At 33.2% G+C, this 72,089-nt stretch overlaps 1 protein-coding gene, 1 long non-coding RNA gene and 2 other non-coding genes across 4 annotated transcripts; 1 reads left to right on the top strand and 3 right to left on the bottom strand.

Moving 5' to 3' along the window:
* Positions 1-25,581: 25,581 nt before the first annotated feature.
* LOC128035041 (small nucleolar RNA R71) lies at positions 25,582-25,684 on the bottom strand. Its single transcript, XR_008191445.1, has one exon. It is a non-coding gene; the product is annotated as a small nucleolar RNA R71 (small nucleolar RNA).
* An 18,105-nt stretch (positions 25,685-43,789) lies between these two features.
* Positions 43,790-45,481, top strand: LOC105804432 (uncharacterized). Its single transcript, XR_008191047.1, has 2 exons — positions 43,790-44,322; positions 45,079-45,481. It is a non-coding gene; the product is annotated as an uncharacterized LOC105804432 (long non-coding RNA).
* An 856-nt stretch (positions 45,482-46,337) lies between these two features.
* On the bottom strand, positions 46,338-52,697 carry LOC105804431 (splicing factor SF3a60 homolog). The gene is made up of 13 exons (XM_012637056.2): positions 52,340-52,697; positions 51,564-51,811; positions 51,362-51,475; positions 51,069-51,173; positions 50,803-50,945; positions 50,576-50,672; positions 50,196-50,360; positions 49,527-49,598; positions 48,804-48,962; positions 48,573-48,650; positions 47,811-47,939; positions 46,976-47,122; positions 46,338-46,698 (listed from the first exon to the last, which is right to left on the bottom strand). Exons 2-13 carry the CDS (start codon positions 51,735-51,737, stop codon positions 46,552-46,554), a joined length of 1,530 nt encoding a protein of 509 aa, XP_012492510.1. The 5' UTR covers positions 51,738-51,811; positions 52,340-52,697; the 3' UTR covers positions 46,338-46,551.
* Positions 52,698-61,559: 8,862 nt separating this feature from the next.
* LOC128035206 (small nucleolar RNA R71) lies at positions 61,560-61,666 on the bottom strand. Its single transcript, XR_008191606.1, has one exon. It is a non-coding gene; the product is annotated as a small nucleolar RNA R71 (small nucleolar RNA).
* Between the last annotated feature and the right edge of the window lie 10,423 nt (positions 61,667-72,089).

Below are 72,089 nucleotides of genomic sequence, written 5' to 3'. Positions count from 1 at the left end.
ATAAAAGTCAATGTGCATGTAAATTAAAGTTAACATTACTTTGAATTTCTGCAGGTTCGTCAGCTGTTTTCGGAACATTCGAAGATCCAATAGCAGTTTGTAGTTCACTGTTTGTTTCTTCCAAATTTGGAGGATTTTGAATAATACTTAGATCTCGCAATCTTCTGTAACGTGTAGGTTTGTGCAAGTGTACACAGTCGTTATCAAGTAATAAGTAAGTATCGAGTTATCGTCTCCACAAGAATTGTATTTGTGCTAAGTCACTTAATTTGTAAAATTATATTAACAATTTGGTAAATAAAAACACAATATAGTTGAGAAGTGGTGATTAAAATATATTAAACTAAATGCAATGATCCCTAATGCAAATTATCCTAAGTATGCAAACTATATGAATGAAATAGATTTTAGTAAAATTAAACACAATTTGCAACAATTATAACATAAATAATTACTTTAATCAAACTCAATTTATTATCAACATGCTTAATAACATTCAGAAAAACATTCCATGGCAACTCGATCTTTCATGAGTTTGGAAACCACATTAGGTCCTTTCAGAATCCTTTACTTAATAAATATGCATTTTACTGATCCTTATTTACTAAGGGTTTCTTAGCATTTGTGTGAGGTAACAGGGACGTGCCAGGTTTGAAACAATTTAATCACACAAATCTAAAAACTATGCAGATAACAGAGCTTGGTCAGAGTTGTTATGCAACCTTCAGTTTAATTGGGTTAGGATCTAAATTGAGCATGCATATTTCAATTATGTGTCCATTAGCCGTCGTCTGGTCAAGATTGCTCAGCTAATTCAGGTGCATTTCAATCACGTATGAATGAAATACAGACTTGATTTTAATTAAAAACATGATCGATTGAGGCACAAACATTATAAGCATAATCAAATAAATATTATTTTATCAAAACAATCATCCTAGCTTAAATAAAATTAAGCTAACATTGTTGTAAACAAGAACAAAGAACACATAACAAACATCTTTATATTAAATTAAAGAAAAGGAAGATTAAACCCAATTCAGAGTAGATGTCACCCAAGACTCTGACTGACGAGGCTCCTTCATTCCTTTGCTTTGCTTCTTTGCTGATGACTCTCTAAGGTGGCCGACCAAGGGTTCTTTAAGAGACTTAATTGCTAAAATCTCTATGAAGAGATGATGCTAGGTGTGGGAATGGAAAAGGTAAAGAGAATTTGGATAAAAGAGAGAATGATGAATGATGAGAATGAATGAGAAATGATTGAGGGATGCTTGAGGGATGATGGAGGGATGATTGAGGGATGATGAATGAAGGAATGAGAGGGTCTTATTTATAGGTGAGGAGAGGAGGATAGTTTGCTAAAAATAGTGGATGTTAACCTCTTCCAATCTCCTCAAATAGTGGACGGCCATGCTTAGTGGCTTTTGACTTGATTTTTTACTTGATTTTTAAGCAATTTTGGATGCCACACAACTCAGGACTGAGACTCGATCAATAGTAAATCTTCGGACAAATCTCTAATTTCTTCAACACTCCAAGGACCTTGTGTAATTAAACCAAAGAATGGTTTAAATGGACAGCCATGTGTAGTCGAATATTGGGTTGACTTGGTCTCCAATTTGGACGGTTTTGTAAACTAGCAAAGCTATCAGACCTATCGAGAATAAATCAACAAGTTAGAGGACCAAAGAATAAAAGTTATCCAATTTAATTAATTAATTAAAACCCAAATTATTAATGAAATATTTTTAAATGAATTATTAAATATAATTTTATATTTTATTATTTAATTTAATCATGCATGGCCCACTTTATGTCTTAAAAATATAATATATTCAAATTAATATAAAATAAGCCTTTTATTGCATAAAAACTATATAATAAAACATAAAATCATATTTTAATAATTTCTATGTCCTAATTTCATATTTTCACATATTTCATTAATTTATTAAACAATTACTTAGTTTTAACAATAGATTTAAGTAAAAGGTGATAAATTACATAGGAAAAATCCTACATAATTTTCCGTTTACATCTTTTTCTAAGCATTTTATCTGCAATACACATAAAATAGTTGAAATATTAACAAGATCAATATTTAAATTATAATATTACATATAATTAAAAAATCATAAAATCTTACTATGTCATGATTCGTAAATATCTTCATCCACATCCTTGCATCCCATTGAAATTGTGTACTAGTACTAAGGATAGTTTCATTTAAGTTTTGTTATGGAAAATGCAAAGTTTCTGATCTTTCGTCGATGTCATCTCTACTTCCATTGCCTATGTCAAATAAGTCGCTAGGGGTGTTACGGAGTACAACATACCAACCCTCATTAGTTGGATCTTTCGAGTAAAAAACTTGTTTGACTTGAGAAGAAAATACATACGGCTCGTCTATCAATTGTTGTCCAGTGTGAATTAATTGAGAGAAGTTTAACATTGTAAAACCAAATTGATCTTTTTTAATTCTGCGAGTAGTATTAACATTAGCCCAATCACATCTAAATAAGACAATAATCCGTTTTCCATAGTAATCCAACTCAATAATGTCTGTAAAAAGTCCGTAATACTCCACATTCCCCTTAACAGGATTACTGTCCCTATCACTAGCATAACTTGTAATTGAAGAATTAACAACTATTCCATAATTTTGAGTCTTCCTCAATATTTTGCGAGATTTTGTATGAAACCTGAACCCAATAATGAGGAAGGAATTATATCTTTTTACTACTTTATTCAGACCTTTGAAAAGCCATTTAACTTCTTCATTGACGTCCTTTCCACTCCAAACCTATTGAATTGAAAGTAAATTGATTAATTATAATGTTATACAAAAACATTATTATTTGTCATTGAAAGCTTCAGTTGTATACCGTTTGCCCTAACCATTCATGAAAAGATTCTGTGAATAACTTATGAATCTCTCGATGTTGTAATATTCGGGAGCGTGAACGAGATCTCAAGACTTCTTTGTACTCACTATGTTAAAAAGTGGATTACTTGGTTAGAAGATAAACAAATGAGAAAGATGAATGTTTATCAAATTCTAAAACTTACTTGCGTAATGGTTCAATTGAATCATGGTGAAAAAGAACATATTGATGTGCTTGTACCCAAGATCTATCATCTAAGTGTGCAATTTCAACTTTACCTATTGGTTGTCCATAACTTCGAAATAGATAAGTTTCAGTTAAGTTATGATTAGTGAGCCTAGCATTTCTACTTGGTCTTTTCAGTTTTGTTTCAACATCTTCTAAATATCTAGAGCAGAAAGTCATACACTCCTCTGCTAAGTAACCTTCAGTAATTGGTCCATCTGGATAACGCTTATTACGACAATAAGACTTCAATTCGTATAGGAACTTAAACACAATATAGAACATTATCTAAAGTTGTAATTAAAGGTATATTCATGAATGAATGAAAGCTTTGCAAATAAATTAGCACTTCTTTATAGGATACATCCACTGATAGAAAATAGGTCCACCAAGTTTTGCTTCATGAGGGAGATGGATTAACAAGTGCACCATAATAGTGAAGAACGAAGGTGGAAAAATCTTCTCTAAGTTGCATAAAGTCAAGGCGACTCAATCTTATACTTTCTCAAGCTCTTCAACACTCAAAACTTTGCCACAAATAGATTTCATTATATTGGATAGTTCAATTATATAAGATGCCACCTTTTTTGACATACAACACAGTAAAGCAACTGGCAGTAAATCTTGCATCAAGATGTGATAATCATGTGATTTTAGGGAATATAGTCTTCGATCTTTAAAACTCACACATCGAGATATATTTGATGCATACGCATCTGAGACCTTTATATCCTTCAACACCGTGCAAAACACTTCTTTTTCTTTCTTTGACATTGCAAAAATAGAATGCGGCAACCGAGATTTTCTATTCAGAAGTAATTGGGGATGAAGATCATGTCAAATTCTCATGTCAACTAGATCAAGTCAACTATTAAGGTTTTCTTTTGATTTTCTATCGACATTGAGAATTGTCCCGGTGATGTTCTCGCAAACATTCTTTTCAATATGCATGACATCAAGATTGTGTCACAAAATGTGATGCTCCCAATAAGGTAACTAAAAAAATACTTCTTTTTTTCCCACAAATCCGCCTTATTAGGATCATCATCTTCATAAGATTCATCATTACTCTGCCAGTCAACATCGCTAACATACGTCTCCCTCGATCTTCTCTTTATTTGTGGGTTGGATAGTTGATTCATCTTTCCATAACTGAAATTGATATCTTTTAACATGAACAAGATTTCGGATCCAATGGTCGGCTCAAGAGCTTCTCTGAACTCTTCAGTACCATCAAATAGAGTCCTCTGAAATCTAAATCTATGATTTCCATCTAACCACCGACGATGCCCCATATAAGAGAACTTTTTCCCATTATATAACCTCTTCAAACACGTTTGCGCAGTACAACAAGGACAAGCATAGCGTCCTTTGGTACTCCAACCAGATAAATTAGCATAAGCCAGTAAATTATTAATAGACCACAACAAAGCTGGAAGTAAATAAAAGTTCTCATTTCTCAAGACATCATATGTTTCAACACCCACCCATAACTGTTTCAACTCTTTAATAAGTGGCTGCATATAAATGTCAATATCATTCCTGGGACCTTTCTCTCCAGTGATAATCATAGATAAGATAAAAGAATATTACTTCATCCAAATCCACAGAAGCAAATTGTAAGGAACAAGCACTACAGGTCAAGTACTGTAAGAAGTACTCATGATTTTAAAAAGGATTAAATCCATCAGATGTTAGCCCAAGCCTTACATTTCTAGGTACTCTTGCAAAGCTTGGAAATTTATTGTCAAATGATTTTCAAGGTAAAGAATCCACAGGATGCCTTAATAATCCATCATCAGTTCGTTGATCATGATGCCACCTCATAAACTCGACTGTCTTTGACGACATGAAAAACCTTTGAAGCCTTGGTATTAGTAGAAATTATTACAAAATCTTTACTGACTTCATTCTTGAATGTGCCTTACCTTCATCCTCATTCACATATTCTACATTCCTATTCATCCAACGAGATTTACTGCAAACATGACAAGACTATTGGTTTTTCCAATCACCCTAATACAACATGCAGTCATTTGGGCAACCATGAATTTTGTCGTACCCAAGGCCTAAATCTTTTATCAGTTTCTTCATTTCTTTGCATGAATGAGATATTTTTGCAAACAGAAACATATCTATCAAAAACTCTAACAGTAGCGTAAAAAAGTTCCCGGTCCACCCTCCCAAACATTTTAAGTGAAAAAGACAAATGCAGAAGGATAGTTTTGAAAATTTCGATCCCTCATAAAGTTCTTCATTCATTTCATTAAGTAACTTATAGAACTTTGCCGCTTCTCCATTTGGCTCTTCATCAGGTGCACTTCTTCCCATTTTGGTAAAAACATTTCCACCAATATCACAATCATCAGATACAAAAATTTCAGGTGAAAACGATTGTAAACCATGACTGTGCATATTAAATGCATCCCACAACACACTTTCCATGTCATCTTCTCTAGACTGATGGTTAGCATTATGAGGACAAGCCAGATTAATCATTGAAAAGGTTTTACGAGGTGTACACTCTCCATGGAGAATCCATTTTTTATACCCTCGAATAAAGCCATCAACAATTATATGTTTATAGAAAACTTCATGAATATGCCAATTGATGTTGCCACACTTCTTACATGGGCAAAGAATCATATTCTCTTGGCTTGCATTTTGAAATGCAAAATTTAGAAAAGTTTGTACTCATTTCGGTAGTCGTTGCTTACCCTTGACAAATTCATCCAACTCTTATCCATTTCGTAGTTCTTGAAGTCTAAAGTTGACAATTAATTACGGTTACTTAAGTGTTCTAAATAGATTTAAATCATGTCATTGTACTAAAATAGATAATATATATCACGTATCAAGTATCTAATTATTTAAGAAATATATAGTAGTGACAACATTTTACGTTTGGATACTCCAAATTCACTATAAAAATTTACCTTAAAGATTTAATGCATTGTATTTTAATGGGTGTAAACTAATTTAGGTAAGTTGTTTATTTATAAGAATAATTAAGAGTAAGGAAAAACAATGTTTAAATGTTAAAATCACATTTTATGTATGTTATGTTATGATATATATATTTTATATTCTTTAAATGTTAGAAGTTGCATTTTTTTATATTCTTTAAATGTTTATGTAAGTTATGATAATCATAAACTTTAAATGTTTATGTAAGTCATGATTATCATCTTTAAATATTGACTCTTTTAATTATACTCTTTTAATTTTGAAATTTGTGTTTTTTATCACCTTTATGTTTACTATACTTAAAAAGACAAAAATTTACAAATTAATAATTATAGGTTAATAAAGTTAATATTTGTCAAGTTTTCATCTATTTTGAGTTAATTTGATAAAAAATTAAAAAATAAAAAGAGTCAAAATAATTAAATGAATGATTATAATAATTTTTTTAAGTTAGATGATCAAATAAGTTATTATGCCTTCATTTTTGTTTATTTTATTTTGCTTTTTAAAAAAAAATTAGATGATGAAATGGTATTTTCAACCTAATTAATTACAAAAGTTAGTTACAAATATTAGTTATAAATATTTGGTCAAGCTTCTTTTGCTTTTTCTTTTTACTTTTAAACAGTAACATTCAAAATTAGTTGTTTTCATCTCCTCTTCTAATTTGTAATTTTTATTTAGCTATTATCATGAGATAATAATTAATATAAAATATTTTTAAGAAAACATTTACTTTAAAATTTTAAAATCCTTGAAATGAGCAACTTTATTAGAAGAAAAATTAAAATCAATTTTAAATTCAAAATATGATATTATTTAAAATTTAAGTCATTTTACTTAGTAAATAATTTATTTCTAATGAGTAAACTTTTGTTCCTCAACGTGAAGAAATAATAATATATAATAGTAAATTTATATATTAATTTTTATACTTTTTGTCAATTTAATCCTTATTTTTAGTTAAATTTAAAATTATAAAAATAAAAATAAAATCAAAATTAAAATTAAAAATATAAAATTTCATAGAAATTCAAAATATTAAAATTAAAATGCATTCATATCACCAAGCATTATGCTTCTATTTTTGAATATCAAGCTCCTTATGTGATAGTGGTCGAAGATTAAAAAAAACAGGAATGGAAAACAACTATTAATTCTAGTCTTTACCAAGTATTAAAAAGGATAGCGCATCTTGGCAAAGAATTGCAACCTTGTAACGCCCCAAAAATTTAAGTCTTTAATTTTTGCATGATATAGCACAAATTGCTTGTTTGCTTTAATGGCTAAATGATTTGGGTTTGTATGTGAGTGTTTGAGAAGCCTGGGTTTAAGTCTTGGCTTTTGCAGAATTTTTAGTTTTGCTCTTAAATGAATCTGGACACTGGCATATAGACCTTTTAAATAATAGTGTTTGTTTTATGACCTTTTAAATAATGGCTAAATGATTTGGGTTTGTATGGGAGTGTTTGAGAAGCCTGGGTTCAAGTCTTGGCTTTTGCAGAATTTTTAGTTTTGCTCTTAAATGAATCTGGACACTGGCATATAGACCTTTTAAATAATAGTGTTTGTTTTATGACACAAAAATAGCTTGTGGTTTGGTGGTAAAGTGGTGTGTTGTGTAACTGTGAGGTCTGAAGTTCAAGTCTTGGGTTGTGCAATGAAGTATTTATTTTGCTGCTTGAGCTGTGTAGGTAGTGGAGTTGGACTGAAACACAGCTAAGGGGAGTTTGAATGGGTTGTTGGGGGAGTTGAAGAGAAATCGGTGGAGTGATTCAAGGAGGGATATGGGGAGAGATACGAGGAGAAAATCAAGGAAAATTGTTTGAGAGGGGAGTTGTGCCGTTTGGGAAAAATCTAGCTTGTGAATTCGGCTGGGGGTATGCTTGTGTCGAATTTGGTCATTAGGCACTGAGGTAATTGGTGTTTAGGGTTATTTTTCTTCTGTTTGTTTTGGTTTTGGTAGTTTCGTGTGTCATCTATTAGCTTTTGATGCCGAATTTTGCCAAGTTTTTGAAGTACCTCTCGGGTTCTTTCGTTTTCCTTTTCTACTTTTCCCTTCTCTTCTCTGTTTACCGAATACTATTCTCTTTTCCCCTCTCCTCTTGTTGCCGAATCCTCCATTCTCTTTTCCCCTCTTCTCTTTTCTGTTGGCGAATCTATTTTCTCTTCTCCTCTTTTTCTTTGACCGAATATCATTCTCTTTCTGTTTTTGATTTCTACCTTCCATTATTTTCTTTTTTGACCGAGAGTTATCTCCCTTTATTAAGTGTGGCTCAGCCGAATATCATCCTTTTGTTCTATCACTCTCTGCGCCGATCTTTTTCTCGCTGCTTCTGCTATCCCAGTGCTGCAAGTGTTTTTGATTATCGGTAAAGTATTGATACTCCTTACTTTTGATTAAACCGATTCTCTTCCATTCTTTTTCTTAAAATAGAATACCCTTCTTGGCCACTTATATGGCCTAACCTAGTTATTGAAATCATTGTTTGTGGTGCAAATAACTGATAAGTGTCTGACTACTTTTGGTTGGCGGTCTTGGAGGAGTAAGGTCGCCTCTTTCAAGCAAGGTAAGGATGGTGTTTTGGATCAAATGTCAATAAGCGGGTGCTTTACCCTAGTGTTTAAAGGACTGACTTGGGTCATGATTGAATCTAGGTTAGTGTACGTGAAAATTTACGCTCTTCTCGTAAACAGGTGTGTAAACACCCCATTGCAATTGTAGAACGACAAAAAGCCGAAAAGTCGAAAATACGACGTTTGAGACCACACAAGCGTACGATCGCTCGTATGGTAAGCCCAACCCGCGAAACGTGGGTGACAGACTGTAGAGGCCTCCATGAGCATTTTCATGGGCTTAGGTCGTAATGGGCCACGTTGGGTCGAAATGGGTCGTGTTGGCTCAATGGGCACGTGGGCCCCACACAGATGAAATCCACGAATTGTGGCAAATACTGGACTGGGCAATATAGATCCCATTTTCGTGGCAAATTTTGGGCTGAACGGGCTGCACGAATGTGTGGGCCCACTTGGGCCAAGTACTGGGCCTTGGGCCCATTTACATTGTTATGACCATTTAGGTTACCTGTGTCACTCGAGGTGACTACAGACCTTTTAAGAAGTCAATAAAATGACCGAAATACCCTTATAGGGTAAAATGACTGAAATATGCCCATAGTGTAAAATGACCGAAATACCCCTAGGAGATGAAATGACTGTTATGGCTTTATGTATGTATGACTAATTTGCTCAATGATATGTATGACATTCTGCATACACGTATGATTCATGACATTACATATTGCATAGGGTTGGGATATTGTAATGGAGGAAGTATACTGTACTGGTGGCTCTGCCACATATACTGTTACTAGCAGCTTTGCTACGATACTATTACTGGCAGCTTTGCTGCGATATTGGTGTGTTGGCTGGGTGGGTCAATTGTATCCCCACATGGTGTGTCGGTGGTACGGAGTGGTGTGTTGGCTGGATTGGGATGGGTTGCATTATTGGACTGTACTGATACTGTATTGGGCTATAGCCCACACTGTTACTGTATTGGGCTAAGACCCACATTGTACTATCACTGAATAGGGCTCAGGCCCAGACTGTTACTGCATGTTGTTTACTGATTGACTGATAGGGGATCACACACTGAGTTTCGTAAACTCACCCTCTCCTTTTAACTGTGCAGGTAATCCTCAACCATAGGCGATTCGGTGCTGCGTGGGACTCGGAGGTGGCCACACAACTGCTGTTGTTTTACACTTGCTTTTATTTAAATTTAATTTATATGTTGGGTTTTTGTGTTTGTAATAAGGCCTTTAAGTTTGTTTAAATTTTTAATTGGGCTTTTGCTTACTTATTTTAAAACTGCTAGTTTAGGAGAAGACGAATTTTAAAATAATTACTGTTTTCGAAGACACGAGTTTTTAAACAACAGAATTTAAAAAGCTTCCGCGATTTTAGAACAACTTATCATAACAAAAGCAGAGAACAAGGCAAACGTTTTAGCTAGATGATTTGTTAATTAATAATTAAGAGGTTTTTAAAACTTAGAAAAAAATTTCTTCCAACAAGTTCAATTTACGAAAAACACTTCAACTTGACATGCCAGATTCGACCATAACGTCTAGGCCGGGTCGGGGGTGTTACAAACCTGCCCTGGGACAATGTTATCTGCCAACTAATGCTAATAACTATGTATCTCCAAACCCAAACTTAATTTTTTCCCAAACCAAAACCTTGCAAGAAAACAAATTAACATTCATAAACCCAGTATAGTAGATACACCAAGTGCTAGCAAATATTTACCTAAACCAGCTTGCAAATAGAAAACAAAAATTCGTGAAGCTTCTTCAAATGCTAATAAATTTCCTAAACAAAAATCTAACACAACTACTCAAGAGGCCGACAACATTTCATCAAAGGAGAAAAGAAATAATAAGTACAAGTGAAGAGAAAGCAGCAGTTTTAAAAATAAGGGTGAACTTTGCTGCTATTACCTTTACACACTTTGGCCTGCTTAATTCGGTTTGACTAAAAAAGAGAAAGAAATAGAAATTTTGGAGCTCAGTAACTGCCCTGCAAAACCGTGCTCTATATCAAGAACTTGTTGATGTAATCACATAACATAACTATATGTAGCTATTTTAATCACATAAGAAACTAAATAAGTGAAATGAAAACCAGTAACACCAAAGCTGTCACCACATATGCTTGTTCCATAATATAAACCAAAATCAAACATATGATCTTATTCGTACCTGAAAGACAAGAGGTTTATTCAAATCAACGGTGAATTTTTGTGCAACCATCTTCGCAACGCATTAAAGAAAAACTCCGTTTAGCAAAAGGATTAATAAATTACTAATTTTTTTAAAGAATAACAAAAGTGAGGATGACACAATATTCCACTTATTTCAAACTACTCCATAGAATTTGTACCATTACTTAACCTCAAAATTCCAATTTTCAAACACATTTCAACACTCAACACTTGAGGATAAAAAGCATGAATCAGATTCCCACAGGGACGAACGACAAATTAACTTTTTTTTAAAAGTTGTTCAAATTATAAAATACTAGAAAAAGATTTGGTTACATCATATCTCAGGCATCAATAAGGAATTTGCAGAAAAGGGAAAAAAGAAAAAGAAACAGTGCTACTAAAAAATTTAGTAAATCAAACACTTATGTTCATATTACCCTAATTTTCTAAGCACCCAACCAACATAATAACACAATGTACTTAACATCATAAAGCTACCGTAATCCCTAATTCTGAATCCAGAACCAGTATAAAATGTACCATCATCTCCCTACTCATCTCTTCCACTACTCTTTTACGTCTCTAATCAGTGTACTTAGTGTTCAAAATTATGAGAAATTTATAGCTCCTTAATATCTTTGATTGAATGAGTAAATTGACATGTATATCATAGCTACTTCTAGCTAAAGTTTATGTTAACTAATGTTAACTAAAACAATATAATATAGCTGGCTATGACCAAATAAATCTCTCAAATACAAATAAGTGCACCAATGAAACAATTAAAGTTACAAATTTATCATCATATAGGCTTAATAAGCATAAAAGATCAAAACTGCTCCAATTCAATAACAAAAATAAACACATGAATGCAATTAAATATCTCATTTTCATGCTTGTATTCCATAAAACTAAAGAAATCCCTATACTCTTTAACCAAATTTATATCTAAAAAAAGACTATCAGCAACATCGATCCAATAAGCAGTAGCAAACCCACAGTTTTTCTTAATGTGAAATCGAAACGAAAAAGTATTAAAACAATTAATAAAAAGAGCCAAGATATTTAGGATAGACAAAAGCTCATGAAAATAAAGAATTATCCATAAACCCTCATCGATCTGAAGCCAATTTACCCACATTTCAACAACGACAAAAGAATTATCATCCTTGAAAAAAAGAAACAAAAATCTATCAATCATTTAAAACTTAGCATTGCAATTGTCCAAATCCCTCATAATGGATTTCTTCATGTAACCTATTGATCTTATTGGCATGTAATTTATTAATCTAAATCCAAAATCTGAATTCCAGGTCAGTTAATGAATAAAGCACATTTGAACTACCCAAATTAAATTTTCTAAAATTTTAACACAATTGAAAACTAAAGGAAGTAAATTTTAACAAACCTAAACAAAATAAAACATGAAAAACCTCACATACTTGCTAAGACTCACGGAGGCTAGCGACTAAGTTCGCTACTGGGTTAAGTGGCTAGGCATCGATTACTCGGTTATAGCCTGTGAGGAAATGGGGCACAGTGGGTGTTTAGGGTTTCAGGAAATCAATGAGTAGACTGAGAAATAAAAGGTTTGAGAAGAACTGAGAGGATTTTGGGTATAAAATAGAACAACAACTTTGTTTATTTTAGTCAAGCAAAGAATAGTCTGAGAAAAAAATGAATCAGGAGAGATGATATCAGCCACTGTTGGGAAAAATGGCATCGTTTGCAAAAGAAAAGGGAATCGATTTTTATCAAAGAATAAAAACGGTGCCCTTTCAATCAAAATTAAAAAATTCGTGGCGTTTATGGGAAAAACAATACTATTGCCTTACCTTTTGTTGTATTTATGGGGAAAACGCCACTATTGCCTTACGTTTTGTGGCATTTATGGGGAAAACACTGCTATTGCTTTACCTTTTGCAGTGTTTATGGGAGAAACACCGTTATTACTTTACCTTTTGCGGAGTTTATGGGGAAAACACTGCTATTGCCTTACCTTTTGCAGTGTTTATGGGAGAAACACCGCTATTGCTTTACCTTTTGCAGAGTTTATAAGAAAAAGCCTCTAATGGTATATATTTGCAACGTTTTCGTTCCAAACGCCACTAAAAATGCCGCTAAAAGCTTAATTTGCTGTAGTGAGCCACGAAATGAAAAAAAAGAGAGAGGGAAGAACAAGTCAGAAGAGAACATAACTATTGATGTACCGGTCCTTTTTATGAGAAGGTGTTTTGTTATTCCCTTCTACTCTTCTTTTAAGATCATCTTAAGAAATTAACATAGGTTATTGCTTTCTCAACATTCTCAAATTAGCGGTTCCTTTGCGTTTTCCTTGTACAATATCTTCATACATGGACAATTATAATTTGAATCAAAATTTTGTAGGTGGCACTGCCTATGTTAAAGCAATTGCACATATTTAGGATGGCTAGCTTGGAAAAGATATGGCATGAGCTACTTCTTGTGAATGCCTTTTTACAAATGAAATGACTTTTGGTTGGAGTCACTGTGAGAATTTATTGAATGTTTTTCCATTGAGCATGTTGGAAAGACTTAGGAGTCTAGAGAGGTTAAGTAGATGCTGCTGTGATCCATTGAGAAGAAATATTTGAACTTAAGGATTCATTGTTGAGGAATCATGTGCTGCAAATGCCATTCAATCTACTGCAGTAGAAGAAATTACTCAGCTTGCATTTCCTTAAGTGAGGTTCTTACAATTGACAAAGCTACCAAAATTAAGGAGTTGCTACTCAAGAATTCATTCTTCAAAATGACCATCATTAAAAAGACTGCAGGTGACAACATGTGATAAACTCGAGATTTTTTCTTCGTAATATCCAAGCTTGAAAGAAATCCATGGAAAGACTCAATTTTGAAATCCTTACAGGATAAACCCGGTTAAGCAGCAAACAACTAAAATAGCGAATAAATTGAAAAGATCAAACACAATTATTTTATGTGGAAAAACTCCTTCGAAGATGATAAAAAACCACGAGTAAAGATAAATTCACTAAAACAACGAAAATCAAGAGTACAAAGATGGAGATAAAACTAAGTCCCAAAACTCAAAAATAAGAACCCTCAAAATGTAAACACAAAATTCTCTAAAAGCTTGAAAAGCTAATACCTAAATGTGTTATGTGTTATTTTTCTAGGGTAGAAAAAAGGCTTATTTATAGGTTACATTTGTAGGTCAAATAATATTAAAATAATATACGCTAATCAATGTTTAAGTAGGAAACTAAAAATAATGTTTAATTGGGGGAAGAAAAGCTGAAAATATGAGGCATAACTCCTCAAATCTCCATATTGACTAGTATTTTCACAATGCCTTTTTTGCCAAAACCTACCACGGGATTATCTCGAACTATACAGGATATTAACTAAGTCAAAGTTGTGTTTAGAAGCTATAAGTCTTCTAGTTTTTGACTTATGTACTGTCAAATAAAAACTGACCTAGGTCTGATTTCCATGAATGCAATGCCCTATCTTTTCAAAACCTACATCTAAAAGAGAACCTTTTTTTATACTAAAGCGATCATATATTTTTCCCTCCTATGACCAAGTTGTCTCTACTTTAAACGAGTCGACTTCAACTCCTTAATAAATGAGGGATGTCTTATTTCACCGGTCACCGGTGATCCTTTTAGAACATAAAGATTGCTAATATTTTTACCTTTAATCAAAATGAGAGCCCTACGGAATATGTTAATGTTGTTTGAGTCGATGTTAATTCTACAACCCTTAGAGTCCAAAATTCTCAGGGAGATGAAATTTTTCTTTAAGTTAAACACATGTCTGGCATCTGACAATATCCTAATTGTCTTGTTGTGCATCCTTATTTGAACAGTACCAATATCAGTTACCTTACTAGGTGAACCATTCCCCATGTGCACAACTCCACCTTCAATTGAACTATATGTGAAGAACCAATCCCTGTTGGAACACATGTGGAAAGAACACCGTGAATCCAAGATCCACTCGGACGTAAGCTCAGAGTTTTCACTTGTTGACACCAATAAGAAATCATCACCTTTGTCGTTGGCCAAATTAACACCAGCTAAATCTTCCTCATTGCTCTTAACAGCCCTTTTGTTTCGTAGTTTGTAATAATCTTCCTTGATGTGACCTAACTTCTTACAATTGCGACATCTTTTGTCTCACTTCCTTGATGCCACCAAAATCGAGGCTTACCTATCTGACTTGCGATTTGAACCAAACTCATTTCTGAGTTTGACATTACTCAACAGATGAACCTTCACATCCTCAAATGATAGATTATCTCTGCCATAAATCAGGGTTTCCCTTCATTCATATAGAACATGTACAACCGTTGTTTCAGCACTAATCAATGAGCCAGAGACTTTATCGCTTAAAGAGTTTCTAACCTTTTCCATAAGGTGAATGTCGTTTTCTCCATCAAAATATCTTACAACACATTATTTGTTAAAAATAATAGAATCGTAGATAGAACCTTTTTATCTAACCTATCCCAGTTTGATTTATCCATGTCTACATTTTTAAGGACCTTCTCAAGATTGCCCTGAATCAAAATTGTCGTCATCCAAACTTGTCACAAATTGAAATATGTGATGCCATCAAACTTATCAATATGAAACCTTGTTGCTGTCATTTTTGAATGTGTTAATTACAGAAATTGAACTAGCTCTGATACTAGTTTGTTAGGGATAAACCCAAATAAGCAACAAACAATTAAAATAACAAATAAAATTGAAAAGATCGAACACAAATATTTTACATGGAAAAACCTCTCCAAAGAGGATAAAAAACCATGGGTAAAGATAATTTCACTAAAACAACAAAAACGAAGAGTACAAAGATGGAGATAAAACTAAACCTTGAAACCCAAAACCCAAAAATAAGAACCCTTAAAACAAAAACACAAAATTCTCTAAAAGCTTGCAAAAGCTAATACCTATCTAATGGGTTTTTTTTAGGGTAGAAAAAAGTCTATTTATAGGCTAAATGTGTAGGTCAAATAATATTAAAATAATCTACACTAATCAGAGTTTAGGTGGGGAACTAAAAACATTGTTTAACTGGAAAAAGAAAAGTAAAAAAATACGAGGCATAACTCCACACTATAGCCCTTGTTTTGGGTCAATAAGGTATGACCAAGTCAACTTCCTTTTACTGTGTGCTACTCTTAGAAAGCCAGTTTTATATGTTTAGTGTATTCTCATTTCTTTTGCAATTTACCAACATCATGGATGTTAGTCAAATAACCTTTTTCTCATTTAAATGTTTTTACAAAGATAGGTTATTAGTTCTCTACCATAGTAGGAGAACTTTTATTTGCCTGACTATCCTCAACTTTAGGTATATATTCTAAAATAAAGCTTTAAGATATCTTATCCTACAATTTTTAGGTATTAGGTTTCTTATGGTCTTATGTCGTTCATCTTACTAGATCTCATGAGAGGTTGATTACCCTTGTTGACATTTTCCATTTGCATGCCTTGTGAGCTAAAGGTAAGGGGAAAGGTTAAGGATGTTAATGTAACACCCATATCCCATCTCTGTTGCTGGTCTAAGAATCAGAGTGTTACAGAACAAAACAAAAAAAATTATCTTAATTCCATAATAAGTATTCAATTAATTTGTAAAGTTAATATCACATCATAGAATGAACATGCACATGGGCCTTTATTTGGATTTACGGGCCCTAAAATTGCATTAGAAATAATCAGGGATCAAATTGAGACAAATCAAAAATTTTTGAGACAAACATGAAAATTTGAGATACAGAGGTCACACAGCCTGTGACATAGCCTAGATGGTATGGACATTTGAAGTTGGGACACAAGGCCGTGTCCCAGCTCATGTCTCTACCTGTGTAACTCTCTGACTTAGATCACACAGCCGTGTGTCAGGTTGTGTAACTCACTGACTAAAAACACACGGCTGTGTCGCAGACCGTAGGCTAGACCGTATGACTCACTGACTTGATACACACGACTGTGCCCCAGGCCATGTGCACTAAAATGAACCTTAAACATTAAGTTTACCAAATCATACTTGCTTGGAAACTAAGCAACCCAATTACTAGCCATTTAACCTATTCAAAACACAATTTAACATGCTCAAAACGTGTCAAAACAACTATCTTCCGTGCCTAACCAATGTACCCTCATTGGTACCACATTTTATATTATCCAATATATTAACAAGGCATCAAGCATTCATGACTCACATTCATACCAAACTTTACTATATTTGAACTAGTATTTAGATATTTAAACAACAAAGCTTTAAGCTAAACATATACCAAAACGTTTAGATTGGCTAACATACTAAAACATAGTCTTAAAATCAATCAAAAGACCTCCCTATATATATGTCATTACAAAATAAAGCATCACACCATGACTATAAACCACATCTTTCAAGAACTACACATCAAGGTATTCATCTATGCATTATATATATATGCTTATTCCATCATTACAAAATATACTCTAAGAAAACCACAAATCTCACTTATTAACTACATCTATCAACATTCATAAAACACATATATTCATCTATATATACATGCCACTACTTATAAATAGATACAAAAACTATTGACTTAGAAGGATAATATGAGATGGTTGATTGATCCTTCCAAAAAGCCAACAACGATTATCTATAAAACAACCCAAGAACTCATAAGCTTACTTAGCTTAGTAAGGACATAGTATAACATTTACTTTAAATATAATTAAACTCAGTTGACATATTAAGTACTTACTCAAAGTTTCAGGAGCATAAAAGGTGAAATCCTGTGACATTATAATGCATTCAGGAGTACCGAAGGACAAATAGAGGCCTGTATGTGCATTCAGGGGTACTGAACTACAAACAAGGGCACGTATGAGCATTCAGGTGTATCGAAGTACAAACAGGGGCACGTATGTGCATTTAGGGGTATCAAAGTGCAAACAGGGGCATGTATGTGCATTCAGGGGTACCGAAGTACAAACAAGGCCACGTATGTGCATTTAGTGGTATCGAAGTACAAATAGGGGCACGTATGTGCATTCAGGGGTACCGAAGTATAAACAGGGGCACGCATGTGCATTCATGATACCAAAGTAAATTCACACACAAACATATATATAAATGAATTAACTAGAGAACAACATTATAAAACACAAGTAAATTTCATTTACGTATTGAAATACTATGAACTTACCTACAATACTTCCGATTTAAACACAGGGATCTATTACGCATTTTTCTCTTTTCCTCGATTTAAGTCTTTCTGGCCCAGTTCTTAATCTATTTAATAAATATTTGCAATCCATTAATTATATATATATTTCGAATTCAAAGTAATGAATATGACCTTTAGCTTTTCATTAATTACACATTTCCCTAAACTTTTACATTTATCACAATTTAGTCCCTGTACTCAATGATTTCCAATTTAGCAAAACCTTACCATTTCCCCAAGTTAACTGAAATTCATTCTAAGCTAGGGCAGTCCGCATTTATTCACTAATTGCAAAACTTTCCTAAAATTTTAAGTATTTAAACAACTTACTTTATTTACTAAAACTATAAAAAATCAATCAATAAAATAGTCAAAATCAACACCTAACACTTCAATACCATCATTTAACATTCAAATTAGCAAGAGTTCATCAATAGTAATATCTAAATTCTTTAACGGCTTTAAAAACTAAGGTACGGGTTAGCTGGACCTAGTTGCAACGATATTAAAAATATAAAAATTTCAAAAAACGAGATTCAAATGAGCTTACATGCAACCAAAAAGCTACAGCCGAACCTAGAGCTTCAAACAATGGTGTTTTTTCTCCCCCTATTTTCGGTTATCCTTTCTAAGATGATGACACATAATTTTATTTTATTTTCTTTAGTTTTTTTTTGTTATTTTACCATTTTACCTATTTTCATAACTTACAATTTTCACAAATAATAGGCCATAATAGTCCACTCAATTTCCTTGTGGACTAATTACATTATAAATCCTCCTTAGTCTAAAAGTTAGACTATCAAGTCAATACAATTCAATAATCACTCAATTTTGCATCTTTCATAGTTAAATCCTTTTTATTTAATTAACCAACTAAACGTTAAAATTTCTACACCAAAACTTAATATGACCCTAATGTAACTCCATAAACATTTACTAAACCATAAAACACGAGTTTGCAAATTGGAATTTGTGGTCCCAAAACCACTGTTCCATTTCCCACGTCGCTTCTTCAAGCCCATGATGTTGCCATAATACTTTAATTAATGGTACAAACTTATTTCTCAACTCTTTTGTTTCCTAAGACAATATTCTTATAGGTTATTCATTATAAGTTAAATCTGTCTATAAGTCAATTTCTTCCATAGATAAAATATGCAATAGGTCAGATCGATATCGTTGAAGCATTGAAACGTGAAAAACATTGTGAATTTTGTTGAGTGCTGGAGGTAAAGCCAAACGGTATGCTACTGATCCTATTCTTTCAAGAACTTGATACAGCTCGATAAATCTAAGAATGAGCTTCCCTTTTTTGCAAAATCGTAACACCTTCTTCTAGGGCGAGGCTTTCAAAAATACTTTTTCGCCAACAGAAAACTCGATATCTTTCCTTTTTAGATTAGCATAAGATTTCTGACGATCGGATGCAGCTTTCAAGTTATCTCAAATAATCTTGATTTTTTCTTTGACTTCTCGAACTAAATCAACCCCGATTAACATCTTCTCATTCAATTTAGACCAATACAATGGAATTTTACATTTACGTCCATAAAGAGCCTCGTACGGAGCCATCTTTATGCTTGATTGATAACTATTATTATATGCAAATTCAGCTAATGGAAAATAGTTTTCCTAGTTGCTCTCGAATTCAATGATACAAAAGTTAACTTCAAGCCTAAAGCTTCATGTAACACCCTAAAATTTGAAAGTAAATTTTTTATCTTGATCAAATATAATCGATAATGGTACATCATGTAATCTCACAATTTCTGAAAGATATAATTTTTCCAATTTCGTTAATCTATCAACAATAACCCAAATAGACTCTTTTCTTTTTGGAGTTAAAGGTAGTCTTGAAATAAAATCCATGGTGACTCGTTCCTACTTCTTTTTAAACTCAGATTCGATTTTTTTGTTTAAGCTTTTTTTTTTTTTACATTTTCCATTCTTTCACACACAATGCTTTTAACACTCACTGTGCTTTTAACTTTCACAATATTTTCATTTCTTGATTTCTTTTTCATTTAAGTTCACTTAGCAAGAGTATATATACACTATATCAAACAAGCTCTTCTTTTCTCTCTCAAGAACAAAACGAAGCCATGAAAATGTTTCTACCTACCCCCAATATTCATGGCTCAAAGTCTATTTCATAGTGCATTTCAATGTTAGGGATAGAGAGGGTTTGTGTTTTCTACTCAAATTAGGCTAAAGGCTCCGAAAGTAAGGCTCATAAAGAAAGGGATACTAAAGGCTCAAAGTATGGGAACTAAGGGTATAAAGCATATGGGTTAGGCATTTAGGCTCTAAGCTATACAAACAATGCCTTAGGTTATTCCCAAAACATTTCACAAGACACAAATTCTATCATGCTTACATTTATTTGAATGAAAAACTATCAATTCAAACTTTATTTATCTATAAGCATATGTACACTCTACCTATCCTATGGCACAATTTATACATTTTTATTAAAATTGATTGTCTCTAGTTTATTAAACAATTTAACTTATTAACCTAACTAGTCTACCTTTAAAAATACCAAATTTTCTAATATCAATCAAAATTGGCATGCTCGACAATCCAAAATACTTATTCAATATCTACAATTAGTGGCCTATTGCCTAAATACAATCCACGCACCATGCAAAAATAAGAAAATCAAGGAAACAATAAGAAAACAATTTTGAAATTTTTTTGAAAATTTTTGAAATTTTTTGAAAAATGACGTGAAAATTGAAAAACATACAAAACACGCATAAAAACAACACAAAATAAAATAATGAGCTTCACCCTCACACTTAAATTACACATTGTCCTCAATTTGTAGCTCAATATAAAGAAATAAGCTTACCGAACTTCACCAAAACTATCCATAGTATCAGATACCACTTTAAGATACCCTAAAATTATTATCTTTCAGCCTCAACTCCAAACTATACACGAATTAAACATACAAAGTCCTAAATTTAAACATGCAACAAATTCAAAACCTAAGCTAAACAAAAGTAAATAGAGTCTTACCTCAAATAAGTTAACTAAATTTAAACATGCAACAAATTCAAAACCTAAGCTAAACAAAAGTAAATAGAGTCTTACCTCAAACAAGTTAATTATTTACAAAAAAAGTTTAATTGCTTCGGATAACTTGAAGAAAAAAATTCTCGGACGATTCAAAACGCCCTAAAATAAAACTTTCAAGGGGTCTTCGAGACTTTAATCCCTCGTTTGTTCATAATAGGGTTTAAAACGACCTTCTTCAGCAAATGAACATATCAATCCCGCAAGAAAACCATTAAAATAAAAATAAAATTTCATATCTATAAACTTAACTTTTGCTAATTATCTCCCAAATTGATATGCGTAATTTGATATGTCAAATTACTCTTCCCTGTTATACTTAATACTTAAGGAGCTTGTTTTTAGGTAATTTTGTGTCTTTCCCGTAGTTTGTAGGTTTTCAATTGAATACATTTAAATGACTCATTTTACTCATTTTTTATACTCAAATTGGCCAATTGTGCCATTAAAGGCCTTAACATTTGATTGAATGTTTTAGGTACTTGATAGAGGCCCAAAATCGTGTAAAAACATCACCAAAATAAGGGGTATCATGACATCAAAGTATGGGAATTATAATACCCCCAACAGTTTCGAGATACAGCAGTATTGCAATATCCAAGTGACAAAGAACAATACATTTCAAGATTGACAATGGTATCGCGATATCCAACCATGGGTATGGTGATATCATTTTCATGAGGGGACAAAAAATGACGCCAGAGATAATGTTTGTCCAACTGAAGCACCAATCAGAGGAGGCCCATTCAAAGGCATTTTGGTCACAAAATAGGGGTAAAAGGTTGTTGCTAAATCAGCTAAAATTGCTTGAGTAGAGAGGATTCCATATTAGTTTAGTTTTTTGCTTTAGTTTTCTCTTAGGTTTTTTTCTCCATTTTTCTAGGGTTTCTTCTTTTCATCTCCATTACTAGTTTAGTGTTTACTTTTCCTAAACTTTATTGATATTATTGTTGTTCTTCTTGTTAGTTAAGTTAGTTATTACTGTAGCTAGGATTTATTTTCACTTTTAGTCGATTTCTTTGCTTGTAATGTCATTTTAACCGTTTAGCTTAATGTATTTTAGTTTCTTGTAGTTTAATATGTTAAAGACTTTACCATTAAATGCTCATATTTATTTTTCCTTCAAGTTTTATAACTCAAAATCCAATCTTTCATCTTTTTCTTAAGCTTTATTTTTATGGATCTTATGTTTCTTTCTTTTATGTTTGTTAGCTTAGTTTTTAACATGAGTAACTAAAATCCTAAAGAGGTTGGTTGAAAGAGATGTAGGTAAGCTAATTTTTGGTTAAGGCACTAAATTACAACAAATTGGACTAAATTGAATGGACATAAAAACTTAAGATTGATGCTCTTAAGGGAAGATTTAGGCAAATGAGACCGAGAGGTAATCTTGTTGAGCACCAATTTTGTAACACCCCAACCCTTGCTGGCAGACTGAGCCATTACACTAAAAGCAAGCTTAAACTTGGTTTGTACTCTTATTGAGGTTTTGGTGTATACTCACTGAACTATGGCATTAACCCAAAATTTATAATGATAAAATAATTAAATTGGGGATACGCCATATAATATAAAACATAACTGAAAATAAATTTTTAGTGGAAGCCTTACAATAGACGACGAGTTTATATAAAACACAATGTGAGTTATTTTCCACACAAGTTTCAAGTGTATCATTGGCAATTAAATATCGTTTAAATTAGTTTGGTGCATATGACTAAAAGATGATATCATAAACCATTATTCACAAAGGATTAACCTATACCTCAAGAGTACGTAACCATTCTCTTAAAGCAGTGATTTAGGCGAAAGGTGTAAATTATTACAAATGTTGGTTACAAAATAGAGCTACACATCACCTACCCAAAATGAAAGTATATGCATGTTACAAAATAAACATAGGTGAGTCTCATAACAAAGGTCGCTTTATCTGGCTGAGTCCATTCTACAAGCCCTTTCCAAACAAATTCTATGAGCATAAATAATTGGGCGTATATAAACATATACAAGTAACAATAAGTTAACAAACTTCCCACAGAGACAACTGGGCTTCTACCCTCTTACATAAGATAATGGCGAATACCAATCCCTAGTGGATAGTATCCCTGGCGGACTCTATCATTTGTGAATATAGTTCGTAACTACTGTCCCAAAGAATAGTTGCCTTAACATCAACAGAATGAATACTTCCCTTAAGTAAAATGAATGCTACCAAATCTTACCCTTATTATCTCTTACATATCAATTGACTGGTACTTACACGTCTACCGAATTCAATTTCACTAGGGCGGACACTGTACGCCAAACACAACAATTTAGTGAATATGCTACATACTCAACACAATAATATTATTAAGATTTACCACTTATCATGCAATATTATCATACACTACAATTACATTATCAAACATTTCCTTCTTAGCATATCCTTCCTCTATCTAGATATACATAACATGCATTACAAACAACAAATTAGGATTTACATTTTCTTACTCTTTTTCTTGATGATAAATATTAAAAGTAACATGTTTTAACCTTATTTTTAATGTGTTTTTGGATGATTATTCGATTTAAAAGGGTGAATTTTATGCACCTAATCTTTTAAATTCATGTTTCTATACTTAGGAGAGCATTAGTGAGCAAAATGAGTGAAAAATGGAAAATCAGAGTATAATTCAGGAGCCACATGGGCTGGACACCTGGCCATGTGAGCCACACGAGCTACCACGCAGCCATGTGTCAAACTGTGTGGATTCACACTCCAAACTCACGAAAAATGCATTTTTTAGGTTTTTCGGGCATTCTAAGACCTATATATGACAAAGATAAGAAGAGGGGAGCAAGCCTTCATAGAATACTCAAGAAAACAACTCGAAAAACATCATTGAAGCCTACTCTAAAGCAGATTTCCATCAAAATTAAAGATCTCATATTAAAATCTTTGAAGTTTATTATGAGTTTCTTTATTTCTTGTGGTTCTACTGTCCTTGAGATGTTTTTTATTTGCTATCATGAACTAATTTTCCAAATACCTAAGGAGATGAACCTTAGGATGAATTATGTTATTTGATTGCTATTTTTACGTAATAAATACTTGGATCTTGTTCTCAATTATGTGTGCTTACTTCTTGATTAATCTATATTTGATGTGCTTAAATCAGAGGAGGAATAAACCCTATATAAGAGTAGAACTAGCGTAATTGAGTGGAGTTGCATATAATCCTAGAAATAAGACGACATAAATCACCATATTAGAGTGAAATCTAATAGGGGGATTCATAGGTCGAGTTAATACAATAATAGGGGTTATAATTAGAAAGAAATTTCAACTAACCAACCTAGAGTCAGTTGCTTTTAGTCTTGAAGAGAGATATTAGCATAATTTAAGGATTTTTACGAATCAAAGATACTATGTGAAGAAATTACATAATATAGATTGATAATGATAGATGAAGTCTAGGTGAATTCTCCCTTAGGTATTGCTTTACTTATTGGTTGTTTACTTGATTATTTTCCTGATTTGTTCTTTGTCGTGTTCTTTAGTTAATTTAATTAGTTAATTTTTGTTTTTAATCAATCACTTCAATTTGTCGGCTAAATAATAGAAAGGTGATAATTACTAGTACTTTTAATCTTTGTGGGAACAATATATGTGCTCACCGTAGCTATGATATTATTTGATAGGTGCACTTGCCTTGGTCGAATTTTTAGTTGGTTTACGATTGCAATCAAGTTTTTGACACTGTTACCGGGGACTAAAATACTAGGAAAATTTTATTTTTATTAATTTAGTCATTTTTATTTTTAATTTAATTTTTATATTCTAATTTTTTGTTTGTTTGTTTCTGGTAGGTTCTTTTGGTTTATGACTAGAGGAAACCCGTTGGATCCATTACTTTTTGACAGTGAGATTGAAAAGATTGCTCGTAGAAATTATAGAGAGTTTAGGGAAGCAAAGAAAAATCAACAGAATTTAGTAGAAGATCAAGAGGAAAAGGATATTACGGTAGAGATGGGTGATAATTAAAAAAAATCAGCTACCTCCTGCAGCTTCTGTTCCTCAGACTATGTATGATTACTCTAAGCCTACTCTGATTAGGATTGAATTGAGTATTGTGAGACTTACCATTGTTGCAAACAATTTTGAACTGAAGTCGAAGACAATTAAGATAGTATAACAATATGTTTAGTTTGATGGTTTGCAAGATGAAGATTCGAATACTCATTTGGCTAACTTTCTAGAGATTTGGGACACATTCAAGATAAATGGAATTTCTGATGATGAAATATGCTTACGGTTATTCCCATTTTCTTTGAAGAGTAAGGCAAAATAGTGGTTGAATTCACTTCCACGAGGTTCTATCACAACTTGGGATCAAATGACTGAAAAATTTATATTGAAGTACTTCCCACCGGCCAAAATAGCTAAGTTGAGAAACGACATCTCTTTATTCAATTTGATATGGAGATATTATATGATGCATGAGAGAAATTTAAAGATCTCTTGAAAAGGTGCCCTCATCATGGGTTACCTTTGTGGTTATAAGTTCAAACATTCTACAACGGTTTGAATCCCTCAACTAGGAAATTAATTGATACAGCAGCTGGTGGAACACTGAATAATAAAACACCCAAGGAAGCTCAAGAGTTTATTGAAGAAATAACACTAAATAACTATCAGTGGCAAGTCATGAGAACAAAATTGATGAAAGCAACCGGTGCTTTTAATATAGAGCAATTGCTATGTTGGCAAGCCAAGTGGAAGTACTGAATAAAAATTTTGATGGTTTGAATTTTTCTAAGAAGCTAAACCCAAATGTGCAATGTGATGCAAATGGAGCGGAGATGATTAATCCAGAATATTCACCCTTCAAGTCTAACATGGAGCATGAGCAAGTTGACTTTTGGGGTACTAATTCTAGACCTCAAAATAACCCTTATAGTAATACTTATAATGAAGGTTGGAGGAACCATCCAAATTTCTCTTGGGGTGATTAAGGAAATCAAAGGTCACAACCCCTCTAAGTTTTTAGAGCCTTATCAGTAGGAAAAGAAATCAAACCTTGAGGAGATGTTAGCTAAATTTATTTTGGTGTCAAAAACTCAATTTCAAAAACATTGAAACAACACTGAAAAATTAGCAAGCATCGATTCATAGACTTGAAAATCAATTTGGACAGCTTGCCAAACTTATTTTAGAAAGACCACAAGGGAGCTTACTTAGCAACACTAAAACTAACCCAAGGGAGCAAATCTACACAATCACCGTTCGAAACGTGGAAGGGTTAGTCGAGCCGAAAAAGAAGTCGAAGCTAGAAGTTGTTGTGAAAAGTGATGAAGTTGAGGAAAGCAAGGAAGAGCATAAGCTAATGGTCAAAGAATACAAACCACGAATCCCTTATCCAGTAGCATGGAAGAGAGACCACACAGAAGAACAATATGGTAAATTTCTTGAACTCTTAAAAAAATTGCATATTAACTTACTGTTTGTTGGCTCTTTTGCATATGCCAAAGTATGTAAAAATTTTAAAGGAGTTGTTAACAAATAAAAGGAATTTAAATGACTTGTTGATTGTACAGCTCAATGCAGTTTACTTGACCGTTCTCCAAAACAAACTGCCTAAGAAACTTAAAGATCCAAGGAGTTTTACTATTCCTTGTCTCATTGGTAGTTTCATTATTGAAAGCGCTTTGGCTGATTTGGGGGCTAGTATAAATGTCATGCCTTATAAGATGTTCAAACAACTTGGTCTTGGGGAACCCAAACCCACTAGGATGAGTAACCAATTAGTAGATAGATCAATTAGTTGATAAATTTATATTCCCAGTTGATTTTGTTGTATTGGACATGGATGAGGATATTAAGGTACCTATGATCTTAGGTCGACTTTTTTTAACCACTGCTAGAACTGTTATTGATGTGGGTACTGGTGAACTTGTGCTTCATGTAGGGGATGAAAAGATTACTCTTTAAGCACGTGATTTTGTGAGAGTCCCTAGTGAGCAAGTGTAAACGAAAAAATATATAGGATTTTTCCTATGTAATTTATGACCTTTTTACTTAAATTCGTTGTTAAAACTAAGTAATTGTTTAATAAATTAATGAAATATGTGAAAACATGAAATTAGGACATAGAAATTATTAAAATGTGATTTTATGCTTTATTATATAGTTTTCATACAATAAATGGCTTATTTTATATTAATTTGAATATATTATAGTTTTTAAGACATAAAGTGGGTCATGAATGATTAAATTAAATAATAAAATATAAAATAATATTTAATAATTCATTTTAAAATATTTCATTAATAATATGGGTTTTAAATTAATTAATTAAATTGGATAACTTTTATTCCTTGGTCTTCTAACTTGTTGATTTGTTCTGGATAGGTCTGATAGCTTTGTTGGATTGCAAAACCATCCAAATTGGAGACCAAGTCAACCCAATATTCGGCTACACATGGCTGTCCATTTAAACCATTCTCTGGTTTAATTACACAAGGTCCTTGCAGTGTTAAAGAAATTAGAGACTTTCCCGAAGATTTACGATTGACCGAGTCTCAGAGCTAAGTTGTGTGGCATCCAAGATTCCTTAAAAATCAAGCAAAAAAATCAAGTCAAAAGCCACTAAGGATGGCCAGCCACAATTTGAGGAGATTTCAAGTGGTTCACGTCCACTATTTTTAGCAAACTATCCCCCTCTCCTCACCTGTAAATAAGACCCTCTCATTCCTTCATTCATCATCCCTCAAGCATCCTTCAATCATTCCTCATTCATTCTCATCATTCATCATTCTCCCTTTTCTCCAAATTCTCTTCATTTTCCATTCCCACGCCTAGCATCATCTCTTCATAGATATTTTAGCAATTAAGCCTCTTAAGAACCCTTGGTCGGCCACCTTGGAGAGCCACCAGCAAAGGAGTAAAGCAAAGGAACAAAGGAGCCTTGTCAGCCAGAGTCTTGGGTGACAACCACTCTGAATTGGGTTTAATCTTCATTTTCTTTAATTTAATTTAAAGATGTTTGCTATGTGTTCTTTGTTCTTGTTTACAACAATGTTAGCTTAATTTTATTTAAGCTAGGATGATTGCTTTGATTAAATAATATTTATTTGATTCATGCTTATAATGTTTGTGCCTCAATCGATCATGTTTTCAATTAAAATCAAGCCTACGTGATTGAAATGCACCTGAATTAGTTGAGCAATCCTAACCAGATGAAGGCTAATGGACACATAATTGAAATATGCATGCTTAATTTAGATCCTGACCCGATTAAATTGAAGGTTGCATAACAACTCTAACCAAACTCTATTATCTGCATAGTTTTTAGATTTGTGTGATTAAATTGTTTCAAACCTGACACGTCCCTGTTACCTCACACGAATGCTAAGAAACCCATAGTAAATAAGGATCAGTAAAATGCATATTTACTAAGTAAAGGATTCTGAAAGGACCTAATGTGGTTTCCAAACTCATGAAAGATTGAGTTGCCATGGAATGTTTTTCCAAATGTTATTAAGCATGTTGATAATAAATTGAGTTTAATTAAAGTAATTATCCTAGTTCATTTATGTTATAATTGTTGCAAATTGTGTTTAATTTTACTAAAATCGATTTCATTCATATAGTTTGCATACTTAGGATAATTTGCATTAGGAATCATTGCATTTAGTTTAATATATTTTAATCACCACTTCTCAACTATATTGTGTTTTTATTTACCAAATTGTTAATATAATTTTACAAATTAAGTGACTTAGCACAAATACAATCCCTATGGAGATGATAACTCGATACTTACTTATTACTTGATAACGACTGTGTACACTTGATCAAACCTATGCGTTACAGCAAGATAATACTAATTGTTCTGTTAATGTTAGTAATCATGTGGCTCAATGTTCTTTGTAGGAAACCCCTCATGAAAACGTGTTGGAGCCATATTTTATTTAAAGTGATAGAACTCGAGGGACAAGGGAAGAGCAAATGGTGCAGCTCCACGAACTAGATGATTGACCAACGAAGGTTGATAAGGAACCGAGAAAGTAAAAGGAAGTAACAAAGCAAAGCCGTGATGTGCATGTAAAAAGAATGAATCAATTAAAATTTGGGGACAAAGTGTTGTTAGATAAATTAGATCATCGAATTTTTCCTTTAGAGTTTAAGTCAAGAGGGTTTGACCCATGTGTGGTAAAAAATGTATTTCCATACGGAACCATTGAGGTAACACACCCTGGTTATGGCACATTCAAGGTAAACAATCATCATCTCAAACTTTATGTTAATGGTAATATTGATAATGAGAGAAAGGAGCTTCGGCTCCAAGATCCGCCTTAACTGTGAGCTTAAAAAGGGAAGTCGAGCTTATACTTTAAATAAGTGCTTCTCGAGAGGCAAGCCGAGTTTTATTATTATTATTTATTTATTTTAATTTCATGTTATTTTTAAAAAATAAAAAAAAATTAGTACACTTATTTTTATTTACTTAATAAATTTTTGAAAAAAAATGAAAAAAATGAAAGAAAAATAAAAAGAAAAAATATTCAAAAATGAATTCAAAAAAAATTGAAAAAGAAAGTGGTCCACATGGTCTGGGGTGATCCATACGGCCTAGACACATGGGCGTGTCTTATGCCGTGTGGATGCTGGAGCTAATTTTTTTAATTATTAATTTTCCCCACACGGCCTGACACACGAGCGTGTTTGAGGCCATATGGTTATTGGGCTTACTTTTACCTTTTTCTTATCACATACGGTCAAACCACACGGCCGTGTAGAGCACATAGCCTGGCCACATGGCCATGTGGCTCGCATAACCTGACACATGGCCATGTACTTTTTTTCCTTTTTAAAGCTAATTTTTTTCTTCTTCTTCTTTTATTTCCTTCATACCCCAAACAAAGTGATTTCATTTAGTTTTATAATTTTTATTTTTATTTTTATTTTGTTTTTGGTTTTGGTTTTTTTTTTGTTTTTTAATTATGCACTATACTTTTATTATTTTTCCGGTTGTTTTTCTATTTTGCTATCTCTTTATTTTCTTATTCATTTTCTTGGAAACATGCACTTCATTTAGAACCGTTTATGATTTCAGTTTTCTATATTTCGACGAATTCATCCAAATTCAGGGCAATTTCAGTTCTCACCTTCTCTTCTGATATTATTGTTATTCTGTTATTTTAATTGTTTGTACATTGAGTGCAATGTACATCTTAAGTGTGGCGAAGATTTTATATGCTTATGCGATATGACCCCTGAATTATTGCTTGTGTTTATGTAATTTTCTTGAACCTAACATTGAAGTAATTTCTTTTAATTTGGAGTTTTTATTGATTCGGTTTTAGGATAATTTGTGCATTTTGTGTATTGGTTGATTTATACTTAAAGACATGAGATAGTCAAGCATGATAATTTATTTTTCAAAATTATTATTATAAGTTGTCTCCTAAATTGAATTATTATCTTGAAATTTTGAAATTGCTTGAGTATGCATGTTGAGACCACATTATTGGTTTGATATCTTTGAGATGATAAAGACACTTAGGATTTAACCTATTTAACATGTAATTATTGAATTGCTGAATTTTATTCTTGTTCTAGAAAAACAAAAATAAAAAAAATAAAAAGAAAGAGAGAAGAATATGAAAATAAATGAAAAAAAATTGATTGAGCTTGAATAATTAATTTTTAATTTCTCTTAATTCAGCAACTAATTGTTTTTCTAGTTCAGTAATTTATCAACTCGATTCTCGATTATAACCAAATTTTTTGGCATTTTCCATACCCTTAACCTAAGCCTCGTTACAACCTTTTGAAAACCTCTTGATTGATGTGTCATCTCATTTTATAGTGGTGGAGATTTGATTTTTTAAGCAAGCCTATAGTAATGTCATTTCTTGTTCGACTATTGAGTGCATATTACTTGAGCCTCAAACCCTTTGAGTGCTTTAAGTAAATCTTTAGTGAGGATGTTTATTCTTGTTGATTTTGAATTTAAGATAATTATTTAGATAAGAGGAGACACTTATGTTTTTTGTCCTTTAAAATTTTTAGCTTAGACTGTATGAATCTTTAGTGTCCTTTTGGTTGAATTTCTAATGCATGATTATTTGCAAATTATCTTGAAACATTATTGATGAAAATAAAAAATTGAAAAAAAATTAATATGAATGTAGGTTGAGAACTTTGCTTGAGGACAAGCAAACGCTTAAGTGTGTGGATATTTGATAAATGCTAAAAGTAACATATTTTAACCTCATTTTTAATGCGTTTTTTGATGATTTTTTATTTAAAATGGTGAATTTTATGCTCATAATCCTTTACATTCATGTGTCTATACTTAAGAGAACATTTGGGAGCAAATGAGTGAAAAACGAGCGAAAATCAAAAAATCGAAGCATGTTTTAGGAGTCACACGGGTTGCCACACGATCATGTGCCAGATCGTGTAGATTTCGTGAATCGCATTCCAAACACACAAAAAAATGTAATTTTTAGGTTTTTTGAGCATTTTAAGACCTATATATAGCAAAGGTAAGAAGATAGGAGCAAGTTGTCATAGAATACTCAAGAAAACAACTCAAAAAGCACCATTGAAGCCGACTCTGAAGCAAATTTCCATCAAGATTGACGATCTCTTTTTTATTTCTTTAAAGTTTATTTTGAATTTCTTTATTTCTTATGGTTATACTATTTTTGAGATGGTTTTATTTGCTATCATGAAATAATTTTCCAAATACCTAAGGAGATGAACCCTAGGATGGATTTTGTTATTTGATTTCTATTTTTATGCAATAAATACTTGGATCTTGTTCTCAATTATGTGTGCTTGATTCTTGGTTTAATATTTCTAGACTATTAATCCATGTTTGATGTGCTTAAATTAGAGGAGGAATAGACCCTGTTTAAAAGTAGACTAGCGTATTTGAGTGGAGTTGCATGCAATCCTAGAAATAGGATAATACAAATTTACAGTATTAGAGTCAAATCTAATAGAGGGATCCATAGATCGAGTTAATGTGATCATAGGGGTTATAATTAGAAAGAAATTTCAATTAATCAACCTAGAGTTAATTGCTTTTAGTCTTGAAGAGAGATATTAGCATAATTTAAGGATTTCTACAGATCGAGATACTAAGTGAAGAAATTGAGTAACATAGATTAATAAAGACAGATGAAGTCTAGGTGAATTCTCTCTTGGGTATTGTTTCGCTTCTTGGTTGTTTACTCGATTATTTTCTTGATTTGTTATTTGTCATGTTCTTTGTTAATTTAATTAGTTAATTTTAGTTTTTAATCAATCACTCTAATTTTTCGGTTAAATAATAGAAAGACAATAATTACTATTACTTTTAGTCTTAATGGGACTGATATCTGTGCTCACTGTAGCTATACTATTAATTGATAGGTGCACTTGCGTTTGTCAAATTTTTAGTTGGTTTACAACTGCAATCACTCGCCCTTCCTTATGCTAACGTCGGATCCCATATTTACACATCAGAACAGATATCATAATCCACATTATTTCAAACACATGTGTGTTCCTATAAGTTCAGGGCTCTTTTCCATGGTTAACAACTAACATGCCCTACCGATGACAACACCCATATTGCCAGGCTGGTTAGCAGCTAACATGCTTTACTAGAGACCTAGCACACTCACTAATCTTGTTAGCAACTAACATGCCCTACCAGTGGCTCATCTTATCCAGATTCTAAGTTTGCACACCAAAGAAGTCATGTCTATTTCCTACCACTTACATGCACATGAAGATGATTACATGCAACAACTCACCATATTTCATGAAGACGATTTTACCTGAATTCATAAACTATAACTATGACAACTAAAACTTGACAGTATATAAAGACTCAGAACAAACTCTCAGATGACTAACACAAATTGGATAATCACTTATTGGAGATCTATAGAAGGTCTCAATGAAGCTGGTTACATCTTGAAGTTTTTTGTTACACTCTATAACTTTTACTTATTATTCGAACACTTGCTGGTTCTTCTTTAACAAGGTTATTCCCTCTTATCGGGTTACCAGAATAAAATAAGGTCAAATAAATAAAGAAAGAACCCCCATTACAACAACCACACCGTTATTGATATCCCACACGACTCTCACAATAACCCTACACGTGGCCACCGATGCAAAGCTGAATCAACACCCTTTTTTGGCCAACATAATAATTTCTAAACAAATCCTACCTTAAACATCCTTGCACTGTAGTTAATTTCCAACTAGATCTTAACAAGAAACCAACTAAAAATGAACAACATACCTACGTGCTCATAAACAATTGGGTCCATGACCTAACAATTGAGTCCATGACCTAAAAATGAACAACATACCTGCGTGCTCATAAAAATGAACAACATACCTACATGCTCAACAGTCGCCTAGAGGCCGTGGATAGGTCAGGGGTGGAAACGGTTTGGGTCGTGGAGCTCCAGGTAGGGCTGCCGGTCATGCAGAGGCGAGGCAGCCAGCTTTGGTTTATGCAGCACGTCACTGAGATGATGGAGACGCTCCAGATGCGGATACGGGTACGTACTTTAACCATAGTGTACTACATTTAATTTGGAATTCGAGTGTGCAGCGAAAATGTGGTGGTGTAACCTGTGTTGTGCGGCTACTATATAGTTGGAAATTTCGAGGACGAAATTTCTTTAAGGGGGTAGAGTTGTAACGCCCCAAATTTGGGCCTAAATGGAAATAGGTCTTGAGCGTGGGATCACATAAAAATTTATACGTGCAAGATAATGACATAAATGAACGTCTACTTCAGTGGTTAAGTGATTTAGGAAAAGTTGAGAGTGTTGGAGAAGTCCTAGGTTCAAACCTGGGCTTTAGCAAATTTTTTGATTTTTTCTCTTAAGTGAATCTTGGCCTTAGCTTGAAGGCTTTATAAATATTTTTGTGAAATCATAACACAAAAAGAGTCTATGGTGTAGTGGCAAGGTGGTGACATAAGTGTGGCAAGGAGGTGGCGTCACAGGTGTGATAAGGAGGTCAGAGGTTCAAGTCTCATTGCATGCAAATGGGATTATTTATTTTGCTCATGTGGAGGTAAAAGTTGGTGTTGGATTTGAACTTTGTGTTGGAGAGTTTGAGTGGGTCAAATGAGTGATTTAAGGAATGGATCATGGAGGATTGGAGGAGTGATTTTAGGAGGAAAAAGGGGAGTTTGAATTATAGAAGGTTGTTCTCAAATCTGCTAAGGGGGACTTTGGAGTATGCATTTCGGCAATTAGTGAGTGTATAGGTGCCGAATTTTCTCTCTAGCATTTGGGGGTTTTGCATTTTTCTTTCTTTTCTTCTAGTGCTAAAACTAAAACTGACCATTCGAGTCATTCTTTTTCTGCATATTTTCCATTCACTTTCTCTCTTCTTGGCCGAACCTAACACTTATTGTGGTTAAGTGTTGTGAACGTTAATGGAATGGCTAACCAAGTACCTTAATTGAATATAGGTTCTGTGCTCGTGGGCTACTGCGGTTTTCTTCAACAGGTGTACACACACAACGCTCCAATTGTAGATCGGTAAATGCCAAAATCGCGAAATACCGAAAAGTCAAAAAGTTGAAAGTACGACTATGGCTACCACACGAGCGTACGAAGCTCGTGTTGATAAGTTGATACAACGACAGAGGTCACCACGAGCGATCTAGTGGTGTTGGGCCGTTTTTGGGCCAAATGGACTGAAATGGGCCAAGTGGGCCCTACACGAGTAAAATTTTCTTGGATGGATAGGAAATAATGAACCGGCCATGACAATCGCATGGCCAAGGGCAGTTTTGCTCATGTGGCCCACTTAGGCCCATTTACACCCTTATGACCATTTAGGTTATCTGTGTCGCTCAAGGCGACTGTAGACTTTCAGAAAGGTTGTAAAATGACCGAAATACCCTTGAAGGGTAAAATTACCGAAATACCTTCGAAGGATAAAATGATCAAAATACCATCGAAGGGTAAAATTACTGAAATACCTTCGAAGGGTAAAATTATCGAAATACCCTCGAAGGGTAAAATTACCGAAATATCCTCAAAGGGTAAAATTATTGAAATACCCTTGAAGGGTAAAATAACTGAAATACCCTCGAAGGGTAAAATGACTGAAATACCCTCGAAGGGTAAAATGACCTAAATACCCTCGAAAGGTAAAATGACTGAAATACCCTCGAAGGGTAAAATGACCTAAATACCCTCGAAGGGTAAAATTATCGAAATACCCCCGAAGGTTAAAATAACTGTTATACCTCTAGGAGATGAAATGACTGTTATGGCCTTATGCTATGTATAACCGTTTTGCTTTATGATATTTATATGACTGTCACTGAGTATGACATATTGCATACACGTATGATTTATGACATGACATACTGCATGGGGTTGGGATTTTGTATTGGAGGAAGTGATTGATATGTGAGGGCCGTATGGGTCGCATGAGACAACTGTGGACCCATCGATGGCTTTTAGCCGATTATGTGATTGGCAGCTCTACTACAGTATTGGTTAGTCCTGTAACCGGTGCTACATTAGGAGTGTAGGGATGGGTGGGTCGATTAAATCCCCACAAGAGTGTAGGGTTGGACAGGAGATAGAGTGCAGGGTTGGTATGGGTATTTATGCATTGCATATACTGATCCTGATATTAAGATGGGCTTAGGCCCAGATGTATGTGATATATGACATTTGATATGGGCTCAGGCCCAACCGAGGCTGATGGGGGTAAGACCCAAATTGCCATTGTTATTGTTTTAGGCTAAGGCCCAGACTGTACTGTTACTATTAAAGGGCTCGGACCTAGACTGATTTTGTTTCTGCATACTGGCTGTTTCTTTAATAAGGGGATTACACATTTAGTTTTCGTAAAACCTTTCAGGTAATCCCCAGCGTTAGACGGTTCGGAGTTGCGAAGGACTCGGAGAGGGCCACACAACTGCGCATGTTTAATTTTGTTTTGTGCATTTACTAAAGCACTTTGATTTTGATTCAGGTTGTAATAAGGCTTCTATAATTTTTGGATTTTAAATTTGGGATTTGATGTGATTGTGATTTATATCTGCTAGAAGTAGAACACAGTTTTCCAAAACAATAACTGTTTTCTAACACTACGTTTCCGCAACTCAATTTTTAAAATATCACGTTTTTGCAAATCAATTGTTTTAAATTAAGCTTCCGTAATAATAAGGTTTTAAAGGTAGCAACTTTTCTTTAATAAACCTCGATTGAAAATAAACAAACGCGAACTGAGGTTTTGTACAAGTTTTAAATGCAAGAAGTTTGAAATTTCAAGAAGGGTTTCCAATGAAAACATGGTTTTCGAAAAACACTTCAACGTGACATGTCAGATCCGGGCCTAACTTTTAGGTTAAATTTGGGGTGTTACATTTAGTGAACCATATTAAAGTCAACCAACCACCATTTGTTAGTTATTTATGAATTTCATAACTTTGTCTTCTTTACAATTTAGTCCTTCAGGTCGTTAATAGATAATTAGATTAATCACTCTTCACTTCATGATTTGTCGTAATATAGCTTTTAGCTATTAGTTATTTAGACTCCTTTTGCATGCTCGTAGCCAGGAATTGCTCAACCGCCTTCTCCCTTGGGTTCAGCCCCTTCGAATACTTCGTATTCCATCAAAACTATAAATATTACAACTGATACTATACGCTTGCAGTTAAAACTGCTCCTTAAAATAGTTTTTTTAAATCGTTTCTTTTTAAGTGTAGGTGTGACAACAATCACTAACAAGCATGCACAATCACATAAAAATCACTAAATCTTGCATCGATTCCCCAGCAACGGTGCCAACAACTTGACCGTCTCTCACTGTCCTCGTAGACCATGAGAGAAATCAACACTAAAAGAACAATCAAATAAAAATAATAGTGTGCGATGTTTGCAAGTGTGATCGGTCAATTGTAATATTTGTAGTGTTACAATGGAACACCAGAGTATTCTAAGGATCGAACCCTACTAAGTCAATGATTTAATGATTCCTACTCAATAGTCATGCAATGAAGGAGTCAAGCTACCTACTCACTAAGCATTATATTACGATAGACTACAAATGAAGTTGATTAAAACTAATTAATTACATAAAACAGAAAAGGACTAAACTGTAAAGAATGAAAAGTGCAAAACTAACAAATACTATAACAGAAAGAGGTTGGTTGATTCCCATATTGTTGGTTAACTTTTAAATTAGGGATCTAAATCACTATTACTCTTAAATTCGCTCTACTTTACCTCTCGACTTTAATTTTACCAACTTAGACAAATTAGTTTGGTTTATCTTTCGACCTCACCAACTAATCTGGGATTGTAGAATTGGTGCCCGATAAGATCTCCTCTCGATCTCACTTACCTAAATTTTCTCTTAGTGTCGTCAATCCTAAGTTTTGAAGTCTATTCGATTTAGTCCAATTTTTTTAATTTAGTCTCTATATAAAAAATTAACTACACAACATTTTCATCAACCAACTACTTTAGATTTAGCTACCCAAACTCCTACTTAAGCAAACAAGAACACAATAATAACATAAAATGTGCATAAATGGTAAATGCAAGAAAAATGAGAAAAGTTAGGGTTTTTTAAAAATTAAAAAAAGCTTGAAAGTAAAGAAGATGGTAGGAAAGGAAATGAACAAGAAGACTTAAAGGTCAAACCTTTAATGATGAAACTAAAAGGAAACTGATTTATATTAATACTAATGATTAAATTGAAAATAAAAGTTTGAGGTACTAAACCAACAAATAAACCTAGCTGTGGTGATAAATAAATTAACTAACTACCATTAGCACTTAGAAAAACAAGAAAATGTATAGGAAAAGTAAACCCTAAGTTATGGAGAAGAAAACTATCCTAAACCTAAACTACAAGATGGAAGAAACCCTAAACTAAAAGCTCTCTCTAGTCTACACTTTTTGTTCTAAGCCAAAAGTGGCCTTCTAATCTGATTACAACCCAAAATTTGTGCCCAAAATGCCCCTAAGTGTCTAAATTTGATTGGTGTTGAAGTTGGATAAGGACCACCCCTGCAGTCAATTTTTTTCTTTTCACAATAGTGGTATCGCGGTACTCACGACAGTATTAAATTAGAGGGTCCTTGGGAGGTTAGGTATCGCGATACCCAAGGCTAGTATTGTGATACCACTATAAATGGCTTCAATTCTTCATGTTTCAATGGGTATCATGACTTCCCTGCTTTGATATCGCGATACCCCCTTCTAGGTGATGTTTTCGTTTATATTTGTGTCATCATTGACTCTCTACAAAGCTCAATCAACTGTTAGGGTCTTATGATGCATTTGGCCATTATGGGTCTCAAAAGGGGCATAAAATGCACCATTTCACTTATTAAAGCAAAGAATGGAAACTAATTAAGAACATGACAAAACCATATAAATTGCTTGAAAACAAGCTCTTTAAGCGTACTAGGGAGCCTAATTTGACATATCAAATTACAGAAGATCAACATGTGATCTATTTCTAATATTGTGTCATGTTCAGTTAGTCATATCTATGTTTCTATCTTTTGGAAGTCATTTGCTCCAGTACCTAAGACAAGGTATCTCCCCAATTGGACTTGATAGATGTCATATTAGTCTTTTAATCGATCTGCTCAATTCTGATTAGACTAAGGACATGTTTAGATTATCTACTAATATAAATCATCTTCTCGCATTATGATTCGATTACGTAATGCCACTTAATATTAGTTTAAATGTTAGATAATCATTGATCCAATATTTGCTTTCATTTTTCTTTGTGTGAAAAACTATTGAGGATAATATACAGAGGATATTAATGAAAATAATAAATTTTTATTAAACTAATTTGTTCAAAAATTTACAAGTACAAAGACAAAATCACTACACTAAGGGTATTAGATCCCAACAAGAAGTAGTTCTATGAAATTCATAGTAACCACTTCCAAGCTTGCCTTGGAATAGGAATTGGTTAAAGGGGGCCAGGTTGGGTTACATGTTATATCATTGTCTTTTGAAAAATGTCATATTGTTTAACATAGTCTTTCACCTGCCTCTTAAAACCTGACCAGTATAAATACGTTTTGGTTCTATTTTAGGTTGCTTATACCTTAGAATGTTCTCCTTAAGGAGAGTCATGGAGCTGTTTGAGTATTTGTTACCTCAATGATCTTATGTTCCCTATACAAACCCTTTTGTGGTATTTCAAAATTCCACTAGAGTAAGAATAATTTGTGTGATAAGTAGGAAAAACAGATAAAGTAGTAATCTTCTTATTTACCCATTGATCTTCCTTGTAGCTTTCCCCTACTTCTTGAACCCAACCAAAAATCAAGATGGCAGATAACTGGTATAATACATGAGTATCTTTATATTGTTTTGACAATGCATCAATAGCTAAATTTGTTTTTCCCTTCTTGTATTGAATAGTGTAGTCCAAACCTAAAAGCTTAGAAATTCCTTTCTTTTGAATAGGAGTTGTTAGCTTTTGCTCTAAGAGATATTTCAAGGGCTCATGATCTATCTTGATTACAAAAGGCACTCCCTCTAACTAGTGTCTCCACTTAGTAATAGCCATCAAAATTGCTAAATACTCTTTTTCATAAATGGAGATGTCCAAGTGTCTAAGACACATTGCCTTACTTAGATAAGCTATTGGTCTCCCTTCCTAAGATAGGATGACCCCAATACCTTTAGAACTTGCATCTATATCCAAGTAAATTTTTTTAGCAAATTCAAGCATGGCCAACACATGAGCTTTATGTCAGATTTGATGCCTTAAGTGTAGTATATTCATTTCATATACTTGTATTTTTTTTAAAAAAATTGATTTAATAATATCCATTAATTACATTAATATCCTTTGTATATTGTTTTCAATTATTTTGCACGCGAAGTAAAATGGAAGCAGATATTGGCTCATTGGTTATCTGATGTTTAACTGATATTAATTGATATTACATGGTCGAGCCGTAATACGAAAAGACAACTTGTATTAGTAGATAAACCTAAACATGTCCTTAGTCTAATCAGAAATGAGCTAATTGATTGAAAAACTAATATGTCATCTATAAAGTCCAATTGGGGATATATTTGTCTTGGACATCGAAGCAGATGACTCCCAAAATATAGAAACATAGATGGGACTGACTTGATAGTACATCTGACATGACCCAAGTAGAATAGATCCTAGATCCATTTATGGATTTATTCACTTGTGACGTTCATAGTGTGACATACCTTAATCATGAGTGGATGGTGGACTATGTATGTGTGACTCATATACTTTGATGTAAGTAAAAGCACGAGTTCAAATAGATAAGGAATTGAAAGTTGGTACGTTGGGTATACGACTTTTGCAGCATGTAGCATCATTCACAATAGTGGAATTAATAACCCAATTAATGGGCATTATATGGTAGATGAAAAGCTTATGTCACATGTTTTTCTTTGTGATAAATGACTTAATTATTATTTGATAGTAATTGACTTTTCACAAAAGAAGATTTAATAGTTACCATGAGATAAAATAAGATCATATTAGGAAATTAAATTTATCTAAAAGAGATTAAGGATATCTATAAGGGTAACACACTAATGATAAGGTCATTGGATGACTACTGATTAAGTAGCTTTCATAATGGTATATAACTAGGGAGAGCTCAGTCACTATAGTGAAATGACTTCGTGACTAAATAAGTTTATAATTAATAGGTGAAAACTGGAACTTAATTATAAATTATTTGAGACCTAATTACATATGTCCAATCAATCCCTTCGCTAGCTCGTTGAAACCATAAATGAATTGCTTGTAGAACCAAATGAACAGAAATAGATGGGAAAGATAAAGTTAAAGAAATGGGTCATATTCACAAGTGGATGTGTTTTCTCATTGAGTATAAAAATGACTTGAGAATCAATTTAAGTTTTTCGAGTTATTAATTAATTACTTAATTGAAGTTTGAAAATAAAAATAAATTAACTAGTCATTGTAAATCCATTGAATACGAAAATAGAATGTATTTCCTCATAGATTATTTTACGATAAAGTTACCATGATTTTAACGAAATTAGAATTGGGTTGAGAAATTATTTAATTAGAAAATTAGTTTATCTAAATAAATAAATATTTATTTTGGAAAATAGAAAACATGTATTGGGTTGGATTAAATTATAAAGTGTTGGGTTAAAAGTCCATTAAGTACATAATTGGACCCAATATAGGAGTGACCTAAATCCCCTCATCATAAGAGAGAGGTGCGACATCCTTAGTATTATTTACTAGAGTGTGTCACCCACTCAATTCTCCTTAGAGTAGAATATTGTTTTTATTAAATAAATATTATTTGTATTTTATTAATTCAATTAGGATTCTCTTATCTCTCACTATAATTAAATGACACTAGTAAAACTATTCACACAAGTTTTTGCAGATAAATTTCAAATATTGTTACTCTACCATAAAGTAGTGAGAATTTATTCTCTTATAATAAATTTTATTTTCTAGTAATTACAATTCTACTGATTTCTATTGAGAGAGAATTACTTTACTACTGAAAGTAATTAATTGTTTTTGGTTCGTGATTGTTCAAACTTACACTCGAAGCAATTCATGTTACGAGAATAACGGAGAAGGTCATTCGATTGAAATTTAGGAATGTCTAGGATCCGTATCGTACAAAGCACAAGTATTTTTAGAAAAAAATTTATTATTATAAATATCACAAACTGGCTCGATTTTTAAAATTTTAATTTTCGGCTGTGACAAAAAACTATTTTCTAAACCAGATTTTTTCATCCCTTTACACGTAACACCCTTTAATTGTTGAAATGCTTGAACAACTTCTGGACTCCAAGAAAATCGTTCCTTCTTTAGTATGCTAGTCAAAGGTTTGCTTATTTCTCCATATCCTCTTATGAAATTCCTGTAATACCCTGTGAGCCCTAGGAATCCCCTCAATGGCTTCAATGAACTTGGTAAAGGCCGCTTCAATGAACTTGGTAAAGGCCACTTAACCATAGCTTCTATCTTGGTTGGGTTCATAGCTACACCTTCATAGGATATAATGTGACCAAGATATTCCACTTGCTTCTGCCCAATGAAACATTTGCTCTTCTTAGCAAATAATCGATGTTTCCTTAATTCTTATAAAATTGTATGCACATGTTCAACTTAAGTGATCAGTGTATTACTATGGGTATAGGATGTCATAAAAACAAGGACAAATTTCCTTAAATAGGGTCCAAAGATGTCATTCATCAAGGACCGAAAGGTAGCAGAGGCATTGGTCAGGTCCATGATGTGTTCTGAAAGCTATCTTTGGTATGTCCTCCTCCGGCCTTAAGTCTATCTTAGAGTAGAATTTGGCACCTGCTAACTCATCCAAGAGGTCCTCTACAACAGGAATTGGAAATTTATTCTTAATTGTCATGGCATTGACCTACCTGTAGCCAACACATAGCCTTTAAGTTCCATCCTTCTTTGCTAACAAACAGGGTGAGGCAAAGGGACTTTGACTGATTTGAATTATAGAGGAAGATAGCATCTCTGTTATTTGCCTCTCCACTTCAGCCTTTTGATGGTGGGGAAAACTATAAGGCCCGAGGTTAATTGGTTGAACATCCTGTTTCAATATTATGGCATGATCCTGTTACCTAGCAGGAGGCATCCCTCTAGGTTCTTCAAAGACATCTATATGGACAACTAACAATTGATTTAACTCCTTAGGTATTTCAACCTCTTGTCCTTCCATGGTCAACATATATATTTCGCTAGTCAGGTCACTATACTTGGCATCCAACTTCTGAAAATTCCCCCCTGCAATCACCTTCAACTTAGCCACTTTAAGACCACCTCTCAAAGTAATACTTTGGTCTCCTTGTTGAAAGCTCATAGCCATATTCTTGAAGTCCATTAGTAGTGGACTGAGTTTCCTCATACAATCAACTCCTAGAACCATATCACTTCCTCCCAAAGCTAAAACTCTAAAATCATGCTAAAATTCATCACCTTGCATGGACCACTGTTGTTGCTTGGACTTAGCTGTATTAAATAGCTTCTCTCCATTTGCTATTGTGATAGTAACTGGATGTGTTTGAACCAGTTCAAGAGCATTTGTTGCCCAGTTATGGGTTATAAAGCTGTGATACTCTCAGTGTCCACTAGGATGTAGATATTTCTTCCCTTAATAGAACCTTGTATTCTTAAAGTGCTAAACCCAGCACTAAAGGTGATCATGGGCCGGGTGGCCCGACCCAGCCCGGCCCGACGGCCTACCCAAAATATAGGAAGATTCGGGTAAAAATATAGGCCCGAAATATGTGTTTAGGCAAAAAAACGAGGCCTTTTTAGAAAACGGGTCGAGCCTCGGGCACCACTTTTTGGCCCGGGCCCGGCCCGGCCCAGCCCAAATATATAATAAATATATATTTTTATTTTTTAATTTTAAAATATTTTTAAAATACTTTTTTTTATTTTTTTATTTTTAAAATAAATTTTTGATATTTATTAAAAAATGGGTCGGGCCGGGCCGAGCTCGAACTTAGGAATTTTTTCCCGGGCCCGGCCTAGGACGCGGGCTGAAATTTTCTGAGCCCGGCCCAGCCCATGATCACCTCTACCCAACACTGCCAATCAAAGAATTAATAGAGATTTCTAATACTCCTTCATTCCCTTCTCCATTAACAGGTAAGGATTCTTCAGTGGATTCCTCCTCAATCAACCCATCAGTAGGATGCTCAGCTCCTTCTTCCAGGGAATTTAACTCTTTAACCTTGCATTGGTGGCCAGGAAGAAACTTATCTCCACATTTAAAACATAGGTTATCGGTTTTTTTTGTACTCCATGATATTATGTCTGTTAGGAACAATAGGTGGTGGGGTCATGTTTGGTCTAGGTGTGGTAGAGTTTGTGGTAGGATAGGCTTTTGTATATGTAGAGGAAGAGTTTGGTTGGGAAAATTTAGGTTTTTATTTTTTTGCTTCAAGTTCCATGGAAAGTTCATGAAGTTTAGCGTGTTGAAAGGCAATAGACAAAGATGAAGGTTCATTGTCTAACTTTTGTGAGTCCACTCACAAAACTGGACACAAAATACTCTTCATTTAAGTGCAAATTATACTGGAGCATGAGACCTCAAGTCTTCAAATATTTCTTGGTAGTCCTCCACTGATCCTCTTTGTGTCAACTTGTTAAATTCTTCCATACATCAAGGCAGGTTCTATCACAAAACCTGAGATACAAATCATTGGCGAACTCCATAATGTCAAATTGTCTTTCTGTAGTCTCTACCTTCTAATGTTCTTCCATTGAAAATAAGTTGAAATACTTTTAACAATTCGTATCCACGCTCAAGGATTTGCTCCATTAAAGTTTTGCAAATTCGATTTTTGGTCTAAGGGAAAATAGGCCAAGGTTTCTAGACGCGTTAGTGTTTGTGTTCTTTTATATTAGTTGCTTCTCTTTAAAGGTAGGTGAACTGCTAGACCCAACTAAGTGTGTCATTGCTTTTTCCATGTTAAGGTTTGAAGGATGGTTTTGGAGCTAAAACACCTGATTCATTTGGTTGATAAGTATACCTTTCATTGTCATCAATAACTGTTATCTGGTATACCTTTCATTGTCATCAATAACTGTTATCTGGACTGGCTTTTTTCATCAGCTTTAGATAGTGTTTGAATAGGGTACCTGATTAGTTTTCTGGTTAATGTTTGCAATGGTAAGAGGTTGTGGTGCTTGGCCTGTCCGAGACAACAGGTCCAAGATCCTACTAATGTATCCCTGAATCTCGATAAACTGGCCTCTATACTCTGTTGTTGCTCAGTAAATTTCACATCAATGCTTTCTTTCTGCTTTTCCCATCACTTTGGAATTATGTTTTCATCCTGCAATATTTCCAATTGTTTTTTTCCAGCTGTTCCTGGAGTTGCTACATCGCGGTACCATCAGAACCAAGTATGACAATGGCCTTCCTCAGCTTTCCCAGCTCGAACCGATAGATCTTTCGGTAGCTTTAATACCAAATTGTTATAACCCACTTGTTTGTGTACTGAAATTACTGAAGAAATTAGAGGTTTGAGAATGGAAGAAGATGGAGAAGAGAAGAGTTTTGATATTTCATTCAGGATAGAGAAACAATTGTTACAGCAACCCTTATACATGAAATTGTTGTAACAAATTTGTAATCAAATTGTACTATCATTATTTTTAGACAGTTGGCATCAACATTTCAGGGGCTCCTGGCTTGAAATCATCAGTATCCTTCAGCTCTGGATATTGAGCCTTTTCCTTTCAGAGCATAAAGATTTGTTGACCCATCTTCCATTCTCTTTTTCCGATTTTTTTGCACTCATCTCTGATCCACTCTTCAAGCCCATTAGTTCTTGTCCATCTACGTCGGTACTTGGCCTATTAATTCTCTACCTTTCCCTGCCTTAATCCGTTCCTCATCCTTTTCACAATCTCAGTATTATCTCAACATGTTGTAATCTATTTTCTTTTCCTTTCTTGTGAGTTTGATAAAAAGGAAACGAGGGAGACGTCATAAGCGTGGAAGAGCATACGAAACCAAATGTTCAAATTTCTCCTCTTGTCCATTTTTATATTATATTGCTCGTCCTCGAGGTGTAAATGGCTAGGGCTGTGCATAATTCGGTTAACCCGATTTTTTTTCGGTTAACCGACCGAGTTCGGTTAATCGGTCGGTTAACCGAAAAAATTCGGTCAGGGGTCAGTTAATTTTTTTTGATTTTTTCGGTTAACGGTTAAATCGGTTCGAAACCGGTCGGTTAACCGAAAAAAATCGGGTAAACCGAATTTTGCAGGGTAGAGCCTAAAATAGGTCAAATTAAACCCGGCCCAATTTTTTCTCAAGCTCAACACTGAACTTTTTGGGTAATTTTTGGGTAATTTGGTTAATTCGGTTAATCGGGTAATTCGGATAATTTTTAACCAAAAATAAAAAACACATAATTTTCGATTAATTCGGTTAACCGACCTTATTAACCCAAAAAAATTCAGTTCGATTAATTTTTTTTAAAAAAATTCTGTTCGGTTAACGGTTAAAAATTTTAGGTCAATTAATTCAGTTATAGCAATTTCGAGTCGGTTAACCGAATGAACACCCCTATAAATGGCTCAGCATTCATATTCACAAGGTCTTGCGCAAGCGAATTTTCCCGGGTTTAACTGTTACCTTGAACTAAGTAATTAGTTTTGTTGAGCTACAAATTCAGACAACTGTCTCACAAACTCTTCTAACCTCTATCCCTCAGGGTTGCCACAAAAGCATTAATCATACATACATGATGATCAAGGTTAACAGGTAACAAAATTAAGAACCATGTCCCGAGGCATGGGAAACTCCTAACTCTCAACACAAGCGTCTTTAAATCAGTCCCTGCCGCTGCAGATCGGTATACGTCTTCTTGTTATAAATGTTGCCCTCTTTATCTTCGTATTCTTCTTCAAGATCTGGACGCCACTTGTTCACTCCTTGCCGTTCTCGTATCTTCTCCCACAATTCTTGTGCTTCCTGCGCAACCAATTTTCCAATTTCAAGCTCCCAGGTTAATCACTATACATTTATACCTAAATAAACTCATAAATTAGATTTGAAAATCGTTTGCCTACAAGGAGACGTAAACTCTAGCTATCTTTTTGCTTTACATGGACAAACAAGGCATTGGTTGTGAAACGGAAAACCAAAGGTGATGGCACATAAACACAATCATGAAGAAACCACATATAGGCAGATGAAGCAGAAAGAACATAAATCATTGCACAATATCTGAATAACAAACATCTCATACCTGAATATTGGTGATTTCATTAAAGTTCTTGGTGTTAGGAATACCAAGGCATCGCATGCCATGCTGATGCCGCCATTCTTTGAAATGCCTCTCAAAAGCCCGACGGCCCCAGTAGCTGTAGTTCCCACAAATCTCACACTTAAACTCCTGAAGAATAAAAAAGAAATGGGGGGCAGGGCTGTATGAGATCCAGAACTCAAAAATAACTAGGCAATCAAAGAGTGAAGAAAAATTCAAAAGCCCTAGCACAACCACTCCATCCTTCCTCCTAGGGCCAAGATCAAGATAAAAATCAAACTGCTCAAGTTCACTCAGCTAAATTCAATTAAGCTCATTTTATCTAGTAAAATATAAGAATGATCCTAATGCTTAATTTCAAACTTGATTATTTATGATTGAGCTTAGCTTCGAGTTTGAGTTCAATTTGAGAGTTTCCAATATTATTAAAAACAGAAAAGCTCGATTAGTCTCGCAAGTTAATCTGTCAAGGGTTAGGATATTTGAATTTAGCTTGCTTGATAGCTCGACCTCAACCTCCACTGAACATGATCAAGTTGAACTCAGAAGTACAGATGTCTCACTAACACTCCTACGTCCTCTTCCCTCTTGAATTAGAAGAAAATGTGGAGAGAAACATCAACATTTTTATTAGAATTAGTTGTAAAACATAAAGGAAAATGCACCTATAGGTTTACGAAAACACAAAACAATAAAAAAGATTTAATGTTATATTTGTTCGAGCTTTCACTGTTTTTTGTTTAGTCATCAATAAGTTGGCAAAGTAGCTGCATGACCCAAAATTCACATCACATAAAGAATTAGTAGGAGAAATTACCTGACCAAGACCATGAAGTTTGTAAAGCCAGTAAGGTATAGGCTTGCCATCCCAACCCATTGGCAATTTAAGAGGATTATAGATCTGTTGATCTTCATCATCACTTTCCGTGTCAACTTGTGTCTCTTCCTGTTAGAAAGCAACAATTTATAGTAAGAAAACCACAACAGACAGAATTTAAAGATAGCCAAAATTTTAAAGAAAAAGTTTCTGCTTTTGTTTACTACTAAAAAAAACAGAAATTAGAAGAGGGACCGACAACTCAATAGGCACTGGTTAACCATGACAGTTGCTCAAATGTCAGCGACTTATGAAAAAAGAAAAAGTCCAATCAAAGATAAAACATTCATTGAGTGAACAATCAAAGCCGATGGTTGTTTCACCATCATTTGATCAGTTAATTTGATCAAAGATATTTCATCCCCTCTATTTGTTTGGCCTGATATATGGTCATAGGAATTATGTAAAAAACTAAAATTCCTAATTTCTTCCATTTAAATTGTGTCCTTTAGATTTAAGTAAAAATGCAGAAATAAACTGCCCAATTAAGCCCGAAAGTGAGGCCTGCAGACCTGGAACAAGGTTGACACCTGGTTGATTGGTCCATACAGGCCCCAGCATTCAAAACTCTACCTACAGCCATCCATACAAGGTGCTTAGGGCCAGGGTTAGTGATCTATAATCATACCATCACAATATAAGCAATGGATTTTGTTCTAATATTAGATACACTTGAATTACTATGCCAAGAGATTAACTCACCTCCTCACGTTCTTGTTCCATTTCCTCATACGTCAATGCTTGCTTCTTTACCACATTTTCTTTTGTTTGTTCAATTGTCTGTAAAAGATCACAGGAATAGTAGTTAAAACCATCCACTAGAGTTACCATATCTGGACTACAAACAGCAGCGACATACTTATGCAAAGGCTTTCTCTCATGTTTCACATTTTTATCAAAGACAGGTAAGGGCAAAGTAAGCAACCAACTAACCTTACTCAGTAAATCAGAGAGTTTCTTCATCTTGGCCTCCATCAATGCAATATGTTTCAGACTGTTAATGTCTTGTGAAACTGCAGTAGACCCATTTTGTCGAGGTCCGTGTGAGCCTTTTGCAAAATGTTTTTTGTCCAGCTTTTCCAGAGGGGTGTGCTGTGAAAAACATATAGACATTGAATGTACGTTTTTTTCCAATTTATTTGATATTACATTACCAGAAAAACACAATTACTATTAAACCAGCCTATAGAATCAACATTTTGCAACATAACCTAGTCTCAAATTATTTCATAGCTGTATCAGGTTTCATCACTGGTTGTCCTTCATCATCCTCTAATACCAGGCTTCAAGCCCTCTAGCCTATTTCCTTTCTTCATCACTCAAAATAATAAATTCCTATTTCATTTGAGCAAATCCTAGCAAGAGAGTCTAATATGAAGATTTCCCAAAACTATTTCAAATTTCAAAATAATAGTACAATCCCAGTTGCCATCCTAAATATAATCACGATTACCAGAAGTACAATGCCAAAAGAGAGATTTATTAGCCTAGGTTACTCAAACCCAGGTGTGAATGTTGAATTCAGGTATGTTGTCTAATACAATATGTTCAATATATATGAACCATGTACTTGGAAGATCTTTGGAAGAAATACAAGCCTAGATAAGCAACAGATATTGGTATTTCGAGAAAATGAAAGGTCAGAGCACATATTACCTTGGTTAGGAAAAGCCTCTCTGCACGCTGCTGGACAGTACCACCAGTTTTTAGTCCTAATGATGCCAAAGCCTGCAGGGATAAATAGACAATTCACCCATCATCTACTAAGAAGGAAGCCCAATAAGATCTAATTCATTTTAACTTTTAGGCTGTTAGCAAAGTATTTCAAGTACATATCAAATAATTCCCTCAAAAATCTCAAACAATAAAGCCTTTGGGGTTCTGGCAAAGTGAAAAGCTTGATATGTAATTGCAATGGATCTTAAAACCCACATTACAGCAATTAAAACAGAAGAGAACAACTCTGAGGTTACAAATGAATTCCAAATCTAAATTTTCAAATTTATGTTTCCAAACATAGCATAAATGAACACAATCACAGCATAAGAATTTATAGCCAGAACCACATAATATTTTTCATTCTCAAAATAACTAATTACTTTGAAAGTAACCAGCAAGATAAGATGTTTACAGTGACAACATCAGATAATACAATAGCAACATGTTTTTTCATTTTTAACTCTTTAATACAACTTGGTCATGCATTTACCTAAAAGAAATGGAAAACACACATTTCTAAGCACTGAACTGAAGAGATTGGATTGGAGTCACTACAACAAACAATGTCTAGCAATGATGAACATAATCAAAGAGGACCAAAATTACCTCCTTTAACTTTTCTGGACCCACTTCCATAAGCTCTTCAACTGTACTGTAATAATCAAGGTCAATCATGGTATGTTGCGCAGGATCATCTTCATTTTCTTGACCTTGCTTTTCCCATCCTTGTACCTGGCCATTAGCCCACTGCTCCTCAAACTCAGCCTCAACCTATCACAAACCACCATAAATGTATTTCAATTTATCAGAACCATTTTATTTACAGCTCACATAAGACTCATCACTCATGTCAATTCTTTTTCTAAAAAATCAATAACCCCGTGTTACAAAATAGGTTCGGGTTTAGCATCATAGCATCCTAAAGTTTAAGAATCTATTTTTGGATAAAGATATTCAATTAACTTTTGATGTAAATAATACGAAACCTTGGAAAAGATTCTGTCAAGATCTTGCAGTGGTTCAGTCCTCTGAAAGAAGTAAATAAGATACTCCAGCAAATTCTCCATGTACTCCCTGAATTGCCTACAGATAACAATATTTGTAAATACAGTATAAGAAGCATGCCAAATAAGTAGAACCGCAGAAAGAAATTAAGCTGTGGTAAAGCACCTTAAGAAAAGCAAGAATAAAAATAGAATTGAGGATATTTTACCTTGTTGACTTCAATTTCCAAGGGATATTGTGCGGCTGTGAAAAGACGTCGAGGTAAGCTGAGTATTCAATTTTGGATCCAAATTTAGAATTAATGTACTGATTGAACAATTCGTGCAGGTCCAGGTACCGACCAAAGGCTTCCTGAAATGAATAGCTAACAAGTAAGACCAGATGGCAGAAAGAAAACACAACATAAAATAGGAAATTACAGCAACAAAAGGTGCTTAATTGTATGCTAGTGTTGGGGAGGGGGTGAGAAGAGACCTCGCCACTGAACTCAATAACTGGTTCTTCCTTAAGTAAAGCCTCATCCTCTTCATTAACATTGACAAGTCGAGCAGCTGGGTGCTTTCTATGGTACTCACGAATCTGCATTTGAGTAACAATTACTTCACTAAACATCAATTTTGGATTAAATTTCTCCTCCTTTGCTAAACAAAAACTTTGAAAATCAAAATCACTCAGATTTATTCATGCTTCTAAGAAAAAAGCAGGATTTGTGTAAAATTCCAGCTTAGCATTTTTTTCTCCAGGTTAAAAACAAAGTAAAAAGTTACCTCCTTCAATCTATCATAAAATGCACTAAAGACATTAATTCCAGTAGCCGTTTGACCTCCAAGAGCAGCAATTTCATCTTTCCTAGCATTGTCTTTATCTTCGTATATCTCAATCTGAAGCCGTTCAAAAATAAATACAAAAATGAACACAAAATAAAGATATAGCAGTAACTCAATTGCACATATAATAGGGAAGTATTACTAGCTTCTCAGTGGTGGAGATGATGGTGTCAATATTATTGCGGACGCGGTGGCTCTGGTACAATTTATCTTTGGCAGTAGGCGGATCATTTTGCAGGTCCTTCACCATGAGCCGCTCAAGCTGTTCCACATCTTCATGAGCAGCCCGAGTCACCTCGAGTAGAGTCGACGACATCTCGGCTTGCGGTTGGCTTAGCTGATTCGACCAGTCTAGGGTTTGTTTATCTCAGTCAATAATTAAAACAGCACCTGAAAAAGGCATAAAGGAGATTAATATGAGAGAGAGAGAGAACAAGGAAACAAAGCTGCTCCAACCCAACAACTCTCTCCCCTCGGCTCCCACCATCTCTACTCCCTCTCTGACTATCATCCTTAGCCCCATTGCGGCCACCAAATGGTCCTCTCTTAAATCCCTACTAACCAAGCCTTTTCGAGTCCACCAGTAAACACCATCCTTCACAACCATAGTCTCACACGCAACATGTGCTCTATTGACCCCAAACTCCAGCCATTAACACAACAACCTTCACTCACTGTTCAACAAGCATCACCTAAACTACTATTAACTTCATCGCTAAACCCTGAATAACCCAGCAAACCCCCACTCAAGCCTGTCACAACCATATCACCGCACACGTACACTATCACCATTTCTAATCCCTACCACACTAACTCCTAATCGATCTCCTAAATCAACACCCATAACCAAACCAAAAGTCAGCAAACAAAGAAAGAAAGAAACCGGAGAAGTAATTAAAAGGAGGAGCCATCCCTTACCGATCTTTGAAAACCAAAGCACTAGTCAAAATCCGGATAGTGGGGAAGCCATCAAAGTTGAGGACAAGCCGCGAGTCAAAACCGGTGGCTGATTAGACGGCAGGCGAAGGCGGTATTCGGTGACGGAGCCAAGGTATTATAGAGTTATTCTAGTTTGCTTTGTCTGTGGTGAGAACTGTTTTTGGTGATTTTCTTTGTATATTTAGAAAATAGATAATGAATGGCTTAGTTTAAACTTGAGAAAGGCTTGAATGGTGCCGATTACGGTGTTAAACAGCTGCGGCGGATTTCTTTAAGGGTTTGGATGCGATTTCTTGCGCGTGAAAAGGGGAGAGGTTCTGGTAAGTGAAATGATTCATTGGAAAGTGAAAATAATTAAATGGGTAAAACTACCGTGGAGACCCTGTACTAAGAGTGATATTACATTTTACTTTCTTACTCAAAAACTCCACTATTTTTACTAAGGGCTGATATGATGGTACAACAAGAGAAAGACACATGGAATTTTTAAAATATCTTTAAAATAAATAATTTTTACGATTATTTAAAAATATATATGAAAATAGTTACTCAAATTATGTATTTTTTCGTACTTGAAAGTTTGTTTTTTAAAAGTAGGTTTTAAAGTTATATTTTATTACCACTTTATATGTTAACGGTTAATTCTCATAAAAACATTCAAACCAATCAAATTATGACAAGTTAAAATTGGCATTAAGTATGGGATAAAATTATTTACAATTTTAATTAAAATGTCATGTGTCATAATTTGTTTGGTTTGAATTCTTTGTTTACCAAGAGTTGACGGTTGATACCTAAAATGGTAACTAAATAAAACTTTAGGCACCTGCTCTGAAAAAAAACTTTAGGTATCTAAATGGAAAAAGTTGCATAATTTAAGTACCTAAAATGGTAATAGATTAAAAATTTCACGTGTCGAATTTGATTGGTTTTAATTACATTTTTAAAGAAAGTTAACAATTGGTACCTAAAGTAATAATGAATAAAATTTCAAGTACCTACTTTAATAAAAAAAGTTAGGTACTTAAATAGGAAAAGTTACATAGTTTAAGTACCTAAAGTGGTAACAAATTAAAACCGTCATGTATCATAATTTGATTGGTTTGAAAAATTTTTTAACAAGAGTTAATAGTTTATACCTAAAGTGATAATAGAATAAAACTTTAGATACCTACTTTGATAAAAAAAAACTTTCAGTACCTAAATAAGAAAAGTTGCATAGTTAAGTACTTATTTTGATATTTAGGTATCTTGACATTTGAACTTGGACAAGGATAGTCATTCGTCCATATTTATCCTAAACATGAATTTTCAAGTAATTATAAAAAATAAAGAAAAGTATTTTAAATTTAGTAAGAATTATGAGAATTATAAAAGGGTTAATATATACAAGGTACCTTAATTTGATAAGTTATGTTAAATTAAGCTTTATTTGATGATATGTTTTGATATAACAAATAAAAGTATTTTCGAATAAAAGTTAAAGTTGAATAAAATTGACAAAATGATTTCTCAAATGAAGTCTAAGAGATAAAATTTTGAATCTTTACCTTAAAACTCTTAGGAAATTTTTGAATCAACCTTAAAATCAAGTTAAAAAGTATCGATACTTTTTGGCCAAGTATCGATAATTTCCAAAATATCGACACCCTTTTTAAAAAGGTACCAAATTGGCATTATATTTTTCACAAATTCCGCTAGCTATCGATACCTTTAATATGATATAGATAAAATTTGTCTGGTACCGATATTTCAGCTCCAATGGTCACTGAATTTTGCATTTAATGTAAAATTTATCGATACCATTTTAGCTGGTATCAATACTCACTGTTGCAAATGAATTAAATGCACTGGTTTTCACATCCTCGATGGCTCTATTCATATCTCCAACATCCACAATAGTTGGAAATCAATTAGGGGTATAAATACCAACTTCCAAAGATCCTACAACAATAAGAAAGCATATTCAAGCAAAAAGATCAATCAAACAACCTTTGTGCCAAATATTTCCATACTTTTCTTTCATACACTTGTGATCTTTATTTCCATTCCATTTGTTCAAGTGTTCTTCATTGTAATTGAATTTAATTTGCAAACACATTAATCTTGTAAGGATTATTTCTTTGTGTGCTTCTTTGTTTATCTTTGATAAAGTTTGTATCTTAAGGTTTAGGTAGAAACCTTAAGGCAGTTTGTAAGGTTAAATCTTGTCCTCAAAGGTTATCAAATTAGTGAATTTGGAAAACTCCTTAGCAGTGGAAAGCTAAAGTAGTGGAGTAGGCAATTGAGACCGAACCACTCTAAATTATTGTGTCAAATTTTTCTATCCTTTCTCTCTAGCTTTCACAAAGTTTTTAAAAGTCAATTCACCCCCTCTTGGCAATTTCGGTTTGATTATTTGAGTTAACAATTGATATCAGATGTAACACCCCCTAACCCTAAACCGTTACCGAAACAAGGTTACGGAGCATTACCAGACATATCGGATAACTTATAACTAATTCACAAATAAATAACAGAAATAGCATTCTTGTGTAAAATATGTCATATTAGTTCCATTTCATACTTATAACCAATTTAAACATCATTCTATAACCATAATCACAAAACTCTTACACTTAACCTATACATCTCCTAGGTACATGCCACATAATCAAAACAAAGGTACATCACTAAAATTTCTCTGAGGTCGGGATTGCCCTGGGTGCTGGTCTGAACACTGGCTTTCTACTAACTTACTCACGGAAACAACCGTATGCTGAGTATGGGTATACTCAGTGGTATTACCCTAATTCAAATTTATAACATTAATCGATAAACTATATACATTCAATTTATGCCTACAATTATTCATTAATTGTCTCATACTTTAAATCAACTTGATCATTAATAACAATAAGCAATATTTCAAATCTTGTATTCGATTGTATTCATACCTTATTCAATTTATGAATATATAACTCGTGTATTCCATGTATTTACAACATATTTCACATTCTATTTTCAATTTACTATCTCATATTCTTAGCCCAAAGTAGGTCTTATAGAACACACCGGATATACGGAACAAATACAGAGGTGCATTATTATGCACTAATGAACAGAGAGCACTAAAGTGCTATACATAGAGCACAAATATGCTAATCAGAGAGCACCAACGTGCTAATAATCAGAGAGAGCGCTAAAGTTCCTTAATGGCATGCCACTAATATCCCAGTAATTCTAAATTCCATCTACTTGGGCATTAAAACTGAATTTTATACATATAAAAAATAATCCAATTTTGCACAATTTTATATTTACACATATATATTCATAATATATATATTCCAATTCAATTCAACCAATATAATTTCATTCAATTCACAATTTCTCATGTTCACAATTCAAATCAATTTCTCAATCCAATATGCATTTCAATACCACATTAATTCTTTTAATTCAAATCATATCACTAGTAATTTCAATTCAATTCACATCCAATTCAATATCGTTGAATTCAATATCGATATTCACCTTATTTTATTTACTAAACATATTATTCAAAATTCAACAATTGCTATTAATAAATTCAATACCAATACGTATTTATCATTCAATTCAATCATGATACTTACCTTAATTTGCTTATTGTGTATATTAATTTAAATTTTAACAATTAATAATTAAATTCGAATTATGGTAATACTAACTGAAATTTCTCTCGAGTCACTCCTTGTCCAGCTTCTCCTTTCCTTTCTTGGTCAATGACTCTTGCACGACATTAGCTACATAATTAAACAATTAAAAATCATTAATACACAATTTCATCTAAATATTTCCATTTATACCTAAACTTTACCTAAATTCTAATTTAATCCCTTATCAATACTAATTTTATTTTTCCTAATTTAACTCCATATTCTCTCTTAATTCCTACTATAACCTCATTTTAACTCTTCAATTTCACCATAAATCCCTAATTTTGAGATTCTTTCAATTTAGTCCCTACTATTCAAAACTTACACTTTATTTTACAATTAAATCATTTACTAACTTCTAACTTGAAATTAAATCAATTTAACCACTAATTAGTCATCTTTCCCAACATGAACCATGTCTAAAAAAAATCTAATATCTTACAAAATTTTAACATAAATCCAATAATACTTTAATCTAGGATTCCAAAAACATCAAAACTAAAAGAAAAGGGGCTAAATTGACTTACCAATTAAACTTCAAGCTTCAAATCCCAAGTTTTCCCTTTTATTTTTCTTTCCTATTCTTTCTTCCCCTGTTCGAATGGCTTCTGTTGTTCTGTTTGTTTCTTTTACTTCTTTTCTTTCTTTTTATTTACTTAATAATTAATATAATATCAATATAAAATATCTTATGCTTAAATGTTAAGTAAACCAATTTTTAATTACATTTGTACATATTTATATTATTACACTTGTATAAATTTTGCACCATCTATTTGTCAATTATCTTATTTATTTAATAAAATCTATTTAACAACAAATAATAATATTACAAATGTACATATATATTTTATTCATAAATGTACAATATCATCTATACGATACACTTGTATTAAATTATTACCATACATTTGTCTTTATTTAACTTATTTCATAATATAATAATAATTATTATAATTTATAATTTAATATTAAACCTTAATAATTATTAACTAAATATCATGTAATATTTTCAATTCAATCAACTTATGCGGCCTCATATTTATGAATTGGCTTAATTGCCATTTTGGTCCTTTATACTTTCTTTTAATTTGTAATTCAACTTTTACACCTTATTCTATTTATGGCCAGTTCTTCATTGCTTTTGAAAAGTGCTTTTGAAAAGTACTGTGGAAAAGTGCTTTTGAGAAGTGCTTTTGAAAAGTTTGGTTTAAAAATTGAGTGTTTAGCATTGCTCTCAAAAAGTACTTTTCAAAAATAAAATGTCTATTTTAGACATGTTATTATCAAGGAACAAATATGCATTTAAATAATATTTAAATTAGTTAATATTATTATATTTTAGTAAGAATATAAAAAATTATTATAACTTGTTGTTAATATTTTAATATATGAAATATAAATTTAAAATATTTCTAAGCAATAAATATTCATTATTTATAAAATTTAATTAGAATATATAAACTATATTTTAAATATTTAAATATAACCATTAAATATTTGTAATTAGTATTTTAAAAAATATTTTTTTATTTTTAATTAATGATTTTAACACATTCGTAATTAAGCACCAAGAAAAAAAAAGAAAGTACTATGTTATTGGAGGGGTGAAAAAGTAATTAAGCACCAAAAGTGCTTTGGGGAGAGAAAAAGCTAAAATTTTTAGCTTCTCCTTTTCAGAAGTGCTTTTGAAAAGTACTTCTGAAAAGCTAAAAATTTTAGCCAAAAGTAGTTTGTTCTGCACAACTTTTCTTCCAAAAGTGCTTTTGGAGTCAGAAATGCTTTTTTTATGCAATGAAGAACTGACCCTTAGTCCTTTTTCCTAAATTCTCTTAACTAAACTAAATTCATCTAATTAAAACTTAATTAGACACATTACTAGACTAATAATTACTCCTAATAATTATTTACGGACTCGGTTTACTAAGACGGAGGCCCGATATTGCACTTTTCAATGCCTGCACTTTTAGGTCGTTACATTAGAGGTAGTCTCTTTTAGACGGGTTAACAACTAAAGAGGAGATCATTGAAGAAGCTCAACAATCATCAACTCAATTCCTACAATGATGTCTACTTCCGGTTCAAATTTTCTTAGTGAGTCTTAATCTATGTCCAAGCCTCCTTATTTTATTGGTGTTAATTATTCATATTGGAAGACAATGATGATGATGATATTCATCCAAGAAAATGATCTTACGGTTTGGGACATTATCATGGATGACCCCTCAATACCACTCAAGCAAAAACGATAACTCTTAGTTTCAAAGAGTAAGAAAGAATGAAACGAAGAATATAGAAGGAGTATTCAGCTCAAAGCCAAGACCATGCACACTTTCTTTTGTGCACTTGGTCCAGATAAGTATAGTAGAGTATCATCATGTTCGAATGCCAAGGAGATATGGGATAAACTTGAGGTTAACTCATGATGGAACTAGCCAAGTAAAGAAGTAAAAGGTGGGAATCCTCACTCTCAATTACAAGACCTTTAAGATGAAGACTGAGAAGGACATCAAAGGTATGTCTGATAGATTCACCATCATCATTAACGGGCTAAAATCCTATGGAAAGACCTATCCCAATGAAGAAGTTGTGAAGAAGACGCTTTGAAGCTTGCCTAAATCATGGGAAGCCAAGATGACCGCAATTGAAGAAGCAAAGAATTTAGAAAAATTGACTTTAGATGAACTCATCAATTCTTTGCTTACACATGAGATGAGGGGGTAGAAGAAGCTAAGAATGAGAAGAAGAAGGTTGGTATTGCTCTCAAATCTACCACCGTTGAAGATAGTGAATCAAGTGAAAAGGTGGATAAGGACAAAGAGATGACCATGTTTGCTAGGAGATTCAAGAAGTTTATGAGGTCCAATAGAAAGAGAAAATTCCAAAAGAAAGAAGGAATCAAGCTTGAATCTATCAAGGAGAAGGACTCTATCATATGCTATAAATGCAAGAAGCCGAGACACATCAAGTTTGATTGTCCCCAATGAAAGAAAAATGGGTCAAGCAAACAAAAACTTAAGGCTCATGTTGTGTAAACATGAAATTATATATGATTTTTCTATATATTTTTACCACCTTTTGACTTAATAATTATATTAATCTTGAGTAATTGTTAATAAATTAAGTGGATTTTACTTAAATGTTAATATGAGACATGAATTTTTGAAGTATGCAAAATTATGCTTTATTACATGATTTTTGTGCATAAATTATATTATTTTCATATTAATTATTAATATGTGATTTTTATTATGCAGTGGGTCCATGGAAGATGAGATTACCATAAGGATGCATGGACATGGACACATACACCCTACTTGGATGGTAATACCATGCAAAATTAGGTCATAAGGATGCTAATTTGACCCAGTTAAAGTATGTTACAAAGTGGGCATGTCTGATTAATTTTTATACCATGAAACCATCCAACAAAGGGGAGTTAAACCCAATTTTGGCACAAGCATGTGTCTACCCAAAAATCAGTTTTGGGATATTTCATTGGAGGTCCCTACAGTTGCAATTTAATCAGAAATTGACCCACAAACTATGCCTTTGAAACCGTCCATTCTATGCTAATTATAGCATGATTTTATGTTTGAAATAATCAACCAAACCACCTCATTTTCCACAATTTGTGGCCGACCATGCAATGGAGAAGATGGAGGGATTTTAAACTCTAATTTTAGAAAACTTCACCCTCACCTTCACCTATAAATACCACACTACTCATCCCTCATTCTTCATCCCTTCATTCATAACACATCTCTCATTCTACGTTATTTTCTCTCATTCCATTTCCCTTTCCTCTTCCCTAATGCCTAGCCACCCCATTTTCCCTTCCATTCTTTAGTCAACAAAAGCATTGACAAGAACATCTCTTGGTTGGCCACCTTGAGAAACCCTTAGTAAAGGAGCAACAGGTAGATCAAAGAAACGCCTCAGTCAGAAAGATCCAAAAGGCTGCTGAATTGAATTAGAGTTTATTCTTTCCTCCTTGTTGTTTAATTTAAACATGTTTGATAATTTTTATTGATCTTGCAATCAACAATGGTAGCTTAATTATGTTTAGCTAGAATGATTATGTTAATTCAATAATATTTTGTTTCATTCCTGTTTAACTTGTTTGGGCCTCAGTCGATCATGTTTTCAATTAAAGTCAAGATGTATTTCAGTCATACATAATTGGATACATTCAGATTAGCTGAGTGATCCTAACCAGACGACGACCAGTAGACACATAATTGAAAAGTGCAATGCTCAATTTAGATCATTAAACCTGACTAAATTAGAGGTTCGTAATATCTTTAGTTAACTCTATTATCTTGCATAGTTTTTAGGTTTATGTGATTAAACTATTTCAAACTTAATTGCCCCTGTTACCTCGCATCAATATTAAGAAGCCCTTAGTTTAATATAATCAGTAAAATGCACGTTTCACTAAGTAAAAGATCTGAAAGGACTTGATTTGGTTTCAAAACTCATGAAAGATAGAGGTGCCATGAAATTTTTTTTGAACACTGTTAAGCATGATGAAAATGAATTAAGTTGCTTAATATAATTATCCCAGCATATACATGTTATTTATTGTTGAAATTGTGTTTTTGTTGCTAAAATTCATTCATACATTTAGATAATTTTGCATCTAGTTAAATTAATCTAGTTAAATCATCATCACTCAAATTACTGTGTTTTTATACCAAATTGTGAATTTATAATTTTGCAAATAGTAGATTAACACAAACAGGCCCTGTGGAGACGATAACTAATTTTACTTACTTATTACTTGAACAACGATGTGCACTTGCACAAAAATCCTGTTAAAAGTTTTTGGCGCCATTGTCGGGGATTATTGCCTCAATCATTCTTTGTGAAATTATTTTTGTAGTTTGGTTTTTATTTAATTTCTAACATTAGTAATTTATTCTTTATTCTTTATTCTTTACGTGTGATTTATTTATCAGGTGTTTATGAGCATAGATCGAATCATTAATCTATTACCTGTAGACCTTGAAATTGAGCAAACATTTAGACAAAGAAGATGCAAGAGATTTGCTCAAAGACAAGTCGATATGGATCTTGGGAATCAAAATAATGGACAAGGTAATGGAGTTAATCATGTGTACAATCCAATCCTTATTGTTGATGATAGGGATCATGCCATTAGACAATACGTTGTACCACTCTTCAATGAATTAAATCTGGGAATCAAGAGGCTAGATATCGAGGCACCCTAATTTGAATTGAAACTGGTGATGTTTCAAATGCTCCAAACGATGGGCCAGTTTAGTGATATGCCCATGGAAGATCCACATCGTCACCTTCGATTAGTCATGGAAGTGAGTGATTCATTTAAGATAGCTAGTGTGACTGAAGATGCATTAAGGTTGAAGTTGTTCTCAAACTCAATGCGAGATCGAGCACAAGCATGGCTGAATTCAATTCCACCAAGTTCAATATTTATTTGGCAAGAATTAGGAGAAAGGTTTTTGATAAAATATTTTCCACCAAGTAAGAATGCAAAGTTCCGAAATGAGATAACTACTTTTCAATAATTGGATGATAAGTCCTTATACGAGGCGTGGGAAAGATTCAATGAATTATTTCGTAAGTGTCCTCATCATGGGATTCCTCATTGTATCCAACTTGAGATGTCCGATAACGGTCTCAACGCACATAAAAGATTAATGGTAGATGCTTCTACAAATGGTGCGATTTTGTCTAAGTCTTATTGTAACACCCCTAACCTGAATCCGTCACCAGATTAGGGTTACGAAGCATTACCAATTAAAATACAGTTCAAAACAGTTATTCATTACAATTCAAGCACAAAGGAATTTAATCTCCTTTACAGATTTTTTTTACAAGTCAAATTCGTATATTAAACCATATCAACCCATATCACATGGCATATTAATCAGTAGCATATAAGACAATAGCTATTTCTAAGCTCAATTGCCGAGCCAAACATACCAAATTCATATGCTAAGCATCATGCCAAAATTACATATACACAAACATTAGCATCATTATCAAGCCATTTTTGCATGGCTACATATATACAAATTAAAATGAACCATATCAAAACTAGCCTATACATGCCATACGTCAAAAGTACAAACTATTAAATTACCGAAATAGCGATCGATAGTGTGACGATGTTCCTTAACAATCCCCGAACTCGAGCTAGCTTTATATATCTATAAAACAGAAAAAAATATGCACAAAGTAAGCTTTGTAAGCTTAGTAAGTCATAAGCAAATAATTCATCACAAGCACTTATATAATCTGATTTGAAATAGGCCAAATTTAACTAATCTCATACACATATACAGTCATTTTTCTCATATAATCCAAATTACCTCATTAAGTAACTTCACTTACCTTATTTATTTATTTAATGAACATATAAACCTCATACCTACCTGAATCATTTAGTTTAATTTCACATTCGAACTCATTTTAACATTGCCCGTTGAACCATTCGGAATCATTAAGGATACTCAGAAACACATATATCACATACAATGCCATATCCCGGTATGGTCTTACATGTTATCACATATCGATGCCTCTGTCCCAGACAGGGTCTTACACAAATCATATATGGTGCCAATGTCCCAGACATGGTCTTACACGTAATCTCATATTGATGCCAATGTCTTAGACATGGTCTTACACAAAATCACAACTCGAAAGTCCTAACGTCATGACATACGTATCCTATACTATTCCTATGATTCATACGGGGCTTTCGAACGTTGTAATTCAATCAATTCAAGCTCGAAACAAGTCATCTCATGCTCAGTTAAATTCGGCAACAACAACTCATCAATTGTACAGGGCATTTAATTTGTAAAATCATCCTTAATATATATACTGTTTCAGACAGTGTAAAATCATCAACAATGCAAGTCACTAAATCAACATAATAGCATCACATTCGGACAATGTTATTAGCCCAAAACGGACAGCTTAATTAACACCAATTGGCAACATAACAACATCTAAATTTGATTGTGAAATCAACAGATTCGGATAGCTACATTTATTAAATAAAACAACATAAATGCTAGTGCATTGAATAGTGAATTTAACACATTCGAACAACTACATTTACTAAATAAAACAACATAAATGATGGTGCTTTGATCAGTGAATCTAACACATTCGAACAGCTTAATTTTAAGCTCACATCATTTAATTAGCGTGTGAATAACATATACAAATGTTGCATTTACAACATGTTTTAATCAACTTAAAGAAGAGGAATTAAATGCTGAAATTTCCAGCATTGGGAATGCAATTATCTCTTTCGGACAGAGACATGGTTAACATTTAACAACTAATATTTTTTCCATATTTACAACAGCAGTAGACCAATTACACTAGAATTTACTGCACGTTCAATATAACAATTACATGCTAAAGAAATAAACATTCATGCGGCAGATTTCAACAACAACTTATGCATTTATTCATCAAAATTTTTCTTCATTTCTAACTGCAGTATTTTGATAAAAATAACATGTATTTTAAGCTACTAAACTATGCTTAACAGTCCTTATAGCCGAACATTACTTGCATCTAATAAATATATTTTAAACATAAAAAATTTACAAAATTTCCTTTGAAGAACTTACTTCGGATACGGAACAAATAGGTTGAATCGACTACTCAATAACTTTCGACTTCACCGATCTAACTCCGATTTCATTCTCTCTTGATCTAAATCAATTCAAATTTAGCTTATTTAACCAAAAATCCATTTAATTTCATTCAAAAAGACCTATTTGGACATTTTTGCACTTTAGCCCCTAAAGTTTCACATTTATTCAATTTAGTCCCTACTTCACAAAATCACAAATTACACAACATTTCAATACACCCATGTTTATCCGAATTTATTAGAGATCCCTAGCAACCCAAAACTTGCATTTATTTCACACTTCAACCACTCAATTTACACATTTCTCAATTTAATCCCTAATAAGCTTTTTTATAAAAAATCACTTAATAAAATATAATAATCTATCAAAAATATTTATTTTTCATCATCAAACAACAAAAAGCTTGAAGATTCATCAATGGCATTTCACAAAATCATCAACAATTTTGAAATTAAAACACGGGCTAGCTAGAATACAAAGCAACGATTTTAAAAACGTAAAAATTATCAAAAACCGAGCTCAAAACATACCTCAATCAAGAACAAAAATGGTCGAACCCTAAATGAGCAACAATGGCCTTTCTTCTTTTGATTTTCGATGAGAATGATGAGAAAATAGGCTTAAAAATTGTTTTTGTTTTATTTATTAGACATTAATACATAGTTTACCATTTTACCCTTGGTTATCAAACCATTTAATCATCAAGTACAAGGCGATTAATGTCCATTAATCTTATCAATGGCATAATAATATCATAAGGACCTTTGGTTTAATAAACCATAACAAATAGACACTCTTAACTTATAGCATGCTATTTTTACATTTTACGCGATTTAGTCCTTTTCTCTAATTAAGCATCCAAACAATAAAATTATTTCACGAAACTTTCACACATATATAATCACATGCTATAAACATCAAAAATAATATTAAAATAATTTTACGACCTCGAATTTGTAGTTCTAAAACCACTATTCTGATTTAGATAAAACTGAACTATTACACTTATAACGAGGCTTACGAGATCATCGAAAGGATCGCTAGCAACAATTACCAATGGCTGACAAATCGGGTAGTTTCTGGAAGATGAGTAGCTAGAGTGCATGAAGTGGACACGCAGACTTCACTCTCTACTTATATATTTTCTATTTGCTCAATGTTAAAACAGTTTACCACTAATGGTTTGAATAATTTTGTAGCTCAATCATTAAGTGAGTATGGTGCAGTTTCTTGCGTATACTGTAGGAGTGGCCATTCTTTCGAGAATTGTCCATCAAACCTTGAATCTCTGTATTATGTAAGGAATCAATATCAAAATATATGTAGAAAAGGACCACAGTCCAACTTCTACAATCTTTCGTGGCTTAATCACTTGAACTTTCCTTAGAGTAACCAAGGAAATGGATCTAACAATCACATGCAGTATAAACCCAACCAATTTAAAGGGTTTAACCAACAAGCTCCAAAACCACCTCAAGTTGAATCATCAAATAGTTTAGAGGACTTTTTGAAGGTGTACATGGCGAAAAATGAAGCTTTGAACCAAAGTCAAGCAACAACGCTAAAAAATCTAGAGAACCAAATGGGTCAGTTAGCTACAGAACTTTGTAATAGACTGCAAGGAGCCTTGCCAAGTGACATAGAAAATCCAAAGAGTTTTGGTAAGAAATATAACAAGGTAGTTGTGTTACGAAATGGTTAGAATTTGGAACCTAAAGAGGTTGTGGTTGAAGATGAACCTATTGAAAAAGAGGAAAGTTAACAAAGAGTTGAAATTCCTACATCGAAAAAATCAGATGCTAAAAAATCTGATGAGGTAAACCCTAGACTAGTGATTTCTGAAAAGCTAACACCTTCTTCTGCAGATTTACCTCCTTAGAAAATTTGTCCATTTTAGCCTAAAGTTCCATATCCTCAAAGACTCCAGCAACATAAACAAAAACAAGAGGTGCAATTCAAAAAGTTTTTGGATGTTTTAAAGCAACTTCACATCAACATTCCCCTAGTGGAGGCTTTAGAGTAAATGCCTAATTACGTGAAGTTTATGAAGGATATTTTGTCCAAGAAGAAAAGGCTTAGTAAGTATGAGACCATTGCTTTGACGAAAGATTGCAGTGCGTTCTTACAGAACAAGCTACCTCTGAAATTAAAAGACCTTAGAAGCTTTACGATACCCTATAACATTGGAGAATCTTACTACGGTAAAGATTTGTGCAGCTTAGCAGTAAGCATCAACTTGATGCCCAATCTATTCTCAAATTGTTGGGAATAGGTGAAGTAAGACCCACTACTGTGACACTTCAACTAGTGGATCGTTCATTAGCATATCCCGAGGGAAAGATCGGTGATGTTTTCGTAGGAGTTGATAAGTTTATTTTTCCTGCTGACTTTATTGTGTTAGACTTTGAAGTAGATAAGGAAGTTCCGATCATCCTAGGGAGACCATTCCTAGCCACAGGAAGAACGTTGATAGATGGTAAAAAATGAGAACTCATAATGAGAGTTCAATATGACCATGTAACATTTAACGTTCTGATGGCCATGAAATTTCCCGATTCGACGGAGAAATGTTCAGTAATAGAGGAATTAGAAACCTTAGCTTATGACACCCCAAATCTGATCGAGACGGACCGGCCCGAATTCGAAGTGTTACATTAGCCACATAAGTGACTCTCTAGCTAACGACCACCCGATGCACACCCCAACCTTATAAAACCTCATTTATGACTAATTAACTATTATTTATTAATGCGGAAGCAATTTGTGAACCATTTTGAAACTTTTTCTAAGTATTTAAACCTAAGGGTATTTTGGTCATTTTACCATCTAAGGTTAAGGTATTCTAATTTTATTTCTAAATAGTTATCAACCTTCTTTTAGTCAAATTATGCAAGCTTTAAAATTTCAGCTTAATTCGAGTTCATTTACTATATCTAATTCAAGTTTTATTATTAGGGACTAAATCGTAACTTTTACAAACTTTTAGTACATTTTCCAAATTAAAAATTAAGAGTGTTTCTACCAAATATTAACAGTTACAAGTCTAATCCAAAAATATTACCAAGTTTCCCTATCATTAAAGGCTTCAACTAATCTAATCAAGTTTTAGGACTAAATTATAAATTAAGCAAATGAGAATACTAGATTACAAAAATAAAAAATCAAAGCCCCAAAAAGACACACACCCGTGTTCAAACCATTGCACCTATTTTGTCAAAAATTCATTTTAATTACCCAACTTTACATATTTTACTTACACATTAAACTTGAAATAGCTACAATTAATTACCATAAACATCCACACATATCTAATTTAATTTATTTACAACAAATATGAAACAATTAATCAAAATTTAACAACCAATTACACGCTTAGCAAACACTAATTAATTCACACAAGCTACATACCTTAGTCGCAAGCAATCCACTCCATGATAAGCTTCAATTAAACATTGTTAGTATAAATTACATGCTTCATACATCGTGTTATCAACCATCGTATGAACACTCATCAACATACCATAAATCAAACATTAATTAGACATAAAATCATGTATTAAAGAAATTATAAAATCACCAAAAGTAAAGTCCAAAATTTAATGTCCAATGTCCATTACAAGTAAAATAACACTAGTCCCAAAAGCATCACAATGCCCCTATATAGCCTCTAAAGTAAATTTCTTAAGCCACTACCGAGCCTTATTCTTGGACCTTGCACTCACTTTTCGACTCCTTATGCTCGAAAATTCTCTACACAAAATGTGAAGGTGTGAGCTTAAAAAGCTCAGTGAATGATAGTAAAAACATCAAGTAATTTTCACCCAATCATGCATAAATCAAAGCAATTAAGCATTAAAATTTTAGTCACAACATGTTAACATTTCACCATAACATCACATGCTATTCAAGATTTAAGAATCAAATTTTCCATGGCATGTAAAATCATCTTTTGACACATAAACATTCAATTATATTGGCATAATACATCCATAACAATAAGTAAACGTGTGATCATATATTGGATAAATGGATTTCTAAACTCTCACAAATCAAATACAATCCTCTGAATTGAGCGGGTTGAAGCAACACGCTCCCTTATCGTGCCTCAAATAACCCAATGAGTGGAGACTCAAGCTCAACACTCCCTTATATACTCCAAACAAATCAGTCCACCAAGAGCCATATGCTCACTATATCTCAAATAATGATGAGTACTCACAAATCCTATTGCATGCCAACTATATCTAATGGATCCACCATGCAATGTTTCCAATATAATCATACATACAAGGCATAAAATCTGTTGTTTAATCACTTAATTTAGGATGTTAAAATGCAAGTAAAAGCATGTAGCTAAGTAATTTTAACATCAATAAAATTAAGCATAGCAAATATCATTTTCCCAATATTCATATACAAAACATCTTTATTAAATGTTCAATAAATCAACAATTGATGCTCCAAATATCAATTTTTCCATGCAATTTAATCATGCTAAAAGCAAAATACACAACTTACCAAACCAATTGCCATTTTGCTCTTTTATAAAATAAAACCTATTTTCGCAAATCCAACCATCTGATATGTAATTAAGTCATTAATAACACCAATTAAACATTTAATTTAACACATAATCAGGCTAATTTACCAAATTACCCTTAATATCACTCACCTCCACACTTAGCTTTTTAAGCAAAAATGTGTTCAAACAAGCAAGTTTGAGCTTCAATTCTGATTTGCACGTTCCTCCTCTTGATGTGGAGCTTTAACAGAGACAAAGTATACATTACAAATTAACAATAGCAACAAGAAACACAAAATTTGATAAAGTATATGAATCTAAATCATTGCTCTAAACTACCTTACTGATGTTGCACAACTAAGACGAAATATGGAATTCCTCAACTAAACTCCCTTTTCAGCACCTCAAACCACTTCTAATCTTAATTCCTAGTCCAGTAACATGTATTCTAAGTGTTAATTTCATCATTTAATCCATTTCATAAATTTCTGGAAAAATCATCCATGTTCTTGATTAAATTTGAATTTCTCAAAATTAATCCATCAAACGTGTTTGATCCTTTGGTTTAAGATTAAAAACCTCTTATTAGACCTATTTTGAGTTTAGACATCCATTAATATTTGGATTCCACCTCAAAATTAAAGATCTACCATTGTTGATCCTCAAGTTCAAGAAAGAAGAAATTAAAGTTGAAAATCCATTGTAATCACTTTAATTAACAAATAATGATTGAAATTAACTTAAAAGCAAGTTTAGAGGTGATGATTACCTTCAATTGAACTCAAATAATTGATTTGGAAGTTTGAATCAAAATGCTTGAAGAAATTCGGATGACTTTTTTCCCAACTTTGAAAATTATTTCAAGAGATTTTAGAGAGAATTTTGGCAGAGAAAATGTTTAGATCTATTCTCTGATATTTGGTTTATGAAAATAAGCAAAAAAAAAAAAGAGAGAAAAAGATCTCAATTCAGGTGAAAAATGAGTGAAAAGTACGGTAGTTGTAGAGTTTTTAAAACTGAAAGCCTTCACCTAATTTTCAAAATTTGGGGAATTTGTCATCAAGCCATTCCCCCTTTTCCCTTGTTTTACAATTTGCTCATTTCCCTCCAAAATTTGAAAATATGGTTTATTTGCTATAAAACCTCTTACACATTTCCTTTATTTTTCAAATTAGTCCTGTTTAATTAATATTTTAAACCACTCAATTAAACCTCAATTTTAAATTATTTTTAAATTCCAATTTAACCTAAAATATTTATTTCTAAACCCTAAACCCTAAAACCATAAAATAAATTTTTTAAAATATTTTTATTTTTCGGAATATTATTTACCAGTTTTTAGATGAAACTAAGCTAACTAATTATGAATATAAATCACTAATGAACCCTATTAATTCCCAATTTTCACTCGGAACCTGGTAAACTTTCCCAAAACTACTAGACCTATTCTCTGGGCCTTATGTAGTTTCTATGGAATGAGAAAGCAATTTTGAAGAATACCATTAGAGAAGGCTTTAGGGTCTGAACCATTTGGAAGATGAAAAAGGTAATGAAAACTTGGCTTTGATGGAAGCCAATTTGAGGAGTTATGTTCAACCACTGCGGTTCAAACCGCTAGAGTTGGAAGTTTGAGAATTTACACAACCCAAGTTGTCAATCGAAGAGCCGTCTAAGCTTGAACTAAAGATTCTTCCATCCCATTTACTATGCATCTATTTAGATATTTATACTATTTTTCCTGTGATTGTTTCAGCAAAACTGATAGAACATCAAGAGGAGCAATTGATTGCTATTTTAAAGAAATTTAAAAAGGCAATTGGTTGGATCATAGCTAACATTCAAGGTATAAGCCCTTCCTTTTGTATGCATAAGATTATTTTAAAGGAAGGTGAGCGAGGTAGAATCGATCGGAAAAAGGAGACTTAATCCTATCATAAAAGAAGTAGTACGAAATGAAGTGATTAAATGGTTAGATACATGAATTATCTACCCCATCTCATATAGTTCTTGGGTAAGTCCGCTACAATGTGTACCAAAGAATGGTGGAATCATAATTGTTGAGAATGAACGAAACGAGTTAATTTTGACGAGAACTATAACAGGTTGGAGAATCTGTATTGACTATGGAAAATTGAACAAAGCCACTCATAAAGATAATTTTTCGTTACCTTTTATGGATCAGATGTTAGATCGACTAACAGGTAACGAGTTTTACTACTTTTTTATGGATATTCGGGATACAACCAAATAGTTGTATCCCCGAAAAACCAACAGAAAACTATTTTTACTTGTTAGTAGGGTACATTTGCTATAAGGTGAATGCCTTTCGGCTTATGTAATGCACCTGCCACATTTCAACGATGTATGATGGCAATTTTCACTAACATGGTAGAAAGTTTTTGTTGAGGTTTTCATGGATAATTTTTCTATTTTTGGCAACACTTATGATGTTTGTTTGAGTAAGTTGGCTAAGGTACTAAAAAGATACAATGAGACTAATATCGTCCTTAAGTGGGAAAAATGTCATTTTTTGGTTAAGGAAGGAATTGTCTTAGGACATAAAATTTCCAAAAATGGGATTAAAGTGGATAAAGCAAAGGTAGACGTAATTGAAAGATTACCAACTCCAGTTAGTGTGAAAGGAGTTAGAAGTTTCTTAGGCCATGCTAGTTTTTATCGTAGGTTTATCAAAGATTTTTAAAAAAATTCTAAACCTTTGTGTATGCTTTTAGAAAAAAGATATTATTGTTTATTTTAACAAAGCATGTTTAAAAGCTTTTGAGGAACTAAAAAATCGGTTAATCTCAACCCCAATAATTATTTTACCTGATTGGAACTCACATTTGAGTTGAAGTGTGATGCAAGAGATTTCACTGTTGGAGTTATGAGGGTCAAAGGAGAAACAAAGTGTTCCACCCTATCTACTATACAAACATAAATTTGATAGGAGCCCAGCTCAATTATACAGTAACTTGAAAAGAACTCTTGCTATAGTTTTTGCTTTTGACAAGTTTCGTTCATACTTTATAGGTACCAAAGTTACATTGTTTGCCAATCATGCGACCATTAAGTATTTACTCATAAAGAAAGATGTTAAACTAAGGCTAATTCATTGGATACTTTTACTCCAAGAATTTGACCTTGAGATCCAAGATAGAGAGGGTGTTGAAAATCAAGTAGCTGATCATCTGTTGAGGCAGGAACAAAATGAGGTAACTTCTTCACTTGTTCCAATTAATGAGAATTTTCCTAATGTGCATACCTTCAAGGTAAGTCAAATTCATGAAGCACCTTGGTTTGCTGATTTTGCCAATTATTTAGCATGTGGAATAATTCCTTGAGAATTGAAATAACAACAAAGGGAAAAATTCATGCATGATAATCAGTATTATTTCTGGGAGGATTCATTTTTGTTTAAACAATGTGCAGAGAACATAATTAGGAAGTCCGTAGCTAGAAATGAAATTGACAAGATTTTGTACCACTACCATTCATCTCCAAGTGGGGGACACTTTGGTGGTTCCCGCGCTGCAGTGAATATTTTACAAGCAGGATTTTTTTGGCATACAGTGTTTAAGGATGCCTATGCATATGTGAAAAATCGCAATAGATGCCAAAGAACTGAAAACATATCAAGGAGGAATGAGATGCCATTGACAAATATTTTAGAGGTAGAATTATTCGACGTATGAGGCATTGATTTTCTAGGCTCGTTTCCTCCTTCTTATAAGAATAAGTATATTTTGGTAGTTGTGGATTATGTATCCAAGTGGGTTGAAGCCGAGGCATACCCAACAAATTATGCTAAGGTAGTCATGCAATTCCTACATAAGCATGTATTTACATGGTTTGGGACTCCT

Source organism: Gossypium raimondii, chromosome 11, assembly GCF_025698545.1.
Source record: "Gossypium raimondii isolate GPD5lz chromosome 11, ASM2569854v1, whole genome shotgun sequence".
Taxonomy (NCBI): domain Eukaryota; kingdom Viridiplantae; phylum Streptophyta; class Magnoliopsida; order Malvales; family Malvaceae; genus Gossypium; species Gossypium raimondii.
The sequence above is the reverse complement of the archived record's forward strand: the minus strand, read 5'-3'. Positions and strand labels throughout refer to the sequence as shown.

What these genes read in the sequence shown, in the direction of transcription:
- LOC105804431 (XM_012637056.2), bottom strand. Translation starts at nt 51,737, where the DNA reads ATGTCGTCGACTCTACTCGAGGTGACTCGGGCTGCTCATGAAGATGTG. An exon ending in TGGAAATTGAAGTCAACAAG is followed by an intron (nt 50,673 to 50,802) that starts GTAAAATATCCT and finishes TGTTATCTGTAG; the next exon opens with GCAATTCAGGGAGTACATGG. An exon ending in ATGAAATCACCAATATTCAG is followed by an intron (nt 46,699 to 46,975) that starts GTATGAGATGTT and finishes TTGGTTGCGCAG; the next exon opens with GAAGCACAAGAATTGTGGGA.